We start from the raw sequence: 63,071 nt of genomic DNA on the forward strand, positions 1-63,071 counted from the left end.
CACTGACATATTTTAAGATATGTCAGTGCAAGTTACATTCAATTAAAACAGCTCAATCATGCGGCTTAAGCCTTGTCTGAAACCAGAGGGTAAAACTAAACTAAACTAAAAATAATGAAACAAAATAAATCAAAATAAGTACAAACTAAAATACAATGAGTAGGACATAAAATACTGCTTCAGTCTTTCTATTGTTTCTGCATTTTTTTTCCATTGTGGATAAAATATTTACCCATTATAAGTGCTGCGTGTAAACAAGATCAGAAACTGGAAGATTCAAATTGCTCTTGCAAAGATTACAATTATGAACTGAACAAAGGTGCAACACTCACTCTTACAGCGCTCTAACTTTATTAATTTAAAAACATGACGTTTCGGACGTCCAAGGCCTTCATCAGATGGAGAAAGACTGACTGACTCTAATTTTCAGCAGTTTATTTTATATAATTTTTCTCGGCGCTCTCACTCTCAGCAGCTGTTGCGCTCAAGCCAGTGCCAAGAGCATGCCAGCTGGAGAACTCAGCGGTCACATGAGACTCTCGGTGCGAGTCCTCCTACTGCTGCTGGCCACGGCCTTCTTCAGAGAGAGAGAGACAAGGGGACAGAACGGGAACTCGGATTTGCCCATATTGAACTGTGAGGTCCTAACACAGACAGACGGTGGTAAATCCCATTGGGAAGATGGGAGAGCTGGCCTTGAACTGGCCAAACAAAACTAGTTCATCCGCTGGCCCTCAATGAGGAGATAAACAGAATAATTGGCAGAGGGGCGGTCACCTGGCATCTGCCATCATGAGCTCACCCAGACTGCCTGAACAGTCAATGGCTTCATCTTAAATTGCTCTAGAGGGAACAGGCCAGATTATTGACCTCTGTGCCAGTCGAACAGAGGTCGCAGTGGGTCTCTGCTCTGCAGCACATTCAGTCGCAGCAGTACATGTTCCTATTATCTTAATATATTTGATAAAATATTACACACAATATTTAAAGATATCATATTATGTATGATTATATATTTATATATACCATATATTTCTGAATTTATATCTCTAATTGAAATGTTTCAAACACATTTTTGTTATATAACTTTAACTAACAATAAATGTCCTCAATGTCGTCATCCTCCAGGAAGTGGCAAACACGTTAATAATAAGGTTTTATTGGTTAACATTAACTAACAATGAACAATACTTTTACAGCATTTAAAATCTCAACATTTACTAATATATTTTTAAGATCAAAAGTTGTACCTTTTCTATTAAGTAAAATTCACAAAGATTAATAAATGCTGTATTCTATAATAATTATTTGTTAGTTCATGTTATTAACTAATGTAACAAATGAGACATTATTGTAAAGTGCTTGTCGGGAAATCACACTACAGGCATCAGTAAGTATAAGCTTTAGCAATAAATTTGATTAATTCTGTGATTTTTTGTGATTTCTTTGATTTATCTCACTCAAAACATTTTTATTTTATTTATTTTTAATTATTTATTTTTGGTCTAGGGGTATGATTCTCGCATATCCCGGACGAGCCCCCAATTGTTATGTTTATTTATTTTAATTATTTCAGAAACTTTTCAGACCCTTTCAATTGTTTTCACATTTTGCTATGTTGCAGGAAAAACAAATGTTTGGTTACACTTTATTTTATGGTGTCCTTGTTACAGTGTAATTATACACTTAATTACTAAACTAAAAATTGACTACATTAACTTACTATAGGATTAGGATTTGGTTTAGTGTTAATTGCATGTAATTATGCATAATTTACTATTATTACTACAGTAAGTACTGTACATTCACATCAGTCTACACTATAACCCATAATGACAAAGCAAATCCCAGATTTTTAATAACTTTGCAAATGTATTAAAACACCCCCATATCATCCAAGATGTTTATGTCTTTCTTTCTTCAGTTGAAAAGAAATTAAAGTTTTTGAGGAAAACATTCCATGATTTTTCAGTGCAGCTTCAAAGAGCTCTACATGATCCCAGATGAAGAATAAGAGTCTTATCTAGAGAAACCATCGGTCATTTTCTAAAAAAAATAAAAATTATATACTTTTTAACCACAAATACTCATCTTGCACTCCCTCTGTGATGCATCATGCATTACGTAATAATGTTGGAAAGTTCACGCGTGACATAGGCAGAAGTACCGCAGTAGGGTGAAAAAAATCGATCTTATTTTCTCCTCCAACTTCAAAATCATCCAACATTATACTTTTAACGTTTTTTTTGTAAAGGCCGTTTGACTTTGCATGTTTGCTTTGTGAACACTTGCTTGGTTCTTCTGTCTACGTCATGCGTGACCTTTCCAACATGATTACGTAATGTGTAGCACATCACAGAGCAGTGCAAGAAAAGCATTTGTGGTTAAAAAAGTATATACATTTTTATTTTTTAAGAAAATGACCAACTGTTTCGCTAAATAAGACCCTTATTCCTCATCTGGGATTGTGTAGAGCTCTTTAAAGCTGAACCGAAACTGACATTTGGACCTTCAACCCACTGAACCCTGATGAAGTCCATAATATGGAGAAAATCCTGGAATGTTTTACTCAAAAACCTTTATTTCTTTTCGACTGAATAAAGAAAGACATAAACATCTTGGATAACATGAAGGTAAGTAAATTATCAAGAAATTTTAATTATGAAATCCTTTAATATTCAGCCCCTTTCCTTACTTAGTTGATGCATCTTAAGCAGCAATAACTCAAGTCTATGCGAGAAGCTTCACACTCCTTGATATGGGGATTTTCTGATAGTGTAGGGTGTCAGTTTGAAATGAATGAAATTCAATCTGACACCCTCAACTAATTCTCAATCGCTCACAGAGCATAGCTAACTTTAGCTTTTTATTTCCATTTCTGTCTAGCTTGGCATCCTGTTCATTTCTGTGCCATCGTATATTTTAAGTTGCTGAGTTTGAGCAGAGTATATTTATGAAAGTCTGACATATCCTTTCATAGAAACACTTCCTTAAATTGCAACACAAGCATATTCATACATTTTTTAAGTGACAGAGTTCAAAAGGTGACCCAGCAGGCCAGAGGTCTGCAGCACTGCAATATACCGAGCAGTTTTTGTTACAAGGAGCCCCATAGACAATTTTTGCATAAAATACAAAAAGTAACAAGAAAATTACGTGCTTGTAATTTGAAGAGAAACTCTCCTAAGAAAATAAACGATCTAGTCTTGCTGTAAAGCCACAAAGCAAAGAGTCTAAAGTAGACGTCTGTGTTCTTCCAATTATGTAGATTCAGCATTCAGCAGGAAATGAACAGAGATGCCAATGAACTTTCAGAGCTTTATGTCTATGCAAATGTATTTACAGCAATGCACACAGAATCCCACATCTTTACATTCATTCCAAGAACTGTTGAATACTGAGTTGAGAACTACTGGAACAATGTGAATCTTTTCTCTTTACCTTTTTCATAGCTTATGTGATATTTCAAGAATGTTTCTTATTGATTTGAGGAAATGAGGCACAGGGAAGAGCTTTCATATGAATAAATGTGGAATGAGCTTAAATGGAGATGGCAGATGCTTTCACTTATGCCCTGAGGTGGGAAATTTAAGCTGCTGAACTGATGACCGATAATTAATGGCACAATTACACTTCATTAAAGCAATGAGATTCACAGCAAATAAGAGTCCAATCAATACAGAGACAGTTCTTAAGAAACATGCTGTTTATTTCAGCAATAAGGACTCATTTTTCATTGTCATATTAGTCATGATCAGGGTTGCTTCTGGGGCTCCAGCCCTGAATGTTTAATCAAAAGCCCTGAACCTTTTAGGTTTCTTAACAGTTCAATACTGCTTTTCCGCAGTATCAGTACACCGATACCAGCTGCGCTTTATCTCTCTCTCTTCTCTCCAACTCATCTCATTCAGCGTTTTGGTGTTATTCAACTATAGCACATTTGTCAGCTAAACATTCATAATTAAATTTTTAAACACAAGGGTTGGATTTGTCCATTCTTGACCTGATCAAGGGTTGAAACAACATTTTTTTTAGAGTGTATTACATGGAGCTCTTAATTTCGAACTCTTAAAGTGCACCAAATTGATAAATTTAACTTTAAAATTAATCAATAATGGACCTCCAGACCCCATAATCTCTCAAAATCCTAACTTTATTCCAGCATAGTAAAAAAATATTTTTATGTTAATAAAGATGTTTTATGTAACTTTAAATTGTTACATCAGACCATTTTTGCCTCTTTAGGTGGCAGGAGTGAAAAAATGACATCCTCAAATGTGTTGTGTTATGGTTTCAAAATAATGAAGGCACAATTTGATAAACAAACAAACAAACAAACAAACAAACAAACAAACAAACAAACAAACAAACAAACAAACAAACAAACAAACAAACAAACAAACAGAAAAACGTTCATATAGCTGCCATAACTGTGGGGAAAATGTCCCCATACCTAGATTTGGGCTAAGCCCTGAATGTTTACAATGTCCCTGGTTATGATTGTGGACAAACAAATTCTATAACTCTGTGATTTTGTGTACTACAGTTGTTGTCATACAAATTATTGTTGACACTTTTTATGAAGCATGTAGGTATTTAGGTGTAATGCTGCAGTATAATACATTATAGTTGATTCATAATATTAAAAATAGCCTACGAGGTTAAAATCATTGAGGCATTAATTCAACATGTTCGGTGAAAAGCGATGATTCATTCATGAATTAAATACCACAATACAAAGGGGATCTGGTTAGTTCTGCTTTGATTTCATTTGGAAATATTTACATTAGCAGAAAAAAATGCACAGAACTGGTAGTCCAAAATGTCTATTACTCCATATTAGCCTAACTATTAGCACTTTGGCTTGTGTGATAGTCCTTAAATATATGTGGTTAGAATTATTTATTTTCAGGAACACTGAACTGATTGAAAAACACAATATGTTGTGATAGTTTCATCCTTACATCTACTATTATAAAATATTTCACGAGTTCACACTTACAAATAAGTCACGCGTATTTAGTGTGCTCTCCAAGAAGAGGGCGCGGTATTTGACCTGAACCCAGATCCATCCCCCGTATTCCTGGCTGTGGTACCAGCCAAGTGTGAGGAGTCGGGGTGATGGAGGGATGCTGAAAACTATCAAGGAACACAGGTGAGTCGACTGAGTAGCCTATGCCTATATAGACCTACTCTCATGCTGATAGGATTGGACATGTTAATTGCTGATGACATATTGATTGGATAGATCCTTTTCACGTGCACCTCCCGAACTTTACTAATGAAACATTGGCTGCAGCCAAAAACTTAGGCAGTTGCCTCACTGCCCTATCAGGCAATGGCTTTGTTAACATTTGCAGACAAAGGCACCCCATGAAACTGATTTTGGACAGACTTCTGTGGCAGCGTAATGGTTTAATGATCTACAGCAAAATAGCTTTGGTGATAACTAATCAAATATAAAAGTACTAGTAATTTCTCTTTAGAAATGACATGAAAAGTGTGAAAACAAGGTCAAAAACATACATTTACACACAAACTACCACCAACCGCAACTTTCAGACGTCATCTTTACTAACTGTCACAGAATGGAAAGCATGGGATTGTGGGATATCAAAGGCAGCGAAGGATATCTATGTTACCTTCAAAAATCGAGCAGATGAAGGTATCTCAGGAGACAGGAAAAGTGAAGCTAATTTGGATTAGGACTTGCCTTGATGCCTTCCTACCTTGATGCCATCATGTTGATTGCTGCATTCCAGAAGAGGTTGGACGGGAATATCCCAAATTAAATGTCCCACTTTAGAATTTGGTGAGCTCCACGCAATCAGACGTCACGTTCACATGTTGACCACATGATGTCGCCACAACACAACGAGAGAATGTCCTGTTTTTGTGTAAACTATGGCAAAAAAAAATAAAAATAAAATAAAAACAACATAAAATCGCCGATGAAAAGCAAAAACAAAGGTATTAATTACATGAACTTTATGTCTAATAATATCACGGTTTGTTTTTACGTTTATGCTCATTGGAAGCAGGACTTGCCGCCATCTTGGAAGTGACGTGAAATGGCGTCTCGCCGAGGTTTGTGTTGATCGATGTACACCGATTTCACAGGTCGAATGTCCGACTTTGAATAGCTCAAGAACGAGGTGGGGAAAGATGTTCACTATATACCAAGAGCAGGGACACATTTGTGTGCAATTTGTTTTGAGATTTCAATGGAACAAATAGGGTCTTCGCAACGGTTAGCAATAGATTAAGCGCTTGTCTGTGCATGCACGAGCCACTGCCATTGATAACAGCGGGAACGAGCACTCAGCGTGATTTCAAAAACAACACATTCCAGCATCATGCCTCTTATGTTAACAATGAAATTAATACTCTAGCTAGTCAACTAGAGATGTTTAATTTGTATTCGATACATCTGTGAAATGTTTCAAAAAATGGTGGGGACACCAGTAAAAATATATGCATGCTTTAAAGTAGGCTAAGTGTTGCCAAAAATATTTACATAATTGCTAAATAATTATATTACAAATTAAATTACAATAAAAAATGCTTATCTGTAGTGCCTTGATGAATTTTAACACAGGTTGTGTATTTCCATTGGCCTTGTCCTTATCAAAATCCCTATGAAAGAACAGACAGCTGCTGTCTCCTCTGCCATCCTCACACCTGCTAATGTCATTGAGATGCTCCATGTCCTTTGAGACATCCTTTCTCTCTGGCTGCTTTGGAGATGTGACAAAAATAAAATATTTTTGACAGGATCAGACAAACTGGCCATTGAATCTAGGCATCATAAACTGCAGATGTGCTGCCATGCGCATTTCTCACGCCAAAATTTCAGAGCACCCATATAAAAAATTACCTGTCAACAGCTGCATAAAACACTGGACTTTTAGTACATTTTCATCTGTGTTATACCATAAATCTGGGAGTTGGAGGTTTCTCAGCACTTATATGACAGTATTTTCAAAGTTAAGGCAATAGTTCACCCAAAGATAAAAATGTTTGACATATATATATATATATATATATATATATATATATATATATATATATATATATACACACACACACACACACACAGGTTTGTTTTGCTATCAAAGTTAGGACATTCCAGAGGCGTAAAGGTTTTTATACTGTACAAACTTACCCATCACAGAAAACATTCTGCATTTTTAATAAAACATTGTTTAGTATGTTTTTAAAGCTATTTTAAATTTTCTATTTCATGTTTATGTTGAAATACTAGTGTAATAACCATGTCATTATACAAATTTGTGTCCTCATAAATCACAAAAACGTGCACACACACACAATATTTTCACAATATAAAAGAGTGAAAGTCATGCAGGTTTGGAATGGCATGAGAGTGAGTAAATGATGACAGAATTATCATTTTAGGTGAACTATATCCCAAAGACTACATGCATAACATGATCTGCGGCAGAACAATGCTGCACACTGGTGGTAGCTTTGAGTTAAAGCACCTTTAAGTATGCAATAAACGATTTCCACCCTCACTCATTTAATTTCACTTTAGAAAGAATATAATTATAAAAAGAAAAGCACAGAATAAAATATCAATTCAGCAGATTGGCAGAGGAAGCACCTGATGCAAAATAAAAGTAAAGCAATTTTTGGGTGATTTCTCATCAAGACAAAGACAACAGTTTTCTGTAAACATTCAATTTATTTTGTATTAATTATAAGAACAATTATATTTGTAGAAAACAAAATTTAGGATATAGGCTTCCCAGCAATACCCATGATCACAAACATACAATATGTAGTATAAATTGCAGATATATGGGAATACCTTGTAGATATTTTAAGAACATAAAATACATCTGTAACAATTAAGTAAAGCCTGTGAGCTGATGCAGTAATTATAATACCATGTAATTAAGATGCACAGAAACTAAAATAATCTAAAAGCATTAACTAAACACCATTAGAAATGTTTCAATAAATAAAGACACTGCGTAAACTTATAACTACATAGTTCCCAGTTTGTACTAAAAGGTTTAAATACACAATTCAATAGTATTTCTATGTGTGCTAGAATTCTATTAATGATATATTGCAAAAGCTCCAGAATTTTTGAAGGATAATCTGTATTCTGTTCAAATTCAGCCAAAAGAAGGACAGATTGTGTCAATTCCCTGAGCTTAGTATGCAGTAAGAGTTGGATCATCAGGCCGTGTCTCCAGCTCCTTCAGACCTGCTCAACAGGTCAGACATGATGCCATTAAAATGCTTTACCTGAGCCCTCTTTACTCTCTATACAGAATGAAAGCTGAGTCATAGAAAAAAAGAAAGGAAGGGTGCACTTTTTCAAAAGCTACTCTGTGACTGCACAGTCACAGTGACAAGGCACATCAGCACTCAGGTGCTTCTGCAATTGAGGTAAACATCTGGTGACTGGGTGAAAGAGTTCAACTTGCATTCACTCAGATAACAATTGCTCAGTATATATCCAAGCTTTATGGTCATGTAAAACTGAAAGTGTACCCATAAAGCTGGGTAAATGTCACAAATGAGATAGTATAACGCATAATTCTGACTGAATGAGCAACAAAACTAGAGTGGAAGGAGATAAGGAGTAGACATACAAGCTCGAGCTTGTCTAGCATAAACCATTTCTATTCATGTAGAAAAATAGAGCCATTATATACTTAACTTTAGCTATTAAGCAAAATGTGTTATAAAATGTGTAAATGTCATAATACATACATTTTAAGATAAATGTCATGAGATACACAATAACCTGCAGTTAACAGTGTATGAACTTCTATTTAAATGCCCTGAACAATACAGTACGTCTTTTTCTTTCAATGCCAATTTTGTTGAAAGAGACGTGAACAGAACCTTAAAGAGATAGGTCACAAACAAATATTTTGAACTTTTTTTTTTAAAAATGAGGCATATTGTTTTGGTCCCCACTTTCACTGTATGGACAAAAATACTGTTCTTTTATGTTCCATAGATTATATAAAGTCACAACATGTGGGTGAGTAAACGATGACAGAATATCCTTTTTGGGTGTACTATATAATTCTGAAATCATTTAAGGCTGGCCCACACTAAAAGACCTAAACCCTTATCAGATTTTCAAAATATGAGAGACCACAAACATGACGATGAATAAATCATAGATTTAGCTGTTTTGTTACTATAATGTGTGGAGTGCCACACTCTAACAGATTTCATTCACACACAACCAGAGTCCCGACTGTGAACATGCAAAATCTCGCAAGGTCTAAAGGTTGATTTATACTTCTGCGTCGTTGTCCGCGTCGACGTGCATGCAGACCACTAGGAGGCAGCTTCCGCGGTCATGTTGAGGATCAAGGCAAAAGCCAAAGAAGCAGCAGCTCGTCATGTACGTTGTCAGAGAAGCTTACAACTAGAAGCGGTAAATAGGTAATGACTTTTGTTACAGTTTGACTGTATATGTCCCCTGAAACAGAGTGTTTTTTCAATCCTATGGAAGTTGAAAGTGCTCACTCTTCTCCCGAGTGCTCCAGTTTTTTGACCTGAGGGAAGGGTTCTAGCAGACCAATCAGTGCGCTTGCGGTCCGCGTAGAATTGACGCGTTGTTACATTTTTTAAGAGGTGCACGTCAGGGTACGTGTGCTACACACAGCCTACGCCGTACACTCGACGCACAAGTATAAATCAGCCTTAACTCGACTTTACAGTAAACAAAAATGGCGGACGACTGGCAAGAAGAAATGGCAATCAATAATAGTGTTTGGACTACTTTTTTTCAGGGGAAAAAAGAAAAAGGTTTGGATAAAGTAGTGTTATGCTCCGTCTTCCATCAGCTCACTTTGTGATTGGTTATCCTTTCATTCCACGTGACAAACTACAGAGTGTACACAACAGGATTACTGATCTTAAATATTTAACATGTATATTTACGATTTGAGATCAGTGTGGCCTCGACATTCTTCCGCGCAGACTCAATCACACTAAGCACACCTCACACCACAGAAAATCTGATAAAATAATCTGTAGAGAACCATCAAGATAATCGGGACTTTACCTAGGATTGTCAGAAAAGGAGAACTGGGCCCAATTATCTTGTAGTGTGTGGGTGCCTTTAAATTTAAATCTCTATATATTGCCAAATCATACAAATATTAAATGCAAAGACAACTTTGCTTACAAATCAATGCATTACAAATTATTACACAACAGTGTCACAATCACCATTCTGTGACTTCAAACTTTGGGCATAAGAGATGGCATCACCAACAGTGTGAAACTTTATTTCTTTGGTCCCTTTCTTTGGGTCATAGTAGCCTCCCCTTCGCAAGGAATCAATGACGGAGGTGTTGCATTGTGCCAAAAATACATTGACTCCCAGCTCCTTGTAGTCCTTGCATACCTCTTTCAAAGCATTGACTCCAGCAGTGTCCAGAAACAGCACTGGACTGCAATCCATGACCAATGTGTGTAAACTGGTGTGCTGTAGCAGATACACATTGGTGGACACATCCATCTCTTGCTTCTGGTCTTCAACACCTTGTTTCTGAGTCTTTTGCTTCTCTAGTTTCCTACGCCTGGCCTTTTCTTTAAGTGGATCCAGTCCCACACTGCGATACAGTGACTTCTTAAATAGAGTTTGGTTGGCGTAGTAGATAGGAGCCTCGTATCGGAAAACAGACACTCCTGGTTGGGTCTGAAGGCCCTTGTAAGACCCAATGTCCTCAAAGAGCTCACGATCCCCTGCTTGGCCCAGCTGAAGGACTTGGGCAGACTGGGTTCGGCCTAGCACAAAGAACGCAGAGACCAGAATTCCAACCAGCAGACCTAGCTCAGTGTTCACTAGTGCTGATGCAGACATAGTAACCAGCCAGATGATAGTGTCCACACGGTTGACACGCCACATTTGGGGAATGTCCCCAAACTTTCGCAGCGCTCCACGGAGGTTGACGACTATGATGACAGCCAGAACACATCTGCAGATTTAAAGAGGATGAAATTAGGAGAAGTATAGTGGAAATACACAATTTCAACATAAAAATGGGGCTGGATGTGAAAAACTGATTATAATTTACAAGGACTCAAATGATTTTGAGACAATGACAAGAAATTAAGAAATTAAGATTAAGCTTTTTACATATTTTTAAAAATATATATATATTTCCAAATATCATGAATTCAATAATATTACATTTTTTTGAGAGTTGCTCTGCAACATTTTACAACTTAATATAAAACATAAAATGGTAAAAAAAAAAAGTTGACCTTGACAAACAGTCTCTGCAAGGATGATTTATAATTTCCCATTTAATTTTTTTTCCTCCATTCAAGATGCCGAACTGAGATACTGTGCAGACTTCTAAATTATTGTTTATCTCTGTAATATGTACTGTAATATGACATTTTAATGATTTTATGAAATTATGAAATGTGAAACGACTGACGAGCCTTCTAGTTTGCCTTTCTACAGGCTAAAGAGCCACCACTTACATCACTTTATACATCTCATCGTTCCCAGTAACGCTAGCACAGCAGCGCCAAACAAACACACCAGGCTTGCTCGAGAATGCGTCTGCTTCTTGTAGACCAATCAGCGCATGACATCAAAGCACTGCGAGAGCGATCCAAAAGCACAAGGAGACATATGCTCTCCAAGCACTCCCGTGGCACTCCGATATCACATGCTGATCGGTCCGATGCATCTCGAACAAGCCTTCCATCAACAATGGCTTTGTGAACAAACATCGGTCAAACCCCGCCCCCAGCCCCTGGTGCAAGCGGTTCTTACTTCTAGACCAGCAATGTTTTGGTGCTACTTACGAACCACTTTTCCTTGTTCAGAACTGGTGCTTTGGGTGTCGAAAGACAAAAAAGTGATTTGAAACTAGGCTTTTGCTCTGAACCAGCACTCAAACTGCCTTGGTGGAAAAGGGGTATGTATGAATAAATTGCATTTTAATGTAATGTTTTTTTTTAAATAAATTAATAGATCTTAACTCTTCCTACATTGACAATTTATTACCAAGTTTATGCAAGTGAAACTGACACAATTTATACGTACTTCTGCAATGAGTAGAAGAGAGGTGCAATAACAAGCAGGACGAGCAGCAGCACTAGAGCAGTCACCAACCCTGAGACCTGAGTCTGGCAACCAGTGGACTCCTTCACAAGAGTTTTAGTCAAGGCAGCACTGGTAGTGAAACAACGGAAGAAGGAAGGAATGATATTGCAGAACCCAATGGCATACATCTCCTGGTTAGGGTCCACCATATAACCATGCTTCTTGGCAAACATCTCGGACAGAGACACAGTAATGGCGAAACCAACAATGGCAATCGAGAATGCATCGACGGCAATATTGGGTATGAGGGACCAGTTCGGAAGCTGTGGCGGCATAAAGCCTGTGGGAATGTTGCCGGCTACATCCGAGCCATAAGTTTCCTTGAACTTTCCAAAATGGGAGGCTAGAGTAGCAGCAATGACCACAAAGAGCTCAAAGGGAATAGGGGCTTTGAGCTTAGCCTTGAAGCGGTCGTTGAGCTCTTTCGTGGGTACAAGTACAAGCAAGCAGATCACACTTGTTATGAGGTCACATATGTTGGTATGACCTAGATTCTTCAGCAGAGAGACCCAGGTTTTTATGAGCGAACCCCAGCCTTGGACACGAGGAAGGTGAAGTCCCAGAAAATACTTTATCTGGGACGTGAGGATGGTGAGAGAGGCGCCAGTTGCGAAACCGCTCAACAGAGAGTCCGAGAGGAAGACTGAGACAAAGCCAACCTGTAAGAGACCCATTAACACCTGCAACCCAAGCAGAGCAAGACATTAATACATTTAGAGATTTCAAAAAAGACTAATCTTGATAGATGAACCAACCTGGTAGACCCCTGCTGTGAAAGTTAAGGTTGCTCCCACCATGATTGCATAGCAGCTTCGGTCACAGATTGGACCAGTGCTGTTGTCCACAATTCCCATGATGGTCTGATTGGTGCCCGATGAGTATCCTGCCAGAGTAAGTTCCCTATCCACAACCTGTCCCACCAGAAGACACAATACCCCAAACATCCCAACGGATATGTGCCTGGAGGTTCCCAGCAGGGCATAGATAATGCTGGCAAAGAAGGAAGTATAGAGCCCATAAATAGGGTCTTGTTCTGCCAGTAAAGAATAAGCGATGGACTGGGGAACCAACAGGATGCCGATGATAAGGCCAGACATGGCATCCCCAATGATCCAGTCTTTGAATTGATATCGCGGCAGCCATTTGATGATGGGGATGGAGTCTACGACCAGGGCTTTGACTCGAGCAGAACTGCAGGAACACTTTTTTCCCACCTTCCTTCTCAACACCTCCTTCCATGGTACCTTCTCTTTTACATGCTCCTCTAAAAGGAAAGGAACATCTGACCCGGTCTTAGCATCATCCTCTGCTGAAACACCATCACAGATCTCTTCAACTGGCATAATGTCCAGAAACTCTTAATGAAACAGGACACAAAAAAGCACATTGATTAATTTGATTTAAAAAGAAAGCAGTTTGGATTACATATATAAATCTAGAGAAAAGGGTGTAGCTTGGTTTTTGGAAATCTTAAGTCTGATTACTTTTGACTTGTGGATGGTGATTTAAGCCATTAAAATATCATAAAACTACTTAATTTAACTAATGCACCATGCTGGCAGAAGATTTTTTAAAATTGGAAGTATCAATGCCAATAAACTACTCACTGCCAAAGAAAGATATTAGAAGTTAATGTCAGTACCAGCAGACTTTATTATACAATCATTATTACACACATCCACTAAGACCTTGACTTTCCTAATCCATTAAGAAAACACTTCTTCATCAGAGAAAACAGATGGCAAATATTAGCACTCATTATGACTGTAGGAACAAAAATGTAAGAAGCATCTGTCACTGTCTTGCTACTTTGCCAACTAAAGGATTCAAAGTCTATTGGGATCTGCTGCATGTTTGTTCTTATCAGTGAGGCAACATTGGAGCTAATTATATTTGGCTGCTATTTGGTTCACTTTACGTCAAAATTCACTCGGTAGTAACATATGAGGACCATAAAGGATTAATGATTATATAGAGCAGTAATAAATGTACTTTGGGTGACTTGTGAACTATTTAGCAGTACATAAATGGCATACATAGTACATAAACTAAGTATATTAACTAGCTGGACTGTTTTCAGATATCGCAGATAGTGTAAATTGAAGTAATTTATCTTTTTGCATGCTCTCTATGACACTTTTTATAATACTTCTCATAAAACAAAATTAACTGAAGACACACACATTCCCAAAACTGTAAAGAAATTGAATTTTATTAAAGTATCTTGGTAACACTTTACAATAAGGTTTAATTTGTTAACATTAGTTAACTACAACTAACATGTTACAACTTACATTAGTTAACATGAACTAACAATGAGCAATACATATAAAAAAAAAAAATCTGTTATTTACTATTGTTCAATTTATTACTATTGTCTATTATTATTTCTTGTTATGTAGTGTTATTTACAATTATTTGTCTTTGTAGAAATCACATATCTCCAAGCAAGTGCATAAAGAAACAAGATCATCTTCAGACACAGACTGGATGTGCCACAGTGATTCCAATTAATACAAATCAGCCTGATCATAAAGTACTTCCTCCAAGTCTGAAGCAGTAATTGCCGTGGAGATGTTGAAGATGTTCTTAGAACAGAGGAGCAGATAAGAAGTCCTGATGATGAAAATAATGAGGTCTCCCTCCAGCACTATAATCAACCTTCCCCAGCTGCAACAAATTTCTATCTGGAATCTTTAGATTGAAATTTGTTGCCCATTCTCAATGGGAAAGTGCCTAAACAACATTGCTCAAAAAGTTGCCATGTGTATCATCTCCATGAGGCACTTGACAAGCTTAGTGAGATTACATTTAATGGAAACTTGTGTCTTGTCAGCACAGGTTTTGTAGTTGTATTGAAAAGCAGGACCAACATCCAATTCAAAACTCAACAGTGCCTGAACATTTCATAGGAATACTGCTGGAGGTATTCTGCACTAAAACCTGTATCAGTGATAATTTTTGTTGGCCCACCTAGAAGCTAGCCTCACCCGGTTTCCCTCGACAAAAAAACAATAGGATTTTTCCATTGGCTTTTGGATTATTGAAGAAAATAGGCTCTGTGACTAATATAAGATTATGATTCTTACATTTTCATCATGGTAATCATCACAAAGGAACACAACTTAATGAATTTTAAAGCCTAAATCGCCAGAACCCAGAAGTAAAAAACTTAACATAAGCTATAATTGAACTACAGTACAGTCACATTTAGGTTACAACCATTTACAAGAGTGTGATTATAAACATAATGAAGCTATAAAAGTGCAATTGTGAGTAGATGATTTTACCTATTCACTATGATGATGTTTAATGTATCAAACTCTGTTGTCCCATTTTGCCATTTGTTGGCAACCATCCCTGCAGCACTCGAGATACATTACTGGATCACCAAACTATACCAAATGCAGAAGAAAAATCCAGCTTGTCCACTTGAGAAAGAAAAACACCACTCAGATCACACTGAGTGAATTTAGAAATCAGAGCACAAAGAAATAAAAGTATCTTAAGTATCAACGCAATATTTTGAGTAGTATATGATTGCTTTATTCAGTGGTCATTTTGTCTTCCGTTTTAGAAGCTTGTTCACACCAACACAAATGTTCAGTTCGATTTTTGCGTGCCATTTGTCTGTTCTGACCAATGCTCAAAAAAATGGCAAAATGGGTTGAATGAAAATGCAGATTCACTCTCTGACAGTAGGTGGCGTTTTTATAAAAGCAGAAATACCCTGGTTACGCTGGGACACGAAGCACCACAGAAATGTATGTTTCTAACACCTTGTCACAGAGAAGAAAAGAAGTCATATAGTATTTACATGTTTTCAAACATCCGTTCAAATTTTTGTATTTATCAAATAAAAAGTAAATACAAGAGTACATTGACAAGATAGCCAGTTCCAGATTCTTCTTCATTTAGAAAAATAATACTATTCGTAAGCACCACCAAGTTGTGGTTTTATGTAACAGCAGTGACTCAAGGGCGTAATCAAAAGCTCAAATCCAGTTGGTTGGCCAGATTTCTTTGCAGAGCAATAGATAAGATATTAGAACACTCCATAAAAAAAAAAAAAAATGTCATTTTTTTTTTTAATAATTAGTTTATCCACCATGTATGGAAGCTTGTTTCCACCACGAAATAAAAAAGTAAATTGTTAACAAAGTCCCTTTAAGACAAGTCATTTCACTCGGCGGCCATCTTTTGAAACAACTCTTGGGCATGCAAGTGCAGCTCCTATTTCTTTGAACGGGGAAACATCAAATTCTCCAAAGATGTTTGCCAAGCTTTTGAATAAATTTCATATTTGAAATCACTGATGAAATCTGAAAACTGTCTTGTAAATTTTGTTTCTAAATGCTAGAATCATGACATAAACTGTATTTTTCAGGCTGGATCAAGCCAATGCGCATGTGCAGTCCTAAGTGAGCATCAATATAGGAAGCGTGCATATGACTGTTTCTATAGGAACCGGAGCTTCTAACGGCCGCTGCAGTGACGCGATGACTTTACCAATCGTGACTGGCTCTTATTTAGAAGGCGGGACTTATTGCGCCATATCGGCTTTCTCCCATTCAAAATAATTAGAGTGAGGCATCTTGAGTTATTCTATAGTCTTTGCTGGTTATTGTGACCTTTTAATATGACAATTCTGATTTTTTTCTAACATTTGCGAGTTTACTATATCTCACAATTCTGACTATATTTCTTGCAATTCCAAGTTTAGATATACAGTCAAAATTGTGAGAAATTGTCAAAATGAACTTTTTTTATTTCTTGGCAGAAACAAGCCTCCATAACAAGGTGTCAACATTGGCCTGAGCCATTGTTTCACAGTGTGAAAAGAAACAGGAGACTTTTGTTCCTGAAATGCTGTGAGCTTGACTGAGTGCGTATGCTAAACCAAAGTATATCCTACTTTGGGCTTAACAGCTGATCCTTGAAATTAAAATGTTTATCACACCAAATATTTGTCCTGGTGTGAACAAGACAAAACATTTCCCTAATGAAATTAGGGAAAGGCATCATGAAAACACATTGTGTGATTTTATAGCTTTGAAAAACAATTACATGCAAATGTGCCACATTTTTAAAGTCTAGTAAAGTGCCCTTTTGGTTGGAACTTTGTGGTCAGATGGGGCGGAAAGTTGCGTCACTGAACATGATAACGTTTAGTCTGGGGCCACAGACAACACAGGTCATGGTCTTTTGTAAAAAAAAAAAAAAAAAAAATTAAAGGTCATAAATCAGTCCATTATACATGTCAAATTGGCTCTCTTGACAGTGAAACTTCAAAGTCAGTGGTTGACATCACCTTTAAATTATGATTTTTTTTTTAATCACATTTAGCCTATAAAACAAGTGTTAATTAGTGATACTGACGAGTACACTATGCACCGATAATCTCATCTTCAAAGATTCCTTGGAATTCCGATGACGCTGATCAAAGCGAAGATTTGTTTACAATAGCCTAATCAGAAAAGCGACGTTGCAGAAAGCGCATTTTTACTCTTTTTTGTTTTTTTGTTTTGTTTTGTTTGTTTGTTCCCTTCTTTTTTTGTTTTTTAAGTTAAACAGTAATGTGTTGTGGCGTGAAAAAAAAAAAAAAAAAAAAAAAAATCGCAGCATTCAAAACCAATAGTCTGATTATTGTTAACAAGTTGACATGCAAACTTTATAAACGTAATACTGTTTACTGGAGCCATTTCTCTCGCTCATATGAATTCTAGCAATTTCAACAAATGATACCAAACATTCATAAATAACAATTATGCACACATAAGACGATAAATGCATCAATCCCAACATCCGCAAACTTAAACTTCTCGTATAATCGATTAAAAAGTATTAAAAGTATAAGGAATACATTCATATATGAAAAAATAACTAGCTTATATGAAAGAAACGACGTGTTTTAACAGTGGTTTGTTTCAGGCTCTGTGCTCTGACTTCATGAATGGCACTATTGAAAACAAAATTGCAACGTGTACAACTGACTCAAGTACAGTATCCGCCGAAGGAAAAGCTGCACGGATTGTGCTGAAAACTCACCTCAGACCGTCTGCGCTGAGAAATCGTTTCATTAGGTCATTGTCATCCGGGAGGACATTTAAATCACTCGAGAGCTTCGCCTGACTGCATGTACAGATCTATGTATAGATCTATAGCTACTGAGGATCTATTCCGTGACATATGAAGCCATGCTAAGTTTGTAATATCACGTGGACAGCGAAAAGCCTTTACTCCTGGTCACGTGACTGCTAATTCCTGTCTAGATCCAAAACCTGAAAACAGTGCTTTCACAGTAGTTTCTAAAGTCGACAGCACAACCCCACAAAGTTTCGACACAGATCCTGTGTCCGGCTTGCAAAAAATACTACGGCGAAGGCTTGACTTATGAATATTAATTCTGTGCGCTCAGTAGGTCGACCTGATTGGCCGAATTGTTCTGTTCTGAAGGCTTGGCTCATGAATATTAATTAGACAAATTGACGCTACAGGAAGGCTTCCAAGCAACGTCAGCGGCGCTGCCTATTTAATAGTCATAAGTTAAACCTTCGCAATAGTATAATCATAATAGGCTACATATTTAATTTACTGTCATTCAAATCTATATTAGAAATTCGTATGATCTAACGTCAACTGCTGAGATTATCAGTGACAAATGAATTAGGACAAAGGGGGTATGACCTATATGAAGTATATAACATGATATTTCTAATTAATTCATTTTTACATGTTTAACTATATATCTGCTCAGCATTTAGGATTAATGTTTTATTAAAAGTTACTTAGTGGCTGAGAATCTGGACATGTTGAAAACATGATTTAACAATACATCTGTACATGTGTTTCCTTCCAATGACCAATCAAAATCATCTGATAATTGAGGCTTTGTGAGGCTTCAAAATCAATCATAATGTTTAATGAAATCAGTCCATCGATGTCAGCATCAGCAGACTTTATTATAGAATCACAATTTCCAAGACATTGACTCTCTCAATTAATTTTCAAAAAAAAAAAAAAAAAAAAATACAGCAACTTTTTCATTAGAGAAAACATATGGCAAATATTATCACTCATTATGACAGTAGAAACAAAAGAAGCATCTGTCAGTCTCTGAGTTTATCTGCTGCATGTTTGTTCTTATCACTGAGGCAACTCTAATTTTATTTTGCTGTGACTGGGTTCATGTTGCGTCAAAATTCGCTCGGTAGCAACATTTGAGGACCATAAAAGATTAATGATTAGGCCTATGTAGAGCAAATGTACTTTGGTTTTACTGCAAACTACTCAGCAGTACATAAACACTGTGCCAGGCCTTTGATGTTAATGTAACGTTCAGATTACAGTAAACATCCAGTGCAGTTAATCAAATCTTGTGCTACTTTCAGAACTGATTTGATTCATCAAAAATAAATCAATGCACTGGAATGAGGCTACAATACACTAACTACCAAAAACATCCATGATTTATTTTGTATTTATAGTAAGATTATTATTGAAATTTGTCTGGACTAAAGTTTTGAACATTTCCTAGACAGATTTGTTGAGCACCAAAAATATATTTACATCTTATAGGGTAAATGAAACCCTGTGGGTCGAGTAGAGCATAAGAGCTGCTGTGAGGCCACAGGGTTTAATCCATACAGCCTTCAAATTCTACATATGCTCGAGGAAATTCAGCCACACTCCCCTCGAAGAAACAAAGATAACAGTGTGTGTGTGTGTGTGTGTGTGTGTGTGTGTGTGTGTGTGTGTGTGTGTGTGTGTGAATGAATGTTCCTAGAACACGAAGAAGGATTTTGGAATCTTTCCACTCCTCAACATTCCTGTAACAGTAATGTTTTAATCAACATATCATTCTCAAATCAATTTACATAAGTACTTCTTTCATGTATGGAATAGAAACTATAACAGCAAACAATTGCTGGGGGCAGTCGTGGCCTAATGGATAGAGAGTCGGACTTGTAACCCAAAGATCATGGGTTCGAGTCTCAGGTCTGGCAGGGATTGTTGGTGAGGGGAGTGAATTTCCAGCGCTCTCCCCAGCCTCAATACCACGACTGAGGTGAGACCCGTGAGCAAGGCACCATACTCCCAACTGCTCCCCGGGTGCCGCAGCAATGGCTGCCCACTGCTCCGGGTGTGTGTGCACTTGGATGGGTTAAATGCAGAGCACAAATTCTGAATATGGGTCACCATACTTGGCCATGTGTCACTTCACTTCACTATATGATTCTGAAAATTTATATATACATGTTTTTCATACAAACATATATACATATATATACATATATAATTTAGGGCTGTTCAACAATAGTCACGATTATCGTGTACAAAATGGGAGTCTGTGTTTACGTAATATATGTGTGTTTGTTCTGTGTATAAGTATTATGTATATATAAAGACACACACATACATGTATATATTTAAAAAAAATATGCATGAATGTATAAATATATGCATATTTATATTTGTGTATATATATTATATAAATGTAAATATTTTTATAGAAATGTAAGATATTTTTCTTAAATATATACATGAATGTATGTTTATTTATATATACATAATAATTAAACACAAAACAAACAAACATATTACGTAAACACAGACTCTTATTTTCCATCGCGATTATCGTTGAACAGCCCTAATATATATATATATATATATATATATATATATATATATATATATATATATATATATATTAGTACTGGTCAAAATTTTGGAAACATTACCATAAGGCTGCATTTATTTGATCAGAAAAAAACATTAATATTGTGAAATATTATTACAATTTAAAATAATGGTCTTCTATTTTAATATACTTTAAAATGTAATTTATTCCTGTGATCAAAGCTGAATTTTCAGCATCATTACTCCAGACTTCAGTGTCACATGATCCTTCAGAAATCATTCTAATATGATGATTTATCAATATTGGAAACAGTTGCTGCTTAATGTAATTTTGGAACCTGTGATACTTTTTGATTAATAAAAAGTTAAAAAGAACAGCATTTATTCAAAATAGAAATCTTTTCTAATAATATTAGCCTTTACTACCACTTTTTTATCAATTGAACACATCCTTGCTGAATAAAAATATTAATTTATTAAAAAAAAAAAAAAAAAAAAAAAGTTACTGACCCCAAACTTTTGAAAGACAGTGTGTGTTGTTACAAAAGACTTTAAATAAATGCTGTTATTTTTTGACTTAGTCATCAAACAATCCTATAAAAAATTTATGTTCCAAAAAATTAAGCATCTCAACTGTTTCCAACATTAATAATAAATCAGCATATTAGAATGATTTCTGAAGGATCATGTGACACTGAATACTGGAGTTATGATGCTAAAAATTCAGCTTTGTTCACGGGAATAAATTCTAGTCTAAAGTAAAATAACTCTTTTCTATTTGTATATATTTTAAGATATAATTTATTCCTGTGATCAAAGCTGAATTTTCAGCATCATTACTTCAGTCTTCAGTGTCACATGATCCTTCAGAAATCATTCTAATCTAATATGCTGATTTGACTAGTATCTTATTTTTGATCTCATCTATTTTGACCTGTTTTTGACCCATGATCTCATGCAGATTTCTTGAAATCCAAATCAAACAATCAGAAAAGCTGTTTACTGGTGTTGTTGCTCACTATTATATGAGTGTTAGTCATTTCAACATTTGATACCAAATTTTCATAAATACAGTGAACAGTCAGCTAATAGATATGAAGGAAGCAGGCAATGTCACGTAACAGAAGAGTGATTCAGTGGCAGGTGCATGAGCAGGAAAAATCTCTCATGACCTATACGATGTTTACACAGTTACTGGGCTGTAAGAATGAAACAATATAGTTCACAGTATCTACAAAAAAAAAAAGCTGGAAACATTTGAAACATTTTTACATTGTTTCAAATATACTACTGTGCATCTCTATTTTAATCTGGCTGCTAGAAACCGTCTTTTCAATGGACCGGTTGAAAATAACTGGACAAAAGAGACACTGCACTGGAACTTTATCCACTGTTGTCACCGTGTATTCCTCTATGAATGGCACTATTGAAAACATGACTGCAAAACTGCAATGTGTACAACTGAGTCATCGTATCTGCTGAAGGATAAAGCTTCATTTAAACCTCGATATAGATTTACTGTGTTAAAAACGCAGCTCTAACTGTTAGGTGTTACTGCAATCCTACATTTGCATTTATGTACACGTCTGGCAGGCATTTTTATCCAGGTTCTCATGCATTCAGACTTAGCTTACAATAATACAGACATTGGCACTGAACACATGATCTTGTTTTACTATAACCCTTACAGGAACAGGAACTGTCAATACATGCAATGACATTACCAAAGAGGACCTGTTGACCAAAAGCTCAGTAGACTCACCAATGACAAACAAGCTTCAGGAACACACACGACAGCCCTTCAATGGACATTATTACGACATTCAAGATAAACAGAAAGCACGTCATAGGTAATAACATGTGAGGACTCATGTGCAAAAATAGCCCATGACATGTTAAAACAGTGAAATCACAGAAAAATCTCTTTAAAATCAGTGAAATGCCTCTGTTCATTACTGAAATATACTCTTCCTTCCTAATCTTCATGAAAGTAAAGGCCTTACTTAACTCTTTGAAAGTTTGTTTCTTTGTTTGTGTTTGTTATTCTCAATTATCACACAGTATGGAATCTCCTTTTTAATTAGTCTTTAAAACAAAAGTTTTTTTTTCTAAACAAACTCTGCTGTGGAGGAAGTTCACAACTGAGCCCATTATGGAGCAACTATACAATGCAAATGACCAGCAGGAGTGTTCAGGAAACCTGTTTACACATTTGCAATTGAAATTTGATGCCTCTTTTGATGAAGAAACAATTATATAATATTATTTTACATTAAATAAAAAGTCATAATCATGACAATTTTTGACTTTTTATGTCAAAATAATGACCTTTTTCTGATATTATCTCATTATAACCAATGTTAAGAAAGTTATTTTTAAAATTAATACATTACAATATTGCTTTACTCCCTAAAAAGTAACTAAGTAATGCATTACTTAGTTACTTTTTATGGAAAGTAGCGTATTATACGTTACTTTCGCGTTACATTTTCATATGGGCTGGTTTTGTTTGTGTTGCAAAAAAGTTCTATTTTTGGCAAATGTAAAGGCCCTTTTATACCAAAAGTAAAAGCCTCAAGGCGCGATCACACTTGACTTTTAACATGCGAAATTTCTTCGGATGCTGTCACGGTCATGATTGGACGGCATGATTCAACATATAACTTAAAGTAATACATTCAAAATGTAAAAAATATAGAACATATTCAACTTTACTGCAAAAATACAATTCTTTTAATTCAGCCAAGAGGTCATGCCTTGACGAATCGATCTTCTACTGGTCGTATGTCTTCATGTAATGCAAATTCGCAGGTCAGAGTTCACTAAACTTGAACTTTGGAAAGCAAATTTTTTTCGCACGAGCTTGCGCTTCCGGTCTACAGTGTGACCGCTCCTTCCGGCTGAAGAAAATGCCAATTCCTGTCTGTACAGTAGAGGGTGCAGCTCAAACAAACCTTTCTGGAACAAAGAAGAATGGGACAGAGGGGAATAAAGTGCACCTTACTCCCGATCTCTTTCAACTTGAGGACATGAGCCATGGGAAAATAAAGTAACTGGTGTTACTTATTAGAAAATGTAACTCAGACATTTAAAAGTAATCCATTGCTTGAAAAAGTAATCTGATTACATAACTTGTGTTACTTATAATGCATCACCCCCACACTGATTATGACTCATAATTTTTACATTTTATGTCATAATTTCAATGTTTGTTCCAATTATGAATTTTTTATCACATAATTATGGCATAGTTTTATGTCATAATTATGATTTACCAAACTATGCTTTTTTGCTTATGTGGTGGAAATGGGCTTCCATAATTATGAGATTGATAATGGCATGTAAAAAGCTTGTAGTGAGTTGCAACAAGTGCAAAAGTCTTGGGTGAATGGAGGAATCACTGAAGTACAATTGGAATCATCAACAGAGGAATTAAAAAGAAATGTGGGTGAAGGAGAAACAAGGCATTTGCAGTTGAACGTAGAAGGAATATCTTTTGTACACTGTAAAAAATCGGAACAAACAGTCAAATGACTGGCATCTATGGTTGCAATCAAAAAACTTAATATTAAAGTAAAATATCCTAATTTAAATAAAGTGCAAAACAATTACAGAATTTTTCATTAAACATTTTACAGAAAAAGACTTTTTACAGGTTCTTTTTACAGGTATTTCTTGAATGATCAAACACTGTAAAATGCAAATCTCTTGCAGTTAATCGTTAGATAGCAATAGCACACATAAAGTATATACTAATGCAACTATAGACTGCATCAGCGACTACACAGTTAATGGCTTTTAAATAAAGCAACATGGAGCATATTGTTAATGTTTTTTGGCACATCCTGGACTAAAACAGAACATTAAACACGAACAGATCTCTTGAGATCTCCGCAACTTAACTTGATTGACTTGATTTTATTTCATACAAAAGTTAAAATTTTGATGTTTTATTGCAAATAATAAAGTTTGAGCATTATGGTGATCAATGTGTGTTTTAGTTGGGCTATTGACCCTTCAATTTTTGACATTAGCTTTTCTCTGGCTGCTTTAACTTTATAAAGACCATTTGTTATGGAAAAAAATGCAAGAGAAAATCTAAATGGATGAAGTAGGCTACTTATTGTTGATGATAATATAGTCATCATGTAGTAGCCTGACTCACTTATATCATTATGCAGTAAACATTTTGGCAGTAATATGTAGACACACAGAGACATCAAGAATCACCATATGAATCTCAACAACGGTGACAATCGACAAAATATTCAGATAAACAGAATTCTGAACATCACAAATCAAGCAATAAAAAAAAAAAAAAAACTTTTTGTTGATTTTCACCATTGTTGAGATTCATAGTTATTTTCCGTAAAATTAGATTTTTTTTTTTACAGGCTGAAGATGGTTAAGTTTTTGCTAGAGAATAAGAATTTGTGAAGTCTCTTTTGTTAGAAATATGTGCACACTACAGCACTGTATAAGAAAGAGATGAGAAGTGCATGCTGTGAAAGTGAGCAAATGTGGAGAGGGTGCTGGAGTTAAGTGTTAACTGTAAGTGCAACAAGAGTATCATAAGCAGAAGTTGTGAAAGCTGTTGAAATTAGGACTAAAAATGGAAGGGAAAGTTGACTAATGTCAGAAACATACTTTACAAAAGTACACGAACGTTATTCCCTGGCCAGTGCACTGCTAGTGGTCCTGTTGTGTTAACCTGCATGCATTCTTGCATTACTTTGGTGATAACAAACCTCTCAAGAAATACCATTACTTTCAGTAGGTATAGCAAGCTACATTATGCATGAAACTGAGTATGTGTTTACATCTGCCTTCAATCTATAGGCCAAGGACACCTTGGCGGACAGAGACTGAGCAGATGTTAAATATTATATGAAATGTAGTATTGTATTTTAAGTCTGGTCTATAGTAATATGTGTATACCATATTAATATTAATGTATTATTAACCATATTAAAGTATTTACATATTATGCTTCCATTAAAATAATCTTTTTTTTTTTTTTAAGTACAGTGTGTTTGGGAATTAAATTGTTATTTTACTTATTACATTTTAAAAAGCTATCATAGGAGAACTTTAACTTTTGTTGAAGCTTTGGCTTAAATTTAAAAAAAAAAGGGATGGAGGATAATAATAGAGGACACTTCCGTTGTGAATCAAAAAATGGAGACAGCAAAAGTATCTGAAAGATTCATAGATGCAAAAAACATTTCCCAATAATGTGTTCAATTATGATTTGGGAGGAGGACCCAGCGAAGCCTTCAGAAGTCACAGAAGGGGGCACTATTGAGACGATTTTCAAGAGATCCCAATAAAATATTTACATTTAAAGGAAAAGGGATAGCAATAAGCTAATTCATTTTTTAACCATGATGTTTTACCTTTGAATCTTTTTTATATTATATCAACCCATAGGAAGAAATATTGTTAATAAAAATCATCTTATTAATGATTTCTTCTACGTTTGTGGTATTGATTTGTATTGTAATTTGATGTCATTGTGATTGTTAAATGTCATATGTCACAATAAGAAAATAAAACTAATATTTTTTATATTAACTTAAGGACAAATACAACATACTTTAATCTTATCGTAGAAATCAATGTCGCTGATGTTATTCGCAATGCTTTATGGGAGTGAGCGTTTGGTGTGCTGAGCTGTTTTGGCGCGATTTTCAATTACATCTGGGATTTATAATTTTTTCTTTTTTTAAAGATGAAATCGCATAGCTTTCACTAAAATGAACATGTCATGTCAGCATCAAGCAGATAAGGCACTCAATTTATTATATTACAATATGTTTCCACTCAAAAGTTGTTCATTTAGCATACGGGTCATTCCTGGTATGCGTTAACATTTTGGCTTCATAAGTTTTGGAACAAAAGGTACATGATTTTCATGTTTTTAGCATTCTACCAAAACAGTGACATGTTTAACTTTTAGGAATACATATTGGTCAAGCTCAGGGACTCAAAAAATAATAATTATGGGTAGATTGTTCAGACACTGGCCATGAAAATATTCCACCCTGTTAGGGACATATACATAGTTATCACAGCATGTTAATAATGGAAATGTTAAACAATAATGACCGTTTCTTGGATAGTATATGTCCCTTATGCCATCTTAGTATTTATTTATTTATTTTTTAGTTTTGAAACAATAACAAAAAAACAATTATTGATGAATAGAATATGTCTTGATTATTGAGAACAGGTACTTTTTTGTCCCAATTTTTGCCAATAGGATGGTAAATAATACAAAAATTTTGCTCGAAAACATATATATGCTGTTAATGCTCCTCACCTCACAAAATAAGACAAAAGTATGCCAAACATTTAATGTTGCTGTCAAATTATTATTTAAAATGACTTGTCTAATAACAGGGTGGAATGGAGTATAACAGGGTGGAATGGAGCATAACAGAGTGGAATGGAGTATAACAGGGTGGAAAGGAGAGGAGTATAACAGGGTGGAAAAGAGTATAATAGGGATGAATGGAGTATAACAGAGTGGAAAGGAGCATTACAGGGTGGAATGGAGTATAACAGGGTAGAAAGGAGTATAACAGGGTGGAATGGAGGATAACAGGGTGTAAAGGAGCATAACAGGGTGGAATGGAGCATAACAGGGTGGAATTGAGTATAACAGGGTGGAATGGAGTAAAACAGGGTGGAAAGGAGTATAACAGGGTGGAATGGAGTATAACAGGGTGGAATGGAGTATAACAGGGTGGAAAGGAGCATAACAGGGTGGAAAGGAGTATAACAGGGTGGAAAGGAGCATAACCAATCAATCAATCAATCAATCAATCAATCAATCAATCAATCAATCAATCAAAGTTTATTTTTATAGCACTTTCAACACCATAACAATGGACCAAAGTATTTTACATAAAAAGCATTATATAAAAAATTAAAATCATAAACATCAAACAGGCAGATTAAAAATACAATAATACCATACACAATAACTCAGAAAGATATACCAATCATACAGCAAAAGCCTTAGAAAAAAGGAACAGGGTGGAAAGGAGTATAACAGGGTGGAATGGAGTATAACAGGGTGGAAAGGAGTATAACAGGGTGGAAAGGAGCATAACAGGGTGGAATGGAGTATAACAGGGTGTTTTACCTCCGAGCTTAAAAGGGTTCTGAACTGTATCTTATATTATGTACAGTTATATATATATATATATAATTTCCACCCTGTTAGTTTCACATTTAACCCTGTTTGGTCTTTAAACCTAACAGGGTGGAATCTAACAGGGTGGAAAATACTGAGCTAAGTTAGCCATAGCTCTTTGAGTGATCAACATTTAGCTAGCTAACCTCCTACAGATAAACAGAACTTTTATAACTATGTCAGATTTGTTGTTACATTTTTTTTTTTTTTTTTTTTTTTTTTGATAGGATAAACATTCTCCATAATATAGCCTAACAGGGTGGATTTTTAAGGGTGGGACAACCAGGATAACATTTCAAAAACTAAAAAAAGTTAGGAGTGAGAGTTGAAGCTAACCTCAGTTTGTACAGTTGAATTCCAGCAGGAAAAAGAATACTACTAACAGGGTGGAAGATAACTTCAGGGACATGGCAATTGAGGAAAATTGTAAAAAAAACAAACAACCCAAAAAACTATATTATCACATGATTTATATGTATGATTAGAGGTAGTTTAGCCTAGTCTATAACATAATTTAAAAATATTTTGAGGTTTTTGTCATTTCATGGTTTATATTTCTTGTGCAAATTGATTGCTTTGTATTGAGGACATGATAAAATTGAATGCATACAACAAAAAAAAAAAAAAAAAAAAAAAAAAAAAGGATAAAGAAGACCTAAATATACAATTTAAGCCATTTATTAAGAAAATATTGAGAAAATATGAGTAAATAAATCACTGAGACAGTAAAATTCACTGTATAACAGTAATGACCCATACTTATTATTGGTGATGATTAGCATACTTCGTTGACTTCCATTCAAACAGCCTCTGTCGCTTTTTTAAGCGGAGTTTGGCTCCCTCTCGAGGAGGAGATTTGCAGCAAGCGTCTTGTCACGTCACCCAAATTAATATTCAGTAGTAATATTCCACCGCCTTTCAACAAATCAAATAGGCCGATTGGGCGAACGTAACTTAATATTCATGAGTCAAGCCTTCGCCGTAGTAGACACAGTAGTGGTCCACTGACGGGCTGAGTCTGCTGTGAGGAGGTGAGATGGATGCGCCGCCGCTGTCTACCGGCTGTGGTACTGAACATTTTACATATAACATTCGAGTCCACTGCTTTTATATGGCAACGATTTTACTGAGGAAAGCAGCATATGAGATGATTGTTTAGTGTAATGTTGTATGAGTAACTGTGTTGATTTATGCAGTGAGTGAGATGGAGGCCGGTGGAGATGGAGAGGGAGAGGCTCGGGAGGAGAGCGCGGAGGTGAGAGAAAATGCATGCATAAAAGAATAGACTAAATCTTTAATGCCTTCGCATCTAATTATTAGCTATAATACTATCTGTTCATGAACATGCATTATTCTCAGAGCAGTGTGCAAAAGGAAATGGGTGTGTGAGTTAACCGGCTTTTTAATCCATTCGAGGGTTGACACCCTTTTCATGTGACAGTGTCTGCGCATCTTTTGTATTTCATTTAAGAGTGTAGATCATACAGATGATGACCTAAAATGAAAAAAAAAAAAAATTCATTAGTTTACTTTGACAGGCATCATTTGTGGTTGCAGATAACAGCTCTTAATTCCTCCTATTGTTGTTTCATTCATTTGCATTTCTGATGTGGTTTCATTCATATTAATATGTCCAAAATAAACTGCATTTATTTAAATTTACAAACCAATTGATGGTTTATATTGACATTAAGGTTTCAAGTATAAGAGAATCACAATTTGTGTGGCAAAGCATCACTATTGTATTGTTTGCAATGTGAAGGAGAAATATGTGGTTTAGTTATAAAGAGCATTGCATCACTGTTGCTATATCTGACAAATCTCAAAAGTATCATTTAATATTTACAGTGTAGGACCTAAAACAGATGTATTAGCTGTGTGGCACAACACATCCTTATAATGACAGATTGATATCTGTCATTATAATAAATTAGCAGGGACACACTTACCCTCGTATCTACAGTAACTCAAATGGCAGAGCAACCTGTCAGAGAACCACTACACTGATGTTTATTTGCAGGTTTATAAAAAATTATTGTGTTAAATGTAATGCTATGTGATTTTCAGTACATTTGTGTGAATATACACTACAGTTCAAAAGTCAGGAGCTGGTGGGAATTCTTAAAAATCCTCCAGAAATCATTCTAAAATGCTGGAAGAAATCATTTCTTTGTATAATCAATGTTGAAAACAGTTGTGCTGCTTAATATTTCTGTAGAAACCATGATATATATATATATATATATATATATATATATATATATATATATATATATATATATATATATATATATATATATATATATTTATTTTTTTTTACAGATGAATAGAAAGTTCAAAAGCACAGCATTTATTTAAAATAGAAAACTTTTGTAACATTCTAAATGTATTTAATGTCACTTGTGATCAATTTAATGCATCCTTGCTAAATAAAAGTATTTGAATTGATTGTATTAATTTATTATATATTTATTTTACTGACACCAAACATTTGAAAAGTAGTGCATATATAATGTTTTAGAAACCTCTATGCCCTCAAATTGTTTAATTTGTTATGACTTCTATATAAATTTTGTCAATATGTCAACATATTTTCTGTTTTTCAGTGCCTGAGACTCACTGCAGAGAGAGATGAGGCTGAAAGGCAACTCAAGCACATTAAACGAGGTAAGATCAAGAAACCTATCTGATGTGACAGTCATCTTCTGCTATTTTTTGTGTATTTGTAAAGCATGTTTGTCATTCAAAATCTGAAGATCAGTAATGCAATGTGCATTGTGGAGTAGGTTCTGTTCATAGGTGCGGTCCATAATCACTTGGATATCAAGAAATTAATTTTCTGATCTTCTGTGTAGACCTGAGGTCATAAATTGGCTTTCTGTGGTCCAGATCTTGGCTCAGTCTGGACCACAAATCATTTCTTTTAAATTAATACAATTATACGATTATTAATTTAACCCCACGTAACCCGAGCTGGCTGTTTTACTACAAAGACGGTCTGAAAGTCTTGAGGTTACATGAAACGGAAGTTGAGAAAAGCTTTTCTTCCATATTGTGATGTACATCCAAGTGAAACAGCTTCTCGAACAAGAAAAAATGTAATGGGGATTTGATTGGATGGTTGTGGTTAGCTGTAGCTGTGATGTCATGTGAGTGACAGTTTGTCCCACCCTTGCACCAGTAAACACGTTATCAAAAGAAAAGATGTCGCTGCAAGAGGAAAGGGACGTTATTTACATTAAAGATAATGAGAACACATTAATTAAAAAAAATAATGATGTGCACTGTAAATCATTTATAATAAATACTGCAATATTCCATATATATATATATATATATATATATATATATATATATATATATATATAAGAATCACTGGATTTGCACAAAAGATTATCATGACGGCACATGCTAGTGGATGAGTTGAATCAACTCCACAGCAACTACATAAATTTATCCACTAACCATTCAGAAACGTCCAGTTTCATCCTAAAAGTTGTAACTTCTTCCTAAGTCTCCCCATCAGTGTCGACTCATATAAGGCTGAACACCGTTACTGACAATCCTCATTTTGGCTGCGTGAGATTCTCCAGCTTTGTTGTTCTTGAGCTGTTAAAGCTCCGCCCTCTTCTGGAAAGGGGGCGGGAGCGGCAGCTCATTTGCATTTAAAGGGACACACACAAAAACGGCGTGTTTTTGCTCACACCCAAATAGGGGCAAATTTGACAAGCTATAATAAATGATCAGTGGGGGATTTTGAGCTGAAACTTCACAGACACATTCTGGGGACACCAGAGACTTATATTACATCTATAAAAGGGGCATTATAGGTCCGCTTTAAATCCTCCTTGGTATTAGAGCTGCACGATTAATCATTGAAAGAACAATAATAACACTGGAACATTCAAATCTTAGTTTGCGCTGTCGCTGATCAAGAGAGAGTTATCATGTAGGTATGAAACAGCTTCACAAAGTCTTTTCAACACAGTTTCATTATTTCTGTGCTACACATATTTATATTATCACAGAACTACTAGGATAAAAGTTTATAGTTCAGGCATAAACACTGACATCTATAGTAGCGATCATAAGGAGCCCTGCACGACATGCAGGAAAAAAAATTAATTGTTCACATGATTTACTATTTCGTTCCCTCAATTTGCTAAATCGTGTGCACATGTTATTTTATTTAGATGTCTGTTCAGAATTATGAGAGAATCGTGATCTCTGTTTGAAACAAAAAATCTGTAACTCTTTAGTATGGGGAACAATTCTCACTTTTAACTAGTTGTTTATTAGCATGCATATTGGCTATTTATTAGTGCTTATAAAGCACATATTAATGCCTTATTCTGCATGACCATATTCTACATCCCTTAATCTACCCAATACCTAAACTTAACAACTACATTACTAACTATTAATGAGCAGTAAATTAAGAGTTTATTGAGACAAAAATCGTAGTTAATAGTGAATATGTGTTCCCATACTAAAGTGTCACCAAAAAAATTGTGATTCTCAATTTAACCAGAATCGTGCAGCTCTACTTGATATGCACTGTACAGACCGAACTATAAAAAGTAAAAGCTCAAGAAGTTTACTATAAAGTTTGTGAGTATGTTGGTGTCTAACAATCCTGACCTCACTGAACTCCATACATCACCTTTTTGCAAAGAGGAAGAGGTGAAGATGATCTCACTTGGCTCATCCCACTAAGATGACTCTTGGTGTTGTCTTATCTCATTTCCTATCCCTTTACCCTCACCCATATCACCATGACATCACCCGGGGGCTCTTCTGAATGGTCTATTATTCGTAGGTGTTAGCAGGTACTCCAGTCTCCATGGCTACCGGGAGCCAACCATAGAGATGCATTAGAGTTAAGGTGACCTTACCTGCTTCCCTTCCATTTAGTGACATGTAAAGAAACCCAGCCTCAGTTACTAATTTGTTAGCACTCTGACAACACTCTGACGGCTGCCAAGAACAGAATCCGGAAATTGTTCTCAGGTGAGAAAATGTTAATTCTTCTCTGTGAGATTAAAATGAGAGTTTTGCTTAACAGGGTTTCACTTGCTTTTACATAAAAAGGCCTAATGCTGAACTTTTGTACTTAGTGTTTATATAGTGAATATGTATTTTTAACACAGATTCAACTTGAAGTGCCTTATGTATGTAGAAAATAGTACACTCTAAAAAGTGATGGGTTAAAAACAACCCAAGTTGGGTTGAAAATGAACAAACCCAGTGATTGGGTTAAATGTTTGCCCAACCTGCTGAGTAGTTTTATTTTACTATACTATTGTTTACAAATGATTGTATTACTTGCTTAAAATGAACCCAAAATATGTTGTAAATTAACATTTATTAATAAGTTTAATGAATAATAGTTAAACTAAACATTGATTAAATTGCTTATTAATAAATGTTCACCTTTTGATTATTATTGTTGCCTCTAGTAATTATGTGTCTGATTTTTAATTTCCAACCTATTTTGGGTTCATCTTAAGCCAGACATATAGTAATTTTTAAACAATAGTTGGGTTAAATAAAACTGCCCAACATGTTGGGCAAACATTTAACCCAGCATTTTTTAGAGTGTGTTTTTTTTTTTTTTTTTTTTGGTTAGCATGAGTTTTATTGGTAATACATTCTGAATAGACTTTTGTACAATTACCACAATTAAAAGTAATTTTAAGCATGCATGGGATATTTCCCTGTGGAATGTCAATGTGTGTGTATATATATGCATATTGTTTTATCATTTGACCTGGAAGCCTATTTGGTCAATCATTTGAATATTGTGACTATTAGTTATTGTGCATAATGGAATATTGTGATGAATCCAGTTTTATTTTACACTAGTTTGGCTTCTGCTTTTAGGATATGCTTCCTGCTTTTTATTCTAGTCCTGTAATTGTCAGACGTTCCCTAGGGAATGCAACGTAGACCAGATGAATTCAGCTCTCATCACTGTTTTGTTATAACACTAAATTATTAAAAATCACCAATTATGAATTATTTATCAGTAGAAAATGAATAGGCACCCGCCTTTCAACCTTCCATTGTAGTTCATTCCATACCCCTCATGCACTCTCATATCATTTCTGAAATGCACGTCACCTTGAATACGTTTTAGTGGAAATATATTCAATATGAATGTAATGTACACAAAAATGCATGATAGGCTACAATTACCTTCTGATCTCGTTCATTTTTTTCGATTTTCTTAATAAAATGGCAGCGCATGTGTTTTATAACCTTACTAAATGGCACAAACATGACACAGCAAATGTCACAGTAGTTTGCCCTACTTGCTGACATACAGGACAATAGTCTTGTGCAGGGTGCATGTGATTGGTCTGTGTTCTGTTTAATGATTGGCTGCTGCAGGGGAACTGCTGTTGAGTATCTGGGAGGTACTGGATCTGTGTCTGGCAAAGCAGCTGTCTCCCACCTCCTCTTTGGGACGCCTGAGCGAGCTTCATTAAGAATACCCTCTGCACTTATGCAAATTAAGACACAGGCCCGTGTGTTAAGCTATCAGCCCCATTACTCAGCTTATTTACCTTTACGCTTTACAGATCTTACAGTTTGTGTGAATTCTGTAGGCCTATATTTACATAAAAATGAATGCTGCATTTGAATGCAGTCTACACATCCGCCCAGCGTTTGGAGTAGATTATAGGTTGCAAGCACAGGCACAATTAGTCCTGGAGTTGAAATCAAAATTGCTGGGTGATTAACCCTGAACTGTTACGATTTATTAAAAGAGCTTAATCGCTGTGATCAAAATTGGAATGGAAGCTCTTTAGACTAATGCCAGCCTAACATTTCTTAAAGTGGTAGACAAATGTTTGTTTGAAGCAGCTGTTTCCTGTCTGCAAAGGATGCTACTGCATTACTTTAAGCTTTCGTCTCTGTTCGACTGACTCCACAGAGCCATATTTTGCTCATGCAGCATTAAGCGTGTGGTGGATTTGCTGACCTAGAATCTGCGCACAGAAGCAGTGCTCTTTCGGACAATCATTAGAAGCCAAATGAGTTGAGCAGATGAGTTTGGACTGATCTGCAAGGGCAAGAGGGAGCCACACCCCTTTTATTTTCCTGGTTTATTTTCATGGAAACTTGCACACCCTCGGATGCAGAATTAGTGAATGACCCAGATGCAGTGCAGGGGGTAATGCATTACAAGTGAAGTAATCAGATTACTTTATTCAAGTAACTGGTAAAGTAACACATTGCTTTTAAGTAACGTGTTACTTTGTTTTCTTATTTATTGACTGACAGCTCTCCTATCCTCATTTTGAGAGAAAATGGGACTTATGCTGCCTTCACGTGCTCTTCGAATTTCCTAGGTAAAAATTGACATGAATGCCCTGCCATTTCGAAACAGAGCTCGTAATCACGACTTCAGAAGCGGTAATTATCAAATTTCCAATAGCACGTGATGGTTATTGTAATTCTATTTTAATGATCTAAGCACATGGTTTAAAGCGCACGATGCAAGTGCACTTAAGGCGTGTCCGAATCCACTTCTGCTAGTTTAACGACGGGACAAATGCCCGGTGCATGGTCTAAAAGGGTGTGCCTATTCTCTTAATGAGTCATGGGTGTGTTTTGGGTGTGTTTTGGGAGTAACGTGCAATAAACCAATCAGAGTGTCATCTCCCATTCCCTTTAAAAGCCTGTTGTGGTCGTATTACTAATGCACCCATATTACTAATGCACCCTTTAAATAACAAAAAATATAAAAAAAACTACGCCATTGACTTTAGACCAGGTTTCAGTCGTTTTCAGTTCCTCAAAATAGCAACACGCCAACAATGCACCTGAACACACCTTGTTTTCAGACCAGCACACCCATAGGCGAACAGATGGGCGCATATGCATTTTCTATTTGCATTTGCGCTTGACGTGAAAATCGTAACTGCGTCGGGCTAAAACTAGCAAAAAACACAAAAATGTCTTTGCTGCTGACCTTCGATGAACCAATTCAACCACACTTATAAGCAAAAATGACTTAAGTTAAACATCACATTTGTGTTTCATTCTTTATTGCTGAAGTTAGAGTGTTAAACTTTCTTTTCCTTCGTTCTATTCTGTGATCCAGAATGGCAGCACAGCTGAAAGGTTTGTTTGAGCTGCGCCCTCTACTGTACAGGTGTGAATTCTTTTTTCTTCACTCTGAGGCTTATTCATTTCACTTTTAGTGTGAAAGGGCCTTTACATTTACACATTACATTTTTTGTAAGAAAATAAACAAACAAGCCCAGCCCAGGTGAGAAAAAATAATGCAAAAGTGACATAACACATTACTTTTCAAAAAAAGTAACACAATTAGTTACTTTTTTCAGGAGTAACACAATTTTGTAATGCATTACGTTTAAAAGTAACTTTCCCCAACACTGGCCAGATTGATGTTATTTTGCTTGTATTGTAACTTAGAAATACAGTATTTGGGTTAGTTGATGTGAAATTTCAAGCAACTTCTGCTGTGTTCACATTGGAAAATATATTAAAAACACAGCAGAAGCTGCTTGTGATTACTTGATGTACAGTATGCTTGTAGACAATAGCCAGCAGCATTATGTGTTGGGTCAATGACTGTGATGCATCAGTAAGCTAAAAAACTGATGGAATGAATTTTGTATGCTTTTTGATATGCATTTCTCCTTTGGACTTTGGCTATACTGAAATCTATTTTGATTTCAGGTTTAAGCAAGAACTCTGATAGTTTTTGAAAGCTGTGAACTTCACACGTCCCTGTCAGGTTATTCTCTCACTGGCTCTGCAGAGCTGCTTACTGCCGCACTGCTGCATATTTAACAGGAATGAAGAAATAAGTGTTGAATCCTGCTGAATTTGGATTATCCAATATGTTGTGAATTTAGATAGTATAAAACCAAATTTTAATAGTAAATATTTATTAAATAAAAACAGATTACATCAAAGGATTGTTTTTTTTTTCTGATAATGCTACCCTGAGAGTTGTTTCAACAGTCTGAGCCGTGTTTTGCACATCAATTTAGCATGTTTGCTTTTTTCCCATAATGTACAGACATGAGGTGATATCAGAATCAGTTTAATGGATCACTCCCTAAATAAGGCGTCAAAGTGAGGCCATGCATTGATAACGTCCTGCTTTCCATTCTCACAATGTACAGTATGTTACCACATAAAAAGAAAATGAGGAGGAGTATTTATTCCGAGAAAGGGCTCCAGGGCAGGCTGGTGATGCACTTTGCTGTGACTGCATGTGGAGAAATGAATCATTCCTGCATAATTCAACAGCCTTTCATAGAATAATGTATAATAAACTCCCTCTCTTGATCATTTCCTGTGAAACACACCGGCACAAATTATGTATTTACCATTTTTCTTTGACTGTACACATATTCTATGTTAAATTTGATTTAAAAAGATTATTCATTTACCATTTAAAAGAATTGCTGAAAGTTTAGGGTTTTCAGATGCCATTTATATGTATTTTAGAAATAGTGCAATGCCACTAAATACAAAAGACTTGTTTAGACATTGATGTGAGCTTCTCTGACATTTGCTATGACATTCAATCCTCTATTTGAGAGGCCAGTGTAGAGTTACAGTCCCAGCGCTTTGTAGCAACAATCCTTCAATGGTATCCAAAGTGTTAGGAAATGGTCCCCATTGTGAGTGTGTAACTGATAACTGTCTATCTCATTAAACTCTGCTAATATTTCACTGATAATAAAACCACATCTAAATGAAAACATACTTTATACAGTAGCTATTTTTATAGTACTTGTTTTATATGCTGTTAATGAATCAAGCTATGTCTATATTCAAATATGCCCCATCTCTGGTCTGATGAACCTGTTTCCTCATTTAAAATAGAAGTTACATACTAAAAAGTAGCATTTGTGAATCATTTCTGTGCATCTGGATTTGACTGACCCCTCTGTGTAGAAGATTGTGTAAATAAATAAATAAATAATAGTTTAAAACATAACTATACTATAAACCATGAGAACAGGCTTATGTCTTCCTAGCTGATGCTTATATCTAAAATGTGTGTCTCTGTCATACAGGACTGTATTTATTTCTTTAGAGCACAGAAACACAGTTCCTGCATGATGGATTGGATTGGAAATATGACCTGCTGTGCTTTCATTTACTCATAAATGCATTTCCTTTCTTTGCACAGTTTCCCAAATGGTGATTGAGGAGGTGAACGTACTACAGACCCAGCTTGAGATTGAGAAATCTTGCCGGGAAAATGCAGAGGCTCTGGCCACCAAGGTGTTTCTCCAATAATACTATTCCTGTGTTTCATCAGAAAACCTTAAAAGCCCAGAGATATTCATGCCAAAGTTCTTTAACGTTGTTCCCTTAGGGGTAAAAAGAGGAAAGAAGTTCAAAATACCTTTCAGCAGTATACTGTTAGCAAACATAGGACAATAGCAAAATAAACACACAACAAAAATGACAGTGGTGTGAAAACAGTAGTTCAGAAAGCATCTGATCATAGCGATGTGGATATGTTTGCATAAACTCTTCAATTCGGCACTCCATTCAAGTCACTTCACATTTATTTAGCACTTTATACAATAGACTGCCTTAAAGCAAGCAGCTTTACAGTATTAACTTTCAGTTAGAAATACAACTTCAGCTCTCTAGTTTTTACTCACATCTGACTCTGATGGACTGAACAGAAGAACCGCACCTTTTATGTATCGCCACGGACCAATGGAAATTCGAAGTTGCTTACCAGCTGGAGCTAACTTTTCTGGGAAGTTCACTTTTGGGCAAGCTGTTTCAAACTCCCGAAACGAACTCCAAACAAACTTTGTTTTGGCCTGATTTTGTTCAAAATGACATCACACCAGTTTGTTTTTTCTATTTCGCTTGAAGTATGTCATGGCCTTTATTGATTTTATCTAATTATTTCTGTTTGTTGACATCTTTCAGCTCTTCAAATATTTTTTATAGAAAGCAAAATGATTCTAATTGTTGAACATAAAATGAGAAATTTTGAAGAATGTATTGGTCGTGGCTTTGAACTTGTGAATCGTTTCGGTCTGATTCATGACTGAATCATTTAGACCACTTTTGTAGAATGTGCCAAGGAGAGCTATAGCAAAAAGTTCAAACTTTTATCATAATTTATGGTCTTAAACAGGGCTTGACATTAACTTTTTCACTGTGGCTAGTGGTTTTTCAAAGTCACTAGCCACTCAGCATTTTCACTGGCCACAATTTTGACATTGATACCATGGGGAAAACTGACATATATTTTAATATTATCTGATAATTTGGCAGCAGGTATATTAGGCTTCCGTCACTTTAAGAGCTGACGCACAGATCCATTATACTGTTACACATGCATTTTCTTTCTCAACTGTTTACGTTCACTTAAAACAACTGACTGTATTTACATGAATACTCACCAAGACCAGCATTTTGACATTATTTTATGTGTATTTGACTGTTTAAGTGCAATAAGCAGCGACAAAGAGCTCAATTTAATACTGAGAGGCAGCTTTATGTGCGCACTTTGGGTGTGAGCACAAAATCTGCGGGAATGAAAATTATGTGCACACAATCCCACGCTGAAATTCAAGCCCTGTAACACCAACAATATTCATCTGGAACAAATTAAATGAGTGAGCGAGGGGAGGCGGGTTTGTGTGTCGACTCACTGGTATCGTGTATCTATTCATCGGAAAATGAGTATCGGAAACGTTTCAGATATTTCCATATCGATATGTATCAAAAAAATCGATATTTATGACAACACCACATTGCACTTAGTTTATTATTTCAGACGCCTTTTTAAAAGATTGAAAAATGTATATGAAGAGTTTGGTTCCAAAATGCGATAAACGGCATTTTCAAAAAAATTGAGTTTCCGCCAAAATCAGTATTGTATCTGGTCGGTATTGAAAAGTCATTTATTAATTTGGCGCAAAATGCGATATCTGTCGTGTTATTCTGTCATGTTTCCTCCCTTTCTTTCCAAAACACGACAAACGCCAATCTCTTTTTTCTGCAGAGCGCGTTATATCCGCTCTCAACCAATCACAGCGCACCATTCCACCCACTGTAAACATTGAAGGCTTTTTTAAAAGCCGTTTTTAATACCAATGTACTCGGCAAATGTGTTTATTTAATTGTGCGGTGGTGCCAGATACTCTTTAATCGGTAATGACAAATAATTCATAACATTAACAAGATGACCATTTTGAGGGTGACAGCTGAATGTATTTTTAGTAAAAAGTCTGTATATAAGATAAATATTGGTCATATATGTGAATCAACTTACTTTGTTGTGTATTTTCAATTACTATGAAAAATAACTTTCATATTGATGGATTAATTGCATTTTGAAAAAAAAAAAAAGTGTCATGGATTTATTGCATTTTGGGAAAAAAATTATACGTTTTTATAATAAACTTTTTAAAATCAAAATGTAGATTTGAATTTTTAATGTTTTTATATCCAAAAGATGCTATGTGAAAGTCTGAAACAGAAAATAGGGGTTTTCATCTTGCCACTTTCTTGGTAAAGAAAACAACTTTTTACTCAAATTAATCAAAATGGAGTTATTGCGTTTTAGAACCAAACTCTTCATATGTTAAATATAAAATTCACCCCACCAAAGTGGCTAGTAGGAATGACTGTGTTACACGCCACTGCTGAAATCCACCCGCATTTGGCAGGTTGTTTGGCCGGTGTTAATGTCAAGCCCTGGTCTTAAATAATTTTGTTTTGATCACTTTTAGTTGAACTGTGAGAACAGGAAGCTGAAGTATTTGAGCCTGTCATCACGGCCATGTCTGGATGAGCTGCTGCCCAGTATTTCTGATTGCATTTCCCTAGAAGAGGAGACTGAACAACAAGATCCCAGCTCTGACCCCTTTTCTCAGTATAAGCAGCAGGTCAAAGGTAAATACCAGTGTATTAAAATGGGGTGCAGTTGTACAAATAAAAAATAAGCTTGTGCACAATATCCTTCGCAAAGGAATCTGTCAATAGTATGTCCGTTCCAAATTCTCATTTTTCCACAGATCTCCAAGAAACTGTGAGTTCTTTGCTGGAGGAGAAGAAGCAGTTGGCTTGTCAGCTTCAAGAGCAGCAGAGGCGGATAGAGGAGCTGACAGCACTTGTGAGTATAAAGCAGCTCTTTTAAAGACTGAGTTCAGTTAGGCTTGACGGCAGTGGATGGGGGCTCAGTCTGCAAAGTGTCTTCCAGTATTTTAACCTGTTCATTAATAATAAATGATCTTGAAATGAACCCTTAGCGACCTGCGGTATTGCTGATCCTAAAAGGATATCAGAGTAACAATGTCTAATTGAGTTTCTTTGCTGATAGTTTCTCAAATATGAGCCTTATGCTAATTTACAGACTGAAAAGGAGCAGGCTGAGATGAAGGAATTTTATAAAACCATTGAGCAGCAAAGCAAGACCATTAAGAGATTCAACAGAGGTGAGTATGGACGTTATGAGCTTCTTCATTTCCTCACTTGTATTCAAATGCATGAGCATGACATCATCACCTCAGATGGCCTGCAGTGCATCTGTGCATGTGCCTTCCAAGAAGATTAATGTTCCCCACCAGCCCACTCACTACCGGCCGCACGTCAAAGTCCTTGATCAAATTATCTGTAAAAGATTCACCACAGGAAGTCCCTGTGTTCCAGCTGGGGGTGATGCACTTTGTTTTGACGTCCTCCCAGCTCCCTCTTTGCTCATTTGTGTTGTTAATCTGACTGGAATATTAGAAACAGCAGTGCTCAGGTCATCTGTGACACTGACTTATGCAGCAGGTTTAAAATGTTTGTTTTCAAACTAAGTTTTGCCTATGAAATCTGATTGAAGGAGCTACATTGTAAAATTGCTGATATATGCACACATGATTGAATATCGGTCGAATAATATTTATTAGGGCTGGGAATGGAGAATCGGTTCTTATTTTGAACCAGTTCCTTGTCTTATATGCCATGACAGTAAAGAGACAATACTACCAAAATATGTTTTCAGAAGTAAATTACTATTATGATCTGGTTCTTTTTAATGAAAATGCCTAAAATGCTTAAAAACCTCTAAAAACGTTTCTACTGATCAAAAGCTTGGGGTCGTATGTTTTTAAAGAAGTCTTTAATGCTCAACAAAGAGGCCATTTATATACACTAGAGCTGCATGATTGTGGATAAATTGAGAGTTCATGATTCTGAAAAGACTGGGACAACTAAACAAAATAACATGTCATTTACTTGAGGTTGTGATAAAATGTTAATTGCTGCAGTCCATTTAAAATGTTTAATTAAATTGAATGAATTATTTAAAAAAAAATTGGTTTGAATGAATGATTCAATGACTCACTTATAAATACTTCACTTGTTTCATTACTGGATGAATCAGCGTTTTGAACGAATCTCTCGAGTCAGTGATTCAGTGACATACATTTTTAAGTCACTTGTCGCCACCTACTGGCATAACGATGTGGTTGATAAAATCGTAATTCGAACCGCAAAGTTACTTTCAAAAGGATTTGCTCTATTTTGATCGCTTCCGTAGACATTAATCGTGCAGCTCTAATTAGTACAAAATACAGTAAAAACATATGTGAACCTGGACAACAAAACCAGTCATAAGTTGCACAGGTATATTTTTAGCAATTGCCAACAATACATTATATGGGTCAAAATTATTGATTTTTATTTTATGGCAAAAATCATTAGGACATTAAGTAAAGATCATGTTCCATGAAGATATTTTGTAAATTTCCTAATGTAAATATATCAAAAATGTATTTTTGTGAGTGGATATGCATTGCTAAAGACTTCATTTGGACAACTTTAAAGGACAATTTCTCAATATTTAGATTTTTTTGCACCCTCAGATTCCCGATTTTCAAATAGTTGTATTTTGTCCTATCCTAACAAATCATACATCAATGGAAATATTATTTATTCAGCTTTCAGATGATGTATAAATCTCAATTTCAAAAAATATGACTAGTTTTGTGGTCCAGGGTTATTATTATGTAAAATAACTATTTTAATGTATTTTAAAATGTAATTTATTCCTGTGATGACAAAGCTGAACAGCAGCTCCAGTTTAAATTGGTGCTCAAGAAACCTTTCTTATTATTATCAATATTGAAAATATTAATATAACATTTTTCAGGATTCTTTGATGAATAGAAAGTTTAAAAGAACAGCATATATTTGAAGTACAAATCTTTATGTACCTTTTGATTATTATTTGATCAATCTTACTGACTTCAAACATTTGAACATTAGTGTATATTGTCATAAAGCAATACTTTTTATTTACTGTATTTGTTAAGCATATAGTTAGATCCAGTCAACCAGTAACTAAAAGAATAATTTTCTTGTGATTCCCATCCGTACTGTCCATCGAATAATCTGCCTATAATACTGTGTCTACTATGATATTTATTTGCTTTATAGCCGAAACAGGGATTTTTAGCCAAGCCTATTGCTTTATTATCATTGTTTATCTCTTTAGTGTCTATGATGGCCACTTATGAGTATGACAATATGAAGGAGCAGCTGGACTTGGAGCAGAGCCTCAGGCAGAAAGCAGAGACCTATGCACATGAGGTATGAGACAAAACACATCTCAATTCACTTCATCAGTACACGGGTGACAGGCCAACTTCTGTCCCTGGTGTGACAAACTGTGACCTGGTGACCTCAAAATCCAACCAAAAGACAAGATAAATGTACTCATTGACTGTAGAGTTTGAATTATCCATGGTTGCCTCCATCTGAAATTGTCATTTCCTCATGTTCATTTTCTCCTGTAGATGATGGTGAAGCAAAAAGAAGCAAACAGACAGAGCATGATTCTGCTGCAACAGGCAGATCCCAGCATTCAACTGCTTAAAGCTTTAGAAGATGTGGCCAATGTGACTAAAACATTAGAAGAAGAGAGAAAACAGCACCAAGACAAGGTAGGAAACCCCAGAGTCTATTAAACACATTTGAATCAGATTTTTAGATATGCAAAACTAGTGTATATGTCTTCAGTTTAATTAGCTCATTTCAGAAAAAAAGTGAAATTGTACCCATATTGCCATGAACACAATAAGCCTTATGGTTAATCATGGATTGTATGACAGGATTAGACAATGGAATTAAATCTTAAACCTTTTTCAGTTATTTAAACCAGTCTGCTAGGGCTTTTCATAGACTTAAATCCGTTCATAAATATTAATCCTCTAATTTAGAACTTTGTAAACGGTTTTGACTATGTTCTTAATCACTAGTCACACACAATCCAGTTTAAGCAGGCACTAAATGGGATGAAATAGTGCTGTGCATTTATCTAACTTACTTGAAGTTATTCATTAAAGTGGTCATGAACTGCGTTGTTTTATTGTTTTATAATGTTTCCTGGGGTGCATTTATAATGTTAGTTTGCTTTTTAAATCAAAAATTGTCATAATTTAGAAATAAAAGGATTTTAGCCCTCTGATTTGAACGCTCTGTTTTAAGGGGCGTGTCTGCTGTGAGACTTCAGTGTAAACGCCAACTGCTGTGATTGGCTAACATCTTTGCATATGAAATAGCTAAGTATTATTCTCTCGAAAACTGTTAGCACATTTTTACTATTACAGCTCTCAAGGTTTACTAATCATGAAAAGTGTTGATTATATTTAGATCTATGGCATTATATTTAGATCATGAAAGGTTGCTGTGATGAACATTGTAGCTGATCACAGACATGCAGTGATCTCGTCATTGCAACTCAATTTCTGCACACTAATGAATGCTTTCATCATAACTAGTGCAAACTCGATGTAACTAAGAGATTCGTTGAAAAAAATGGGAGTTTTGGTGCAAGTCGCTGATAAAATCTTTCTGTTTGATTGACAGCTCCAGCGATGGTAAAGGGAGCATTCTTTGATTGCTTTCTATATATAATTTAATCACCGTTTAAAAAACAGATTATTTTCATACTACTAAGAGAAACAAGGTGAAGTTGAGCATTTAGTCATTAGTTTGATTTACAGACACATAGACAATGAACATCTGACTGTACATGAATCATTAATATCAGATCAGGCATTAGAATGAACACAGTTACTGACATGTTGTTGCATTACTGTCGAGTCCATTTTGTAAAAGTCTGTTTGCAAAGCCTGTGCTGAAATGTGATTGATTTACCAAAGAATCCAGAGTGAAATGTACTGAATATAAACAAATAAAGCACAACTGAGACATTCACATTGTTGAAAATAAATAACCGTATTCCTAGCATTAGGATCCTTTGAAAGGTAATGTTATTTTAGTCCTGTATCGCTCTTCTCTCCTTCATCTCTCTAACACACCAGTGGGCGGGGCTAATGCTGCAATGATGAAGTAGATGTTGATTTCTTCTGTGGAGGCGGCGTATCACCTATAGATAGACACATTCCAGGATCAGTCGTTTGCTGGGTCTGGTGTAAATAAAAGCTTTTATTGGACTAACAAGGAGTTTTCAGTTCTGAATAATTCTTATAATACGATGACGTCTTATATATCAAAAGCTCAAGGAAAAGTTGATTTCTCAATTCATGACCCCTTTAAAAAGTGTTCAATAAATTAATAACTCTCAGTAAATGTAATCTTTAGAAAATCTCAATCACATTATAGTGTTGAGATGCCTTAATTCGCTTGTTGAATTATAATGATTTATTAGAGTTTTTAGTGTTTTATTTCCCATTTATTTAGATGAAATAGTATTGACTATTTCAATAATATTGTAACATCAGTATCACATATCCAGGCATGCAGTGAAGTTGGCATTTCAAACAGCTGATTCAGGTGTCTGGTATGATGCTGTACATTCCCAGTAGACTAGCGTATGCCAGATCATAGACTGCATTCATTCATTCTTCAGTTCCCCCACAATGCCTTGTTGTTTTCATCTGGCTCTCTTCAGGCTCTTCTGTTCTACAGTACATTTGCATCCTCAGCAGTAACATAGCTTTCAAACCACATTAAATGGCAAATGTATGTGAGTGGAAGGCTGTCAACACAACCACAACCATATTAAACCAATAAAAATCTCAGAGCACCAGAGGAGACATCCGGAGGCTTGACAGATGTCATAATTTGGGGATTCATTCAGCAGCTTTTTGTCATATAAGAAGTGGCAGCAAATAAAGAAGATATTTCTTACACATGATAGCTACCGACTGGATGAGCAAAGAATCAGATGTACTGTTGGTAATATTCTGTTCATACAGGCAGTGACAAAAGGGCAGTTACAACATCACTAATACTAGCAAACAGGATTTAGAGTTTGTAAATCAGTAGCACTGTTGTGTCATCAGTCAATGTACAGTCTGACCCACAATTCAAATCCAAAGAGCATGGATCCTAACTTCAGACGTCACGTAATCAATAGGCTATGTTAGCAAAACCTTGTTTACAAGTCAGCCTGTAAATATGAACTAATTCTGTACCAAAGTCAAGGACATTTTTTTTGCACCAGTTTGGGTTCCATTTGAGTTTATTGTACCAATTAAATCTAAAATAATTATTCCATATGAACAAATAATTTAAATAAAACCATTTATGGGCATTTAACTCAATTTTGAATATTGGAGCATTCAAGTCCTCCTGGGAATTACGAGTTGGGAAGTCGTAATTATGACATTAGCTGCATTAAAATAACTTGGGTCGGAGCAACCCAACTAACAAAAAAATGGGTTATACTTTATTTTAAGGTGACATAGTTACATTGTATTTACTCAAATAAGTACTGAGTAATATTAATTAACTACATGTACTTACTGTAGAGTTACGGTTAGAGTTAGGGTTTGGATTAGTGTTAGTTACTTGTAACGTGCATAGAGAGCTTTATGGAATGGGTTTCCATGGTCGAGCAGCTGCATCCAAGCCTTACATCACCAAGTGCAATGCAAAGCGTCAGATGCAGTGGTGTAAAGAACGAGCCACTGGACTCTAGAGCAGTGGAGACGTGTTCTCTGGAGTGACCAATCACGCTTCTCTGTCTGGAAATCCGATGGACGAGTCTGGGTTTGGCGGTTGTCAGGAGATGAGAACAGTACTTACCTGACTGCATTGTGTCAAGTGTAATGTTTGGTGGAGGGAGGATTATAGTGTGGGGTTGTTTTTCAGGGGTTGGACTTGAACCCTTAGTTCCAGTGAAAGGAACTCTTAATGCTTCAGCATACCAAGACATTTTGGACAATTTCATGCTCCCAACTTTGTGGGAACGGTTTGAGGATGGCCCCTTCCTGTTCCAACATGACTGCACACCAGTGCACAAAGCAAGATCCATACAGATATGGATGAGCGAGTTTGGTGTGGAGGAACTTGACTGTTTTGTCCTCAACCCGATAGAACAGCTTTGGGATGAATTAGAGCGGAGACTGTGAGCCAGGCCTTCTCACCAACATCACTGCCTGACCTCACAAATGCGCTTCTATAAGAATGGTCAAAAATTTCCATAAACACGCTCCTAAACCTTGTGGAAAGCCTTTCCAGAAGAGTTGAGGCTGTTATAGCTGCAAAAGTGGGCCAACTCCATATTAAACCATATGGATTAAGAATGAAATGTCATTAAAGGGATAGTTCACCCAAAAATGAAAATTTGATGTTTATCTGCTTACCCCCAGTGCATCCAAGATGTAGGTGACTTTTTTTCTTCAGTGAAACGCAAATTATGATTTTTAACTGCAATCGCTGCCGTCTGTCAGTCAAATAATAGCAGTAAATGGGAACTTCAACTATAAGAGTAAATAAAACTTACTTAGACAAATCAAAATTAAAACCTGCGGCTCGTGACAACACATTGATGTCCTAAGACACGAAACGATCGGTTTGTGCGAGAAACCGAACATTATTTATATAATTTTTACCTCTAATACACCACTATGTCTAACTTAAAAAATGTCTAAGTTAAAAATCATAATTTGCGTTCGACTGAAGAAAAAAAGTCATCTACATCTTGGATGCACTGGGGGTAAGCAGATAAACATCAAATTTTCATTTTTGGGTGAACTATCCCTTTTAAGTTCATGTGCACGTAAAGGCAGGTGTCCCAAAACTATATAGTGTATATTCTATGGTAATTATACAATACTATGGTGTTCTGCACATACAACTTGGTTTTATTGTAAATAAAAAAAAATGTATTTAATTGATTTTAGTAATTTACCATTAACACAGATGCTGCATCCATTGCTGCATCCGATATGTTTTCTCACTGACACACCCCCAACTCGGAGACTTAAATAACATCTGTGCATTCAACTCATAAATACAATCTTTTCAACATGACTTGAACGCACCACATGTCCCATTTGTTTGCAGGTAAAGGCTCTAGAGGCTGAACTGGAAGAATGTGCTTTGCGTAAGCAGCTAGTTCAACTGCAAAGGCAACTAGAGATATTAGATGAAGAAAAGAAAGAGACAGAGGGACGACTGCAGGAGGAAGAGAAGAAAAACACTATTTTGGAAAAGAAAGGTAAAATTAAGGATTATTTTACATTTGAAGGGCATTTACTATAACAGCATACAGGCAGAAGCATAACATCCCATCATCCTTTTGTCATTTGTCACAGTTAAAGAGCTGCAGGAGGCGAGTAGGAGCTGTGATTCAGCATCAGGCCCCTCCCCTGGGACTGCTCCTCCCCCGGCCCCTCCTCCTCAACCACCTCCACCTCCCCCACCCCCTCCTCCTCCACCTCCCCCACCTCCTCCCTCCCGCTGCAACCCCCTCAGGTAACGCCCCACTTTACTGCACTGAAGCCAAACTGTCATATACCATCATTAAGAACAACTGTGAACATCTAATTACATCTCTTTGTTTACGGCAGCTCTCTCATTGCGATTATGAGGAAATCTTCCAAGGGAGGTAAAGGAACCCCCAAACTAGAGCAAGCCCCAGGTGATTGTCCCATTTTCCCTATAGTCAGAATGGTGTATTTTTATTCTGTCGCCCTATTATTGTTACCCTGACAAACACAATCCCTCTCAATGCAGCAACTGAAGCGGTGGATGATGTCAAAGTGAAAGCCGTCAATGAAATGATGGAGAGAATTAAACACGGAGTGGTTCTCAGGCCTGTGAAGAGTCAGGACACTAAGGTGAGTTTTTAAACCCAGAAGGACTAAGGTTGGGCAAAATTCGAGATTTAATTGGATCGCTTTATGAGCCCCACAGGATGTTGAATTGTAATGACAGGCAGAGGAATATATTCTATTGCAATTTAAATAAATTCAACACAGTCACATAGCAGAGCAATTTCATTCACCCAAACCAACAAAATTGGCAAAAACAAATAAATTTATGTTTAAAGTTTTCATTTGATAGACCTGCTTCATATTCTATTTTGCTCTATTTAAGACGTTAAGACGTTAATATTTTAATATATTATATAAGTTAAGACGTTAATATTTTAATATATTATAATGTATTCCTGAATTTTCATCATTACTCCAGTCTTCAGTGTCACATGATCCTTCAGAAATCATTCTAATATGCTGATTTGCTGATCAAGAAACATTTCTTATTATTATCAATGTTGAAAATAGTTGTGCTGCTTAATATTTTTGTGGAATCTATGATAATTTTTTTTTTTTTTCAGGATTCTTTGATAAATAGAAAGTTCAAAAGAACAGCATTTATTTGAAATATAAATATTTTGTAACATTATAAATGCCACTTTTGATCAAATATTTTATCAATGTATTATTGTTCTTGTTTTTCATCCTGAAAAAAAAGAAAATTGAATACATTGTTTAAAAGTACAATTACAGCAATACTTTTAAAATAATTTAAATTTCATTCATTCCAATTGAATACATTTAATAAATTCAAATAACAACGGTACATCTTATTTGAAACTCAAATCAGAAACTAAATCTGAATTTATTCATTCAGTTGTAAATGGTGCACATGTGCTACACAGTGTCTTATATTGGTTATGAATATATTGTGTGTACTGATGTATTGTCTGTTGTGTTTCTCTACCCGGTACCATCATCTGCAGAGATTTGGCACAAAGGTATGTTCAAATCACACATATTGTTTACAGTGTTTAACACCAATCATCACACCAGATCACTGTTCCACATGCACCAGTGTTAAACAGTTCAGGCTGCTCCATTACAATCAAAGCAAACCTTGTGTTTTACAACTCAATACCATTTTGTCAATACAAAGATCCTGCAGAAATGGTTCATAGCATTTGATCGTCCTCCCTGAGGACGGGTCGGGTCATTAAAGCATTTTGCATGTAGGCTGAGAGGGGATCCATCTTGTTTAAAGTTATTGATGGGTAAAGCCATCCAGATCATCCTGAGGCTCAGAGGAGCTGTATAACTTCAGATCAATAGCTGTAGTCCTGACTTTAGAGATCGCCTGCTTCTCGTTATGCTGCACAGGCAGATTGTCTTTTGTTTGTGACTTTTAGACATAACTCTTCGAAAACCTATGAATAAACTTAAAAACAACACATGCTATATCAACAGTGTTATTTTAGTATTATTTAAAAATAAAAAAAAATGAAAACAAAAATGATGCCTTGTCAGCTAACTGAAATAAGAATCATTTAATACAATTTTGAATTGTTTATCCTTTTAGTTTAAATAAGTTAATTAAGAATGATATGTTTTTCTGTCATTTTTATTAGTTTTCTTTGAATATTTAATAATTTTACAACTTAAACATGTTTATTTCAGTTAGCTACGGAAGAGGATTAGGGCCAAGCAATAATAAAAAAAATAAAACCATCTCGAGATTAAAGTTGTTAAATTTCGAGAAAAAAACTTGAAATAAAATGTTGAGAATAAACTCATTAAATTACGAGAAAAAACTTGTTAAATTTCAAGAAAAAAGTTGAGATAAAATGTTGAGAATAAAGTCGTTAAATTACGAGAAAAAAGTTGTTAAATTTCAAGAAAAAAGTTGAGATAAAATGTTGAGAATAAAGTCGTTAAATTACGAGAAAAAAGTCGTTAAATTTCGAGAAAAAAGTCGAGATAAAATGTTGAGAATAAAGTCATTCAATTTTGAGAAAAAAGTTGTTAAATTACGAGAACAAATTCGTTAAATTATGAGAAAAATGTAGTTAAATTTCGAGAAAAAAGTTGTTAAATTATGAGAACAAATTCGTAATTTAACGAATTTGTTCTCGTAATTGAAAAACTTTTTTCTCATAATTTAACGACTTTATTCAGCAATTTATTTTGACTTTTTTCTCCAAATTTAACATCATTTTTCTCATAATTTAACGAATTTATTCTCGTAATTTAACAATTCTTTTCTCGAAATTTAACAAATTTTTTCTCATCATTTAACGACTTTATTCTCAACATTTTATCACGACTTCTTTCTCAAAATTTAACGTCATTTTTCTCATAATTTAACGAATTTGTTCTCGTAATTTAACAACTTTTTTCTTGAAATTTAACAAATTTTTTCTCGTAATTTAACGACTTTATTCTCAGCATTTTATTTCTACCTTTTTCTCGAAATTTAACGTAATTTTTCTCATAATTAAACGAATTTGTTCTTTTAATTTAACAACTTTTTTCTCGAAATTTAACAATTTTTTTCTCGTAATTTAACGAGTTTATTTAGACTTTTTTCTCGAAATTTAACAACTTTAATCTCGAGATGGTTTTATTTTTTTATTATTGCTTGGCCCTAATCCTCTTCCGTAGTTAGCTGACAAGGCATCATTTTTGTTTTATTTTTTCAAGTTGAAGTTTTTCATCTAATATTTATCTCAGTTTTATTTCAATTACCAAAAATGATTTTTAATAGTTTTGAGTAATATTATAACAGTGATATTATATCATGTAATGTTATTTGTGAAATATTTTGTGATTTGATCATATAATGTAACTTTGCTTTGTTCCTGATCCACAGCAGCCGATCCCGGCAGCAGCAGCAGCGGCAGCAGCAGCAGCAGCAGCAGCATCAGTTGTTGAGGAAAAGCACCAGGAAAGTGCAATGGAAGAGCTGAAAGGCATTCTGGTAGGCTTTCTGATTAACCTCTGCTTGCCATTCAGTCACCTGATGTTAATACCCCCTTGTTATGGTCATCTGCTGATCCACAGATGACAGAAATCCATCCCATTATATGTTTGTTTACAAATAAATGGTTCTATGACGATGATCATAGTGTTCAGTAGTGGTTGTACAAATAAATGGATAATATACTGAAGTATATTATCATCAAATTCTGTTCTCTGTCTGAACCTATAGGATACAGTGAAGAAGAGTCCCAGTCGTGGGTTTCAGGAAGTAGTTCATGCTAAAAAGGACAGTGAACTGGAAGTAATTCTGAGGAGGAGACGCAAACAGGCCTGTGATCCCGACACAGAAGGCAAGAGGATAGACACTTGATCTTCAGGGACCCATGAAACAGTTGAATGCATGCATTTACTATGTATTGGCTATTGAAACAGGAAGTGTAACATACGTTATCAACGGGCTTGTAGGTTCTTCCCAAGAATGTTCTGCTAATGTTCCATTATTTTAGAATGTTCTCTGTACACTTTAAATTTTAAAAGTTTCTTGGTAATTCAAAGAACGCTAAGCAGACATCATTTTATCATTTTGTAATTTTATAAAGTTACAAGTTAGACTGGGTAAACCCAGCCTGATCTGCCGGAGATTTGATTTCGCCTGGGTATAACACGACGACGATAGAGAAGCGTCGGAAAGCACGACTGTCAATCCAATTCCTTTTAACCTCTCGACAATGCTTAATGACTTCTTTAGTTTAGCAAAAAAATCGCTTGAGTGGGTGTAAATACCACTCACTTTCATGTTTTTTTTTATTTTTTGCACAACCTGCAAAAATCGCTTGATGCCATTGCTGCTTCTGCAAACTGCTGATCAATGCTACAAACCAATACAAACTAAACCTGTCTGGTGTTTTCGCGTCATTCTGCAAAGTACGTCACCCGGATCGTTGATCTGATTGGTTGAAGGACTATCCAAAGGACTATGCGTGAATAATGTTCATTGATCACGCCTCTTGTGTGGTAGAAAATACATACAGACTCTCCAGACCAATGTTCAGTTTTAAATTGAGCTTGGTCTGGTGATAGCCAGACAAGAAACAAGTAGTAAAGTTTAAAAAATGTTACACAAAGCATTCCATGAATGATGTTGTCACAAACTGCTACAAAAAGATACAAATGCATTATTTATTGAGGGAAATCCAGAATCGTAAATCCAAAAAAAAAAACCAAAAGGGTCAAACACAGGGAAAACAATCCAAGCATAAAACACAGTCCAAGAAGCATCAGCAAAACAGAGAAAATGTGCTTTTTTGTAGTGATGGGACGGTTGATACCTTTGATGCTCCGACACAGTTTTCAAAGCACAACTGTATCACACACTGTACCGATGCTTGTATCAAAATGACAATACCATGTGATTGATGACGTTTGAAGCTTCGAACGTCATGCAGTATCGGAAAGTCGAGACAGCTGGTTTGAAAAAATAGGCGCTTCAGCTGATGCATAAAAGGAAAATGCATTTATGTTTTATTGCTGGGGTCTCAGAGACCCCGAACAGAAAATAAGGGATAAACAGCTCACCCAAAATATTCTCTCAATTATGATCACATAATTTTATATTTTATATTATTGATCAGTATGTGAATCCGTTGACCAGGTTACACATGACACGAGTGGTGGTCTCATTGTCACAAATTAGTTTAGATGAGATTACCTCAGATTTGATAGAACTGATTCAAGACAAGAGTGATTGTGTCACGGACTTCCGAAGCTTTGGTCACATGCTTTTTCAAACCGTAACTGCTCCGCGATGATTTAGATATGGTGGAGAAAAGAAGTCTGACCACCAGATGTCACTAATGCACACTGTTAAAAGCTTTGAGTAATAAACCGTTTTTCGGCACAATTTGATGAAAGCCTCAAATGCCTCAGAAAGCCTCGATTTCCCATCACTAGCTTTTTGGCAGTGTTCCCCTGATAAAATCTGCTATTCCAGAGACTAAATATCATGTTGGGCTTGGACATGAAAACCAACCCACGGCAACAGCATTAAATTTGCCCAATTCTGTGGGACAACCAAAAACTTGGCAACACTGTACAGGGTATAAATAGGCAAACATAAACAAGCTAATGACAAACAGGTGGAAGTAATCAGCAAAGGTTTATGGGAAATGTAGTTCCTGAAATGATAGCAATGGACAAGGGAGGAGTGCCCTCTGGTGGATATCATGGGCACTCAAGCTGGCAGATGTGACAGATATATAAATAATATTTCTGTGCAAATGTTTAGAGAAAATGATTAAAGACCAGATAACTTTGAACAAACATCATATTTGATGACTTTAAGTTGTGGTGATGATGATGTTTATGAAGTACAATGAGTCCTCTTGTTGGTACTGTAAACTTTTTATATTTATTGTTGACCTTAAGAATTACGTTTGGATTTAAGATTATTGAAAATACTCTGAGCATGCAGCATAACTTGAGGGAATAATGACAATCCTTCATCTGTTGCTCTGTAGATGATGGGCAGCTGAGTAAAGTCTCCTCATCAAACAGCCTGAATGGGCGACACAGTTCTGACTCTGGCAAAGACACAGAAGGGCCGGGCAGCAGCTCTCTGTCAGGCAGTGAGCGCGGATCAAGAACCAGCTCAGACTCGGGCCGAGAGCCAGCCATGGCTCGACAGAGCTCAGATTCTGGCATGGAGTTCAAAGGCGGCGCTCAGACAGACAGTGTCTGCAGATCTCTCTCTGAGAAAGAGCCCCCTGAGACGGTCACCAACGGTTGCTGTTCAGGGTAAGGTCACGCTCACACAACTTGTTTGTTCAGCATTAAACCACAATAAATTTTAAGATTTGTTGCCTATTTTGCTAAAAGTACCCCTATTATGCTATTTTAAAGATTCATAGTTTTATTTGGAGGGCTTCTACTTTCTTTCTTCAGTCGAAAACATTCCAGGATTTTTCTCCATATTGTGGACTTCAATGGGGTTCAACGGGTTGAAGGTCCAAATGTCAGTTTCAGTGCAGCTTCAAAGAGCGGATTAAGGAATAAGTTTCTTATCTAGTGAAATGATCAGCCATTTTCTAAAAAAAACTTTGTAACCACAAATGCTCATCTTGCACTAGCTCTGCGATGCGCCACGCATTACGTAGAAACATCTCATTTTCTCCTCCAACTTCAAAATCATCCGATATCATTGTTTTACCTTTTTTTTTTTTGACTTAGTCTTTGCATGTTCGCTTTGTAGACACTGGGTCGTTACTTCCGCCTACATCACGTGTGACCTTTTCAACTTTTCAGAGCTTGTGCAAGACGAGCATTTGTGGTTAAAAAGTATATACATTTTTAATTTTTTTAGAAAATGACTGATCTTTTCTCTAGATAAGACCCTTATTCCTCATCTGGGATCATGTAGAGCTCTTTGAAGCTGCACTGAAACTGACATTTGGACCTTCAACCCATTAAACCCCAGTGAAGTCCACTATATGGAGAAAAATCCTGGAATGTTTTCCTCAAAAACCTTCATTTCTTTTCAACTGTAGAAAGAAAGACATAAACATCTTGGATGACATGGAGTGAGAAAATTATCATTTAAAAGTGTATATTTTCATTTAGAAGTGAACTAATCCTTTAATAGGGGCACTTTAATATGGCATCTGTATATAAATATTATATGGTTGCACTTTATTTTACAGTATGCATACTTACCTAAGAAAATACTCTGTAATATAAGGTAACTACATGGGTTAAGGTTAAGTTTAGAGGTAGTTTCAGGGTTAGTATAACCCAGTTATAATTACTGTAATAAGTACATTGTATGTACATGGGGAAAAGGACTATAAAATAAAGTGCTACTATACTAATATTATAATCTGTGTTTAATTTTGTTGTCATTTTTGCATATACTTTTTTAATCAGTGAAGTGAAGGATGGAGATCCAGAGAAGTGGACGGGGCCCAACGGGATTGGCCATACGGATGCAAGTGACGACCTGCAAACCATCAGCTCCTCTGCACAAAGCCCCAATGCAGCAAACGGTAGCACAGATGCCGAATGTTAACGGCAAGTGGCGCTGCAAGGACAGCTGCATTATTTGCACAAAACCATGCTTTCAAAATTAGTTTATTCCAAATTTAAAATCAGCTGTTCATATTTTAAATTACTGTAGGAAGGTCATTTCATCATTTGCAGCTTGATTACAATTACAGATTGAATAAAAAAATACACATTTTTTGTTCCTTTCACTGATAATGTACTGTATTTGCCTTTACCAATAAACACAGGGTGTTTAGACGTTAGGAACATCTGTCATACACTTCAAATTCATTCTGCACAATAGTTGCTATTAGATTCATCTTAGATTCATGGATTCAACATCTGAGTCGCATTTTCATAAGAATGCAAGCAAGGAAACTTTAATGATGAAGTGTGTAAATTCTGTGCCACTAGTGCCACTTTGAGAGACCTGAATAAGGAAATAATACCTGAAGGATCCTTTAGCATTCCCATTCATCTCAATTCACGGTGACGGTGCAGGACCCCATGGATATACGTGATTTATGATCTGCCATCGTTGCAGCCAGTGTCCTCATTCATCCCCAGTGTTGCTCCAAAACTGTATGGCTTTCTTTCCTCTGCGAAACACAAAAAGATATTTTGAGAAACGTGTCAGGCTGCATCTGAAATCGCATACTTCCCTACTATATACACTGTAAATGTGACGGACGTAGGCTGGTAAGAGCTGTGCATGTAAACCTTACTCCCCTTGTTAGAGCGCCCGACTCCCATGTGGATGGACTGGGGTTCGAGTCCTGCTTAGAGTGGGTGGTTTCAAACAGGAGGGGTTACATTGGTGCCGTGACCCGGATGGGAGTGAGATTTAGGGGGTGAGTGTGATGGACGTTGGTCGGTAAGAGCTGTGTGTGTAAACCGTACTCCCCTTGTTAGAGCGCCCGACTCCCATATGGATGGACCGGGGTTCGAGTCCTGCTTAGAGTGGGTGGTTTCAAACAGGAGGGGTTATATTGGTGCCATGACCCGGATGGGAGTGAGATTTAGGGGGTGAGTGTGATGGACGTTGGTCGGTAAGAGCTGTACATGTAAACTTTACTCACCTGATTTCAAGAGGTGCTCTGGAGACTGCGGTCTTTAGCCTCCTTGTTAGAGCGCCCGCCTCCCATGCCAGCGGACCTGGGTTTGAGTCCCGCTTAGAGCGGGCAGTTCAAACAGGAAGGGTTACATAAACACAAATAATTTGGGCTAACTCAAAAAAATTGAGGTAATTAGTTACATCAAATTTTTTGTGTTATGATTTTCCCAATTTTAAGTAAGCAGAACTATCAAGATTTGAGTTTGTAGTACTCACGCATGTTAATTGCTCCTAACTCGAAGTACTGAGTTAGCTAACTCGTACATTTTGATAGCAATTAACATAAAATATTTAGTTAATTAACTTTTTTATTTTGAGTTCTTGCAAATCAAATGAGTTATTCACTTCACTGTAAAACCTAATAAGTTGTCAGAACTCAAAAACGTTGAATGACAATTTTTTGAGTTTAAGAAAGATTTTAATTCTGTACTCATACATTTCTATTGTTCTTAACTTGAAATATTTGAATACACTAATTTATACATTCAACTTAAAATATAAGGTTATCTTAATGTAAATATTTTCCTAGCTATAACAAGCCAATTCAGAAAATGCCAACTTGCTAATTTGCTAACATGTTAACAATAGTATGGTATAGCACTTACTGAAGCATAACAGAACATTAATCAGTACTAAATCTCACTTTATTAATTAATCAATCTTGCACAAAAAAACATTATATAACACGTAATTTTAGCATTTACTCTCCATTTCGAGTACCATGGGCAAAGCTTGCTGGGAAATTGAAATCCCAGCCCAGTTTCAGTTAAACTTAAGTTAGTCTAAAATAAAAGAAATGAGTTCATACAACTCAAAACAATGAAACAGTTCAGTTTACTTGCTGTGAACTCAAAAGAAAAATCAAGTTATAAATATTCATAACAGTTAATTTAACTGAACTAATTTGTTTAATTTAAGTTTTTAATTAAGTGTTTTGAGCATTAGGGTTTACATTCTTATTTTGTCACATACTGTTTTTCGCATATAGTGACTAAAGAAGTATGCCCAAAGTCACAGTACTCATGAAAGAGTAGGCAAAAAGTGCCCGGATGATCTACTACTTCCAGCGAGATTCTGAAGTGTGCGAACTATGGAAACTTTACTATCCCATGAAGCCACGGAAGAAGATTTGTGAATGGCAGTGAAGCGATGCAGCTGACTCTTTGTAGGTCACGTGATAATGACAACATGTAGTATGTCCAGATTATATTCATATTATAAAGAACACACTTTTTTAAAGGCCAGGAAGTAATTTCTTATGCAAATAAGTACCTACTCAAGAGAGTATACGATTTCAGACGCAACCTCAGTGTTTTTTTTTCTCTCTCTCCATACAATGAACGTCAGTGTGGTCTAGTGTTGTTTTGGACCCCATTGACTTGAGCAGTTGAAACATTCTTCTTTTGTTGTTTCACAGAGCTATACCTTGAACAATCTCTTCAAGAAAGGTGCATTTTGCTTGCTAACCAGTCAAACCTTGGAGCCTCGGGCCAATTGGCAACACTGGCTCAATCAATGGCGTGTGTTTGGGGCGAGATTATTTGTTTGAACAATGGCAGATGCTGCTAGTAGCACAGAATTTACTTCATATTCACTGCAAAGCAGCAGAACAATCCTGACAGTATCACTGCACTGCACATCATGGCACCTTTGCTGTTCTAAAAAGGTCCTAAGTGTCAACTAGACTATCCAAATTAATCAAGAGATGCAATTATAAGCCATGTAATCGATTCTTACCTTAAAGAGGAACTGTAGTGGTCTGTTCTGTCTACCTCTTAGGACACACTCACCTCTTGGGGATTTGAGATCATACATCCTAGATATTAGGAAAATGAATACTATCAAGTCATGGAGGGCTACACACGCATGTCTTCCGCCATTTCCAAAACTTTGCACTGCATGAATGCACTGTACAAAAGTTTGGCTTTGATTGACAATTGCGTCTTGATTAGATCCAATGCAATATCATCTGAAAATTGTAATATTGTGCAGGATCAGGCTGCCTCTAATAACTGCGAATTTGCCTTGTGACTCCTCTTGACTCTAAGCGGATCGTGTAAATGGTGCGACGTGATTATTAATATTAATGAGACAGTAGAGTTCTGGCCATCTCAGTTGTCCTGTTCTTACTGCCCAGCTAACAGGGAACATTCTCAGAACTTTGGGTATTGTTCTGGTAAGATTCTCTTGAAAGTTATGAATAAAGGTTCTCCCGGTAATGTTAATAGAACGTTCGTCAGTTATCTGGTGTTTCATAACATTCTCAAAATGTTATTTGTGCATTTTTTTTTTTTTCTCTGAAATAGTTGGATATTCATCTAATGTTTTTTAAACATTTCTCCTGCTCATTTCAGAACATTCAGAGAACACTTAGGCCACGTTTACACCAGTGCATTTTTGTTTAAAAAGGCATTTTAAAATGAAAACGATCCTCGTCTACACTGACATTTCCACAGTGTTTCAGAAATGATCTCCGTCTACACTACACGACCAAAAACGCTTGTCACATGACTGTTCATGCACACTGGGCATGTGCGTACAAGTGTAAACAGTTGCCTCTTGTGCATGTAGGCAGCTGCAGTGTTAAAAAAATGCAGTTTAACTGCACAATGGCTGCAAAAAAATGACAACAAAGCCAGCAAAGATTGCAGTTCAGTCTCCATGTTATTGTTTACATGGTCATCAAGGATATGCAGAGCGAATATGGGCAGCCATGCCATCGTTTTCAAAAGTCTCAGTTTTGGTCCGTTGAAATGCAACCCTGGTGTTTTCAAACTAAAACGGGGTCTGCAGCATTTTCGAAAAGTATCTGTTTTCGAGGTTTGAAAACGCCGGTGTAGTGTAGACGACTGGCGTAACCGTAGCAAAACTTATGCGTTTTAAAAAGAAAACGCACTAGTGTAAACAGGGCTTCAACCTGGTGTTTTCAAAGTAAAACATTTTTGAAAGTCTCTGTTTTCAAGGTTTTCGAGCAAAACGTATGTGTTTTTCTAAATAAAAACGCACTAGTGTAAATGCCCCCTTAAAAGTAACGTTTCTTTAATATTTGCATAACTAATAAGTTTTTTTTAAACATTTAAAAACTGGACATTCTGAACACTGAGAGACATTAAGGAATAACGTTTTCATAACTTACATTAGCAAAACGTTCTTAGAATATATTTTTGTTAGCTGGGTCGTCTGACGTCCTGACATCATGCTATCTGACAGCTGCAATAATATATGGCCATTAATTGCAAATACTGAATTACTTGTGGTTGCAATTGTGTATCGAAATCTGAATGGTTTATTATTATATATTCTTGTTTTCACACTGTCATCAGTAGAGTTTCTGATAACCCACGTTGACGTGACTCATTACACTCTTTTTTAATGTAGGAGACTTGTTTGAATTGCTCCTTAATTTCTCACCACCTCTGGAATGTGTTTTGGCCTTACTGTTTGCACCACTTCTTCCTTTTCAGCCTTATTGGAGTGTAGGCTTGATTTTGTATAAGAGCTCTGAGAGGTGATTGATCTGACTTGTGATCTTGAATTGAGTGTGTTTTGAAGCTTAAACTGAGTGTATCTGTTTTTATTTGAACTGATCTAAATCTCCCTCTTCAACATACCTTTTAAACTCAACTGAATAAAATTACAAAGAAATACAGACTGCTCTTTATACCTTGTTTTTCTATTTTTCAAACAAATTCATGAAAGCACCACATCTTATCAACTTGAACTTGAATATTCACTGACACAAAAGTTGTACCTTAGGATAAAATAACATTTAAGTAGCGTGTTTCTCTAGGTAGTTGGTCTGTAGTTTCTCTAAGTGGTTTGTATACTAAAAGGGATTTTGCGTTCAGTTTAACATTGTAACAAAAGAAAGTGCAAAACATTACAAAGAGCGCATTGAAATATACATGAGGGCATTAGCAGGTAATGCAACTGGATCTGCCAGTGAGAAACAGAACCTGGACAATTAGTGTGAAGGGGATTGGCAGGAGTTGATGGAGAAGAAAAGGAGACAACACACTATGTGAACTTTTCCGGGTTGGTGTAGAGAGTACAGCATAATCCAGGGCTCACTACGCAGTTTGGAAAAAGTATGCAATTTGATTCAAGTAATTTTTCCAGGTCTGGATAAGGAAAAACAGAGTATTGGAAAATAATTGTGTCCCTAATCCCTTATTGAGTTTTCTAAAATTTAAAATTAAGAATTTCTATAAATAAATAAATGTATCATAAATGCAGTGTTTACATTGCAAAAGTTTAGTTATTATTTAGGGCATGTTTACATGAAAACAGTGATCTTTGCATTTTTTTGTGTACAGACTACACCATTTTTAATCAAAAACGACTAAATACGTTGTATTCTGCTGCCAGGCCAGTAGATGGCGATGTCAATTTGTAAAGAAACACTATGCACCTATAGATTGAATATGTACAGAGCCCTGGACATGACATGCAGGAAAAAAATCATAGGCTAAATCGTGTGCACGATTTATTAATTAGTTCCCTCAATTTACTAAAATGTGCGCACAATTTACTATTTCGTTCCCTCGATTTACTAAAATGTACGCACGATTTACTATTTCTTTCCCTCGATTTACTAAAATGTACGCACGATTTACTATTTCTTTCCCTCGATTTACTAAAATGTACGCACGATTTACTATTTCTTTCCCTCGATTTACTAAAATGTACGCACAATTTACTATTTCATTCCCTCGATTTACTAAAATGTACGCACGATTTACTATTTCATTCCCTCGATTTACTAAAATGTACGCACGATTTACTATTTCTTTCCCTCGATTTACTAAAATGTACGCACGATTTACTATTTCTTTCCCTCGATTTACTAAAATGTACGCACAATTTACTATTTCATTCCCTCGATTTACTAAAATGTACGCACGATTTACTATTTCTTTCCCTCGATTTACTAAAATGTACGCACAATTTACTATTTCTTTCCCTCGATTTACTAAAATGTACGCACGATTTACTATTTCTTTCCCTCGATTTACTAAAATGTACGCACGATTTACTATTTCTTTCCCTCGATTTACTAAAATGTACGCACAATTTACTATTTCTTTCCCTCGATTTACTAAAATGTACGCACGATTTACTATTTCTTTCCCTCGATTTACTAAAATGTACGCACAATTTACTATTTCTTTCCCTCGATTTACTAAAATGTACGCACGATTTACTATTTCGTTCCCTCGATTTACTAAAATGTACGCACGATTTACTATTTCTTTCCCTCGATTTACTAAAATGTACGCACAATTTACTATTTCTTTCCCTCGATTTACTAAAATGTACGCACGATTTACTATTTCTTTCCCTCGATTTACTAAAATGTACGCACGATTTACTATTTCTTTCCCTCGATTTACTAAAATGTACGCACGATTTACTATTTCTTTCCCTCGATTTACTAAAATGTACGCACAATTTACTATTTCATTCCCTCGATTTACTAAAATGTACGCACGATTTACTATTTCATTCCCTCGATTTACTAAAATGTACGCACGATTTACTATTTCTTTCCCTCGATTTACTAAAATGTACGCACGATTTACTATTTCTTTCCCTCGATTTACTAAAATGTACGCACAATTTACTATTTCATTCCCTCGATTTACTAAAATGTACGCACGATTTACTATTTCTTTCCCTCGATTTACTAAAATGTACGCACAATTTACTATTTCGTTCCCTCAATTTATAAATCATGTGCATAATTTATAAATCTACGTAACGAATTAGTAAATTTTGCACACATTTTAGTAAATCGTGTGCACGATTTAGTAAATCGAGGGAACGAATTAGTAAATCGTACGCACAATTAAATTTTTTTTCTTGCCATGTGCGGGGCTTGAAAATACACATGTGCATGACGTCACCGTTTTCATAAATTTGTGTTTTTGTTGTTTACAC

The 63,071-nt window shown here is 35.8% G+C and overlaps 2 protein-coding genes across 3 annotated transcripts; one reads left to right on the plus strand and one right to left on the minus strand.

Annotated features, from left to right (window-relative positions):
* Nucleotides 1-7,698: 7,698 nt before the first annotated feature.
* slc26a2 (solute carrier family 26 member 2) lies at nucleotides 7,699-18,463 on the minus strand. 2 transcript variants are annotated; one of them, XM_067385328.1, is made up of 5 exons: nucleotides 18,176-18,463; nucleotides 15,418-15,558; nucleotides 12,883-13,484; nucleotides 12,068-12,807; nucleotides 7,699-10,982 (listed from the first exon to the last, which is right to left on the minus strand). In XM_067385328.1, the coding sequence occupies exons 3-5, from the start codon at nucleotides 13,468-13,470 to the stop codon at nucleotides 10,208-10,210; spliced, it is 2,103 nt and encodes a 700-aa protein (XP_067241429.1). In that variant the 5' UTR covers nucleotides 13,471-13,484; nucleotides 15,418-15,558; nucleotides 18,176-18,463; the 3' UTR covers nucleotides 7,699-10,207. The 2 variants fall into 2 exon arrangements, with proteins under 2 accessions (XP_067241429.1, XP_067241420.1); XM_067385319.1 differs by lacking the exon at nucleotides 15,418-15,558.
* Nucleotides 18,464-29,004: 10,541 nt separating this feature from the next.
* On the plus strand, nucleotides 29,005-56,260 carry shtn3 (shootin 3). The gene is made up of 18 exons (XM_067366482.1): nucleotides 29,005-29,035; nucleotides 29,165-29,223; nucleotides 30,575-30,635; nucleotides 38,155-38,249; nucleotides 40,733-40,895; nucleotides 41,018-41,115; nucleotides 41,356-41,437; nucleotides 43,486-43,580; nucleotides 43,787-43,933; nucleotides 48,309-48,462; nucleotides 48,560-48,719; nucleotides 48,815-48,885; nucleotides 48,981-49,084; nucleotides 49,990-50,004; nucleotides 51,873-51,980; nucleotides 52,212-52,332; nucleotides 54,499-54,775; nucleotides 55,901-56,260. Exons 1-18 carry the CDS (start codon nucleotides 29,005-29,007, stop codon nucleotides 56,040-56,042), a joined length of 1,983 nt encoding a protein of 660 aa, XP_067222583.1. The 3' UTR covers nucleotides 56,043-56,260.
* Nucleotides 56,261-63,071: the final 6,811 nt, after the last annotated feature.

This window comes from Chanodichthys erythropterus, chromosome 1 (genome assembly GCF_024489055.1).
Source record: "Chanodichthys erythropterus isolate Z2021 chromosome 1, ASM2448905v1, whole genome shotgun sequence".
Taxonomy (NCBI): Eukaryota; Metazoa; Chordata; class Actinopteri; order Cypriniformes; family Xenocyprididae; genus Chanodichthys; species Chanodichthys erythropterus.

Coding starts and splice junctions, on each gene's coding strand:
- slc26a2 (XM_067385319.1), bottom strand. CDS start 13,470: ATGCCAGTTGAAGAGATCTGTGATGGTGTTTCAGCAGAGGATGATGCT. Junction 12,808..12,882: donor TCACAGCAGGGGTCTACCAG/GTTGGTTCATCT, acceptor CTTGGGTTGCAG/GTGTTAATGGGTCTCTTACA. Junction 10,983..12,067: donor CTCTTCTACTCATTGCAGAA/GTACGTATAAAT, acceptor TTAAATCTGCAG/ATGTGTTCTGGCTGTCATCA.
- shtn3 (XM_067366482.1), top strand. CDS start 29,005: ATGGATGCGCCGCCGCTGTCTACCGGCTGTG. Junction 38,250..40,732: donor CAGAGGCTCTGGCCACCAAG/GTGTTTCTCCAA, acceptor GATCACTTTTAG/TTGAACTGTGAGAACAGGAA. Junction 41,438..43,485: donor CATTAAGAGATTCAACAGAG/GTGAGTATGGAC, acceptor TTATCTCTTTAG/TGTCTATGATGGCCACTTAT.